Here is a 72089-nt window from a genome sequence, read left to right on the forward strand (position 1 = left end):
ATATATGTGTGTTTCCATTGTGTTTGCTCTTGCTGACTGATTTGGACTGATCTCCTTGAGGTCCCTCCTCACCGGTGACTCTTTCACATTATATCAACAAAGTCTATACACATATCATCATTTCCACCAAATATTATTTCATCTACAAACACTTCTTCTATCAGCATCTTGTCTCCTTCATTCTTCAAATAAATGTTGTTGTCCTCACTGGTACATTGGAATCCAATTTTGATCAAATGTGCATGTAATCTCTCATGCCATGCTCTTGGTGCTTGCTTTAGACCATATAGTGCTTTGTGCAATTTACACACCATGTCCTTATCGTCAATCAAGGAAAATCCATCTGACTGTTCAATGTATACTTCTTCTTCTAGAATCCCATTTAGAAATGCTGATTTGACATCCATTTGGTAAACTTTGAATCCCTTATATGAAACAAATGCCAGGAGAATCCTTACTCCTTCTAATCTAGCAATAGGTGCAAATGTTTCACCATAATCCTCACCTTCTTCTTGAGCATACCCTTTGTAGACTAACCTCACCTTGTTTCTTACAATTCTTCCTTCTTCATCCAATTTATTCCTAAAGACCCATTTTATTCCAATTACATTCTTATCCTTCGGTCTAGGAACAAGTGACGATGTCTGATTCTTCTCAATTTGATCTAATTCTTCATTCATTGCATTCACCCAATCATCATCCTTTAGTGCTTTCTTAACTGTCTTGGGTTCTATTGTAGCTATCAAACATGCATTCTCTCTGATCTTTCTCTTGGTTTGCCCACCTGCATTCTTATCACCAATTATTTTCTCTTGTGAATGGTTCAGTCTGACATATCTAGGTATTGCTTGTGTCGGTTCTGCATCTTCTTCCTCACTATCATCACTTATCGATTGAGCATCTAATTCTGCATTTGTCAGTTCTTCATTATTCTTTAACTTTGGTTCAATAATTACAAAATTTTCCTCATTATCATCCTTTTAGGTTCCGATCTGCTTGTACCTTTAGAGTTATTAGATAGATCATGAACTTTTACATTAACACTTTCAACAATTTTCTTAGTTCTCTTATTGTAACATTTATATGCCTTACTCTTAGAAGAGTAACAAAGAAAAATTCCTTCATTAGATTTTGCATCAAATTTATCAGTGTAGTTATCTCTCTTAATAAAACATTGACTTCCAAAAAATTTAAAATAACTTACACAAGGTGTTTTTCCATACCATAACTCATAGAATGTCTTATTGTTACCTCTCTTTACCAGTACCTGGTTTAAAGTGTATACAATAGTACTGACCGCTTCTCTCCAAAACATTTTGGATACATCACCCTATAATAACATGGTTCTTGCAGCTTTAACTATTGGTCCATTCATCCTTTCTTCTATGCCATTCTGTTGTGGTGTCCTCAGAGCAGACATCAATCTCTTGATACCATGTTCGTCACAATACTTAACAAATTCATCATATGTGAATTCACCTCCCCCGTTTGATCTTAAACACTTCAAATTCTTACTGGTTTCATTCTCAACCAGAGCTTTAAATGATTTAAATTTACTAAATGCTTCTAATTTTTCTCTCAAAAATATCACCCACATCATTTTAGAATAGTCATCGATGAAAATCATGAAATACCTATCACCGTAATAACTCTTTGTTCTCACAGGGCCACAAAGAAATCTAAAATATTCTTAGAAATACAATTCTCGCTCTTGAAAGAAATAGAGGCCATCTTATTGATTTGACAATCTTTGCATATCACACTATACAGTTGGACAGGTTGGGGTAATCCTCTTGCAACACTTGACTTTCTTATCTTAACCAAATTATCAAAATTAACATGACAACATCTTTTATGCCATAACCAGCTATCTTCCATTCTTGCAACCAGATAATTATTAATATTACTATTCAAATGGAATAAGGTACCTCTAGTTTGCTTCCCGATAGCAATCAGTTCACCATTACCTCCAATAATTCTGCAGACTCCACTTTTAAAATCAAGCAAATAACCTTTATCATTGAGTTGACCAACACTTAAAAAATTATGCTTTAGACCATCAACCCAAAACACATCATCAACATTACTCTTCCCATTTAGAGAGATTGAACCTTTACCTTTCACCATGCAAGGAGAGTTATTTCCAAATCTAACAACACCTCCATCAAATTCATTAAGGGTTATGAACTTACTTTTATCTCCAGTCATGTGGTGTGAGCAACCACTGTCTATAATCTATTCATAACTATTTTTCATATGAGATACTAGTGCTATTGACGACTGTTTTGACACACTCGCCAACAGTCAGGTAGTCAATGTGAACACTCACCACCTCTCCTAAAAAAGCAATAAGTTCTAGGGAAGTAATCACTCCAAGGTCTCTATAGTCGGGTCTCGATGGTGATGGGCAGCCCAATGGTTGATGTGGTTGTACCTGTTGAGGGGCCTACTGGTTAAAACAAAATCCCAATAATCATTAATAACTTAACTGTTGGCATTTGCATGAAGATTGCATTAATGATATGCTATGTTGTCATTGATGTCAATTGAACCAGTAATAATATTTATGACATTGCTCATATTGTTGTTATTATTGATATTGGCTTGTAACTGGTAGGAAGATCTTTGAGGAAGATGTTGTAAACCGATATGTTAGTTTGTGAGTTAAACCGGTATACCGGTGTATAAGGTTAAAACCTAATCTATGCAATGTAACCGATAAACCCTTCCAGTTGTTTTTTGTTAAACCCTAACCAATCAAGTTTGTTGGTTTAAGATCTAATGATGAACGGTAATAATGGAGACATGTGTGATCATTGAATGAGGATTAGTTCAGATTGTTTTGGTGTGTTTTATTGTTTTTTTTTTGTATTATCTAGGTAATGAGAAAAGTGGATTGCATCTAATGCATAGCGCGTAATGAGTTACAAAGTTCGATGAAGCGGTGATCGTGGAGCGGTTGGAACTTTCTTGAAGAATGTAAAAATATTGTTATGATTTATAACGGTCAAGATTGAACTGACCTGTTTGTAATCTCTATGAGAGAATTAGGTTTTGTTGTGTTACCGACCTAATTGATTTGTATTTAAGGTCAGTGAAGTTATTTGTAAGAGTGTTGGCAAAGTGTTGGCTGAAACCAGTTGAGTGTGTGGTTGCCTAACTGGAGAATGGATCTACAATTTGTGTAGAAGAAGATTGAAGCTTAAAAGGATCTAATCAAGAAAATGTAGTTCTATTCAGATAGATCAAAAAACTTGTTGTTTTCTAACAACTACAATAGAATTGAAATCCCCTAACCGGGTAAGCTCTAACAAGCTTGGTTACTTCTTAAATCATCTAACAGGGTGGTCCATTAGCTTGGATTCTCAAACCCTCTATTGAGGTTACTCCTAATAGGGTATTTTTTTTTTCATCAAGGCATTTTGTAAATCCCTTAACCGGGCGATTCCTAATAGAATCAGTTCTTAACATGACTTATTGTAAAATATTTAACAAGATTGGCTCCTAACAGGTCAAACTTCAAAAGAGTTCAGATAGCTATCCTTGTGAGTCTCATCTCACCATGGTTTTTACCTATTTGGGTTTTCCACATATAAACATTTGTGTCAAGTGGTGAATGTTTTTGTGGTTATGATCTTATTTGTTGATTTGATTAACTTATGATAAGGCATGATAACTGGAAGCATTAAGAGATTGAATATGTTGAGATATAATTAAGCATTTTGATGTTTACAAGATTGAAGTTGTTTACTATTAAGTTGTTATAACAGTTAACCGGTTGATGTTTAGTATTGATCTTGATAGTGAAAGTTTACTTTGTGAGTTTAAATTTGAGATTGGGAAGTTTGTATCAGTTTTTCAGTATACTGATTCACCCCCCCTCTCAATATTCTACCAGATACTTATTATTTCACGATACCTATCAATTGGTATCAGAGCATCTCAGGTCCTCTTTAACCTAAAAGCCTAACAGCTTGAGGAAAAGATATTGTAGGTCATGATGAAGAAAGAAGGTCTAAAGTTCAACAAAGATAACTATAGGATATGGAGCGACAAAATGAAGATTTACACTAAGAGTCTGGAAAGTTAGTATTGGGATCATGTAGAAACTATGTATATTGCACCTACTGGAACCCTGAGTGTTGATCAAAAGAAAGAAAAACAAGAAAATCATCAAGCATTGGAGGCTATTATCAGTTCCATCTATGATGCTGATTATGTAGATGTTCATGGTCTTGAAACTGCATATGAAGTATGGAAAAAACTTGAAGAGATTTATAGTAGCGATGAACATGTTAAGATTGCTAAAGAGGAGAGCCTAAGAGGAAAGTTTGATGACACGAGAATGTCTAAAGGTGAGAATATCCAGCAATATGGTCAAAGGATAAAAGAGATAGTTGGTGAAATAAAGAGTGCAAGAGGGAAAGTGGAAGATGCCACAGTGATCAATATGGTACTGAGAACCCTACTACCAGTCTATGCTATCCGAGTTGCAGCTATTCAGGAGCTGAAGTCCATTGACAAAACTAAGGTAACTCTTGACTCTATCATTGGCAAACTTATTGCTTTTGAATTAAATGGTTATGATGGTAGTGCACAAAAATTAGAATCTGCATTCAGAGATTCTGTCTCTAATTCATCTGGGAGAAAAAGTAGAGATACTTGTCATGGTTATGAATCTAGATCCAACATAGATTCTGATGATGAAAATAGCTTAGTGGAACTTGAAACATTGCTGGCAAAATGACTGCCTAGAGGTACTGGGAAATATAGAGGTAAACTAAATTTAAAATGTTTTGCATGCAACAAGATTGGTCATATAGAAGCTAACTGTCCTAATGGTGAAAATAAATAGAAGAGAGACAAATTCAAGAAGTATAAGGGCAAAGGCAAGAGAGATTGTCTTATAGTGATTGATAGTGGTATTACTGATGAAGAATCTAATGATGATGCTAGTGAAGATATTGTGTTTGTAGCTAGTAAGGAAGAGATATCAGATCAGAAGGCACTAGTGTCCAAGATGGATAACTCTGATGATTGGATCATGGATAGTGGTTGTTCACATCACATGACCGGTGATCGGAGAAAATTTCTTTCCTTGAAGGAATTTTATGGTGGTATTGTCTGATTTGGCAATGACTCACCCTGTATGATTAAAGGTAAGGGAGTTATTTCTCTTAATGGGAAGAGTAGTGCTGACGATGTCTATTGGGTTGAAGGCCTAAACAACAATCTTTTGAGTGTGGCACAACTTAATGATAGAGGACACCCACTTGAGTTTAGAAATGGTATGTGCAAAATCTTTGACAACAAAGGTGAATTGATTGCAACTGGGAAACAAACCAGAGGTAATCTATTTCATCTTAATCCTAAAGTTAGGAACTGTTTGATTGCAAAGATAGATGATAGCTAGCTTTGGCATAGGATATTTATCATATAAACTTTGATAACATCGTTAAAGTGAGCAAGTCCAAGATAGTAAGAGGTTTGCCTCAGCTAGATAAACTAGTTAATGCTCTTTGTAAAGAATGTCAGTTAGGAAAGATGACTTCTTCAACTTTAAAGAGAAAGTCCTTCTCAGCAGAGAACTTGTTATATTTGGTTCATAAAGATCTATGTGGACCAATAAGAACAAGAAGTATTCAAGGTGATAGATATTTCATGATCTTCATTGATGATTGTTCAAGGATGATGTGGGTCACATTCTTGAAGGATAAGAATGAAGCTTTTGGTAAATTCAAGGCATTCAGGGCCTTAGCTGAGAAAGAGAGTGGCAAAAAGATAAAATGTCTGAGAACAAATCAAGGTGGTGAATTTACTTTTGAAGAATTCACTAAGTACTGTGATGAGAATGGTATCAAGTGGCAACTTTTTGCACCAAGGACACCACAACAAAATGGTATAGTAGAGAGGAACAACCGGTCAGTGGTTGAAGCTGCTAGGACAATGTTGATACAAGGAAGTGTAGCAAAAACATTTTGGGAAGAAGTAGTAAGTATAGCTGTCTACACAATAAACCGAGTTCTGATGAAAAGAGGTAAGGACAAGACCCCTTATGAATATTGGTATGGGAGATCACCTGATGTTAGTTATTTTAAAATATTTGGTAGCGTTTTATTAAAAGAATTGATTACATAAGAAAGTTTGAAGCTAAGAGTGATGAAGGAATATTTCTTGGCTATTCCATCTTGGCTATTCCACCAAGAGTAAGGCCTACAAGTGCTTCAACAACTGGACATAGAGAATTGTTGAGAGTGCTGATGTTCGTGTAGATGAATGTCTCAAAGTCTTAGATGGAACTAGTTCAGAGAATAAGGATGAAGATCCTTGCATTTTGCTTTTGGAACCTGAAACTGTTAAATCAGAAACCGGTAAAGCAAATCTTGATGTACTTGTTCAACCAGAACAAATAAATTCAGAAGAAGATGGTAATGAAGAAGTTGAACCTAAAGAGAATGATCATGTTATTCCTAGGTATGTAAGACTGAACCACAGTCCTGAGTAGATTATTGGGGATATGGATGCTAGAGTACTAACTAGAAGGAAAATAAGAGAGAACTCTTGCATGATCTCCACCATTGAACCTAGAAGTGCTAAGGAGGAATTTGGTGATGATCATTGGGTTAAAGCTATGGAGGAGGAATTGGATCAAATTGAGAAGAACAACACTTGGACCCTGGTACCCTGACCGGTAAACAAAAATGTTATAGGTACTAAATGGGTATTTAGAAACAAGTAAAATGAAGATGGTGTTGTAGTTCGCAACAAGGCAAGATTAGCCAGCAAGGGTTATGCTCAAGAAGAAGGAGAAGATTATGGCAAAAAATTTGCACCAGTAGCAAGACTGGAAGGTGTTAGAACGTTACTTGCATTTGCAGCCCATAAGAAGTTCAAGGTATACCAGATGGATGTTAATTCTGCATTTTTGAATGGGATATTAGAAGAAGAGGTATACATAGAGCAACCTGATGGTTATGCATTGACAAATGAGAAAGACATGGTATGCAGATTACATAAAGCTTTGTATGGATTAAAACAGGCACCCAGAGCATGGTATGAACGACTTCATCCACATCTGATGAAGATAGGATTTGCAAGAACCAATGATGATAGTAATATTTATCTCAAGTCTAAAGGAAATGAAATACTGGTTAGTGAAGTATTTGTTGATGATATTATTTTTGGAGGTAATGATGTCATGAGCAATAGTTTTGCAGATGAAATGAAAAATGAGTTTGAAATGTCTTTAGTAGGGGAAATAAAAAATTTCATAGGCTTGCAGATACAACAAACAAAGAATGGTATTTTCATTACTCAATCTAAGTATGTAAAAGAGGTTTTGAAGACTTTAGGCATGAGTGACTGTAAACTAGTTGGAACACCAATGGTTACAGGTTGTAAGTTGTCCAAGGAATATGCATCTAAGTCTATTGATGAAAAGGAATACAGGTCAATGATTGGCAAATTACACTATGTTGTTCACAACAGATCAGATATTGCCCATGCAGCTGGTATAATTGCTAGATTTCAGAAGAATCCAAAGGAAGCACACCTGATAGCAACAAAGATAATTTTTTAGATATCTATAAGGTACAGTTGACTAAAGATTATAGTATCCATATGGAGGAAACTTTGATTTGAAGACATACACTGATGCTGATTGGGAAGGAAATGTTGATGACCAGAAAAGTACTACCGGTGGGGCATTCTTTCTAGGAGGAAGGCTAGTTTCATGGAGTAGTAAGAAGCAGAGTTGTACTTCACAATCTACTACTGAAGCTAAGTATGTTGCAGCTTATATGAATTGCACACAAGCTATTTGGATGAGGCACATTTTGGAAGGTTTTAAGATGAAGATCTTAGAATCTATAAAGATTTTATGTGATAATACAAGTGCCATTAATATTTCTAAGAATCCTGTTTTGTACACTCGCATCAAGCACATTGAATTGAAGTATCACTTCTTGAGGGAAGAAGTTCAAAGTAAGGATGTTATCTTAGAGCATGTTTCTACCTAGGAGAAGTTTGCAGATATCTTTACTAAACCTCTACCTAAGACTACTTTTGAGTATCTTAGAAGTCAGTTGGGGGTTGTCCCTCTTCATGAAGTTAGTTGAGCATGATGTTGATTGCATCAGTCCCTGAATTACTTGTAAAATTTTACATGGATTGATGAAGAAGTGGATGTATTCCATAGGGGGAGCATCAAGTTGCAGTATGTTGTTGATGCACAGTGAAAATTTTGATATTACATGTTTTACTTTCAATTTGGAATTATAGTCAAAGGGGGAGAAGAATAATGTGATTGGGGAGAAGAATTATGTGACTGGTAAAGGGAAACCTGCGATAGGCTGAAGACAGACAGAGCATGGTGAATCCTTGGTAATGTAAACCAGGATTCCTATTCACCAATCACAACAACAATCAGAGGCATTGATATTTATATTGCCATCAATGCCAAAGGGGGAGATTGTTGGCATTTGCATTAAGATTGCCTTAATTATATGTTATATTGTCATTGATGTCAATTGAACTAGTAATGGTATTTATGATATTACTGGTATTGTTGTTATTATTGATATTGGCTTGTAACCAGTAGGAAGATCTTTGAGGAAGATGTTGTAAACCGATATGTTAGTTTGTGAGTTGAATCGGTAAACCGGTGTATCATGTTAAAATATTTTCTATGCAATGTAATCGATAAACCCTACCAGTTGTTTTTTGTTAAACCCTAACCGATCAAGTTTGTTGGTTTAAGATCTAATGATGAGCGGTAATGATGGATACATGTGTGATCATTGAATGAGGATTAGTTTAGATTGTTTTGGCGCATTTGTTTGTTTATTTGACTATCTAGGGAATGAGCAAAGTGGATTGCATCTAATGCATAGTGCGTGATGAGTTACAAAGTTCGATGAAACGATGATCATGGAGCGGTTGGAATTTTCTTGAAGAATATGACAATATCATTATGATTTCTAAAGGTCAAGATTAAACCGACTTGTTTGTAATCTCTATGAGAGAATTAGGTTTTTGTTGTGTTACCGACCTAATTGATTTGTATTTAAGGTTGATGAAGTTGTTTGTAAGAGTGTTGGCAAAGTGTTGGTTGAAACCTGTTGAGTGTGTGGTTGCCTAATTGGAGAATGGATCTATAGTTTGTGTAGAAGCATATTGGAGCTTAAAAGGATATGATTAAGCAAATGTAGTGCTATTTAGACAAATCAAAAAACCTATTATTTTCTAACAACTATAGTAGAATTGAAATCCCCTAACTGGGTAAGCTCTAACAAGCTTGGTTGGTTCTTAAATCATCTAACAAGGTGGTCCATTAGCTTGGATTCTCAAACCCTCTACCGAGGTTACTCCTAACAGGGTATTTTTCTTTTCATCAAGGCATTTTGTAAATCCCTTAATTGGGTGATTCCTAACAGAATCAGTTCTTAATAGGACTTATTGTAAAACCTTTAACAAGCTTGGCTCCTAACAGGGCAAACTTCAAAAGAGTTTAGATAGCTATCCTTGTGAGTCTTATCTCACCGTGGTTTTTACCTATTTGGGTTTTCCATGTATAAACATTTGTGTCAAGTGGTGAATGTTTTTGTGGTTATGATCTTATTTGCTGATTTGATTAACTTATGATAAGGCGTGATAACTGGAAGCATTGAGAGATTGAATATGTTGAGATATGATTAAGTATTTTGTTGTTTACAAGATTGAATTTATTTACTGTTAATTTGTTATAACAGTTTACCAGTTGATGTTGAGTATTGATCTTGACAGTGAAAGTTTACTTTGTGACTTTGAATTTGAGATTGAGAAGTTTGTATCAGTTTTTTAGTATACTGATTCACCCCCCCCCCCTCTCAATATTCTACTAGATACTTATTCTTTCAGCATACCATCATTAACTTCCTTTTTTTGTATTTTTATGATTTTAAGATTCTTCTGGAAATAAATTGCAAGAGATAGGGAAACAAGAAAATAACAATGAAACTAATTCAATGACAACTTAACGAACTACTTAATTAGTACCCTAAAATCCAAATATCATCAAATATTATCCAAATCAACATTCAATAACAAACCTCCATTAAACCTACAAAGTCAACAACCTTACAGACTCATGGAAAGAATATCACCACAATATTGTCTATCCCAGTAATTCTCATACACCACTTACGTGCGTATCATGAGTCATAAATCAATAAATGGAAGATGAGAACACGTTGTTGATTTCAAACAATAGACATTACCAAATCATAAAGAACAAACTCGTAGAATATATGCATAGATCAGACAATTTATAAGCTTCTTCTTGTATTAATTTCAAAGAATGGGTAACCAAAAATAACTCAAGTTCATAAAAATCTATAAAAATAATCTAAAATTTCTAAGTGGGCCTCAAATCATGAATTTGTGGACCCTTACAAATAAATCAAATCCCTCAATTTATAGAGTTTTCTGCCCTACTTTATAGGAAATCAACCTAATCTAAATTAAGAACTCAAAAGCTAGGAGTCACAGTTAACTTGCAAGTTTCTGCCTCTATACTCCAGTTAACTACTATGAAATAGAGGTTAGGTGAGCACTATGAAGACCATGCTATATGAACTAGGCTTTCGTAGTCATGCAAAATTTAGCTCAAAATTGGGACGTGAGTTGGAGACATAGTTGGAGTACTAGTGGGGAAGTCATGCAAAAACTCCTCTCAAAACTCCTGCTATCTTTAGTAACTATATGTTCTACTTCTACTTCCTTTTATAGGACTTATAATTATTGATAATACATGCAAGTACCTCAGCAGTAGGATCAACAACATGCTTAATTCTGAATTTATACTTTTTCAAAACTTCCTTTGCATTCTTTCTTTTCTTCTCTAACTCCCCTATTGTCTCTGTCACCTCTTGACATTGTGTAATCAAATATGTATATCTATCCATAAATGTAATAGTGAATTGAGCCAGAGGTCCCAAATACTAGGCCTCATATGCATCCCACTAGCTGAGTACCTTCTCTTCTTCCATAACTCTCACATTGGTTATCCCCAGCCCAAAAACTCCGAGTAACTATCTTACATAATCTTCATATGTTTCTATCATCTTAAGGAGGGGAACTCGAATGTCTACTACATCCTTCACATATTTTTGAAGCATTTCCATCTTCAGCTCCAAAATGTATGCGTAAGACTGCAAATTCTTACAACTATCTCCACCCAGGAGGTCCTCCTCTATGATAACTTCCTCAGCTAGGCGCAAAACCTTATTCAATACCCAGAACTGCTTGCTAAACATGTTGATCTTCTACTCCCATTGTAGAGAAAAGGAAGCTAATGCTCCTCCTACCTATACTACCTCCTTCTATTCCTTCATGGTATTTTGCAAAAATAGTCTCATTTTGGATGAATTTATTTGCGCCCATGATTTTGTTGTGGCAGCCACCTGTCTTACCTCAAGCAATGCTTTTACTTCTCCTTCTGGGAGTGATGAGGTTGAAGGTAAATTATCATTTTTACAAGTATCTAAAGGCTTGCCCATTTCTACCAACAACTACTTGTACTGCTCCAACTGTGCTTTGACCTCTGCATGGGAGGTGTATTCCTTCTCCATTTGCCTCCTGACGATGTTGGTAGCTAGTTCCAAAGTATCTAACTCCCCCCACTTCATCTACTTACCCATTTTTACCTGAGACACTTGGTACTTTGGGGAGATTTGACCTTCTGCCTGCAGAGGAACTGCTACATCCACAACAACCTCACCAGAGCCTGTTCTTGATAGATGATTTATAGTCTTGGCTTTCTTAACTTTTCTTGGTTCCTCCATGATTGCCTATTGTAGTGTAACCTTTGGTAACACTACTTTCCTCTTCTTTCTCTTGAAGGTGAATTCCAACTATTGTGGTACATCCTTATCTTTATCACCTTCGTGAGGCACTATGTCAGTGGTCACAATGTGCATGTCTGATTGTTCCTTTGCTTCCTCTTTCTCTTCTTCCTTTTTGTTCTTAGGTCCTTGAGGTGAAGAAATTTGGCAGGCCAGATTAGTTTGGAGAGCAATATCAATGTTCAACTGTTGTTGCTTGTTGAACTCTCCCAGCCTATCACTGACCTCTTCCCCAAATGTTCTGCCATCCTTATCCATTTCTCCCATACCTTGCGTGGTAGCTATCTCTTTTAGGAGATCTTCTTGGTCATGAGGGGTTAAGATTAATCTTTCGTTGAACAAATATTCAGCCTCATTTCGTTCTTTCTCCCCTCCAAATGGTTGTTGTCCCCTAGGTTGTTCCTCCTCTTGGTCAAAGTCTATTTGTTACTCCCATTATTTGTTTTGAACAAAATAATGTGTATTTAATTTTGTTTCCCTCATTCAGTTTGATCTATCTTTAGTCATGCATCTTTTGTTCCTTTATGTTTCACCTTTTTTGCCCCAATGAACCTGTCGGTTGAACCTACGTATTAGTTCAAGGTTCAAAGTTCAACCGGCCCCTTTGTGTGGATTGCGGCTTTGTTATGTTGTTAAGTGAGTGAGCATGAATGTGTTAAGTTAGACCTAAACTTGAACTTTTGAACCATTTCTAAAGCGGTTCAAGGTTCAAGGTTCAAAGTCTTCCTTTATGTTTGTTAAAAGTCTTCGCTTGTTCTTGGTATTGTGTTGAGCCGCAAGTTGGAAGTTCTTTTGTGTTCTTAGGATTGAACTTGAACCATTTAAATTCTTGTGAGTTGTTTCAAAGTTCAAAGGTTCATTTTAGATTGGCCCCGTGGACATTAATAACACAAAATGTGGTGCGAGAAAAGGAATATTCTAGGCATCTTATGATTTGAAATTCTAATTATAGAAAGAAATCAGGAAAAATCAAGCCGTTTGTGTGGAGTTGATGTGTAATTAAGAAATTTGTCAGGTTCCCATCAAATCATTGGCTATCTCACACGTTCAGATGAAACATTATGAGGCGTGTGTAGATGTTACTCAGTTTTTCCGCTTCTTATCATGTGAATTCTCAAATTGTGAAAGTAGTAGATATTGTTATTGAAGCAGTGAAAATGTTGAAGGTAATTTCATCTCCATACTTCCGAGGGTTTCACAAATTTCATAGTGGTAACAGGTGAGTTTTGATAATTTCCCTCCACTGTGTTACTAGCTTAGAAAGTCAGTGTAGGAAAATTATTTGTTTTGGAATAGAATTTTGTCCTATTTAGGAACTGTTTGATAAATGTAAAAGTGACCATTATGAGGCTGACTCTTCCAAAACATGGTTGCACATCATTCCTAGTTAGTATACTTCTAGAACTAGGTGATACTTCTTTCACCCAGGCTGACTTAGGAGATTTTTAAGAAAGAGCTATAAAACCTAGGGCTAACTTGATGATGGAAAGAATAATTAGAAGTGGCTTGATTGAAGCTACTACTTTCCCAATTGCCACTCCTTGTCTAGAACTAGTGATAGCATGTATGAGCAGGAGCATTAGGACCAACAGTTGTGAACTGTTAGTAGAAATTAACAGAGAAACGATGATGACTACAATGGGAATCCCTCATAAAGAGCCATATGAAGACTGGTCAATTGGAACCTCATATGCATTTTTCTCTGAGAAGAAAAGCACATATAGAAGTGTCATTGCAAGGAATTGGCTTCTAAAGATTCAGAAAGGGGGGTCTCGGTTACCCAAGCCTCTTACTAGAGAGCATTTCATCCCAGAGGTGCGGGACATTGTAATATTATTAAACAGACTCAAAGAGAACTCACACTCTTTCTATTGGGAGGATTGGATGTACTTTTATATTCAGGTCTTGTTAGCTAATGAGAAATATCTTGACTAGGCGCAGGTTATCGCCGAAAGACTCCATGAGGGTTTGAGTAACTTAGTTGGGATGTCCAGTTTTTACATGTCATAATATTTATTTTATATATTGGCTTGTACGAGAGAATGACAAGGGTTGCATAATGAGCCTTGGGTGGATGACATGAAGGTTTATGATTATTTCCCTTACCTGCAACAATAGAGACATGCATAAAATTTCACAAGATGGAATGATGTCTTTGCAGGAAGGCTTGCCTTTGAATTGCAGGGAGACATAGATAAAAGAATGTCAGTCGAGGCCATGGAGCTAGTCAGTATATATGTAAGCTACTTTATCCAATTTCCCAGGTTTACTTACATTAGAGTGGGGGGCTTTGAAGGTGAACCATTCAAATTGCCCAAGTAGGCCTTTGACAGTTATGTGCGTATTGAAGTTTGCAGACAGTTAGCTCACATTGATAAAAGGTTAGGGACAAAGGGTAAATTCGGGGTTGCCTTCCTAATTGAACCTAGATACTATAGTTGTAAATCTGTATCTGATACCTTGAACCTAGAATTAGAGTTCAAGAAAATGAATTTGCAACCCTACATTGCTAGACGCAAATTTGATAGTAGGGGGATATGTTGTAGAACATCTAAATGTTGATGACCATTTATCCCATGAACCTCAATTAGAAGATTAAAAGGAAAATTGTTGTGATGAGTTTGAAGTGAGGAGGAGATTGTGGTCAAGATTTACTTTGCAACAAGTTGTTACAATGAGGTTGTCCATTAATGTGTCTGGGGTACAAGAAGAGGAAGGGGAAGATGTATTGGATCCTGAATTCAATAAAAGGGTTGAAGGGAGACCTATTCCTGAAATTGAGCGGGATAGAAGAGAAGAGGAAAATATTCAAGCCAAGTCCTTCAATGTCATAAGAAGAATGGAGAAGTGGTTGAGAGATTGAAAATTTAGAAAGGAGTCGATTATCACTCCTAATGAATTAACAATTGGTCCAATTTCTACAACACAGATTCCCACTTCCTCCTCTAAAAAAAATGTTAATGTTGTAGGTGACACAAGGCTTACTATTGGAGAGGTTCAAACCAGAAGGTCAAAGAGGTCCCCATTAGGTTCTATAGAAATTCAAGTTACTCATTCAAGGAGAAAAAAAAAGAACAGAGAACCAACAACGGATCAAATTATTGTGGACTTGGATTCAAGTGAAGAAACCTAGGTGATCATGGATCAACAAGTGTTAAATAACCCTTCAGTGCAGGATACAGATGCAGGGAAAGAACCTGAAGAAGATCCAAATTCGATGAGAACTATGACTATTGTCAACCCACCGGATGAGCAGACACCTCCGCCTAAAGAAACTTCCACTACTTCTTGATGACTTGGAGCTTCAACTGTAAAGAAACACAACATTGTTCCTATTACAATTACCATGGAGGATATGGTAAGCAAGTGCCTTGGGAAAATATCTAAACCCAAGAAGCTCAAAACACAGGAAATGATGGAATTTGATGATGAATCATGCAACCAGGTAGCGGAAGTAGCTAAGACCATCTCAGATAGAGATCCAGAAAAAGCCATTGAGAATGATTTAATTGCTGAGAAAATTGACCTAGGAGTTGCTTCAAGGGTTGTAGATGCCAAACATTTAGAATCCTTTACTAAGAGAATGGTATCCAGGACCTGGAAAGATGAGAAGGATAAATAGGAGTTGAAACAAATTGTTACCCAGATGTCAAAGTATATTAATGTCATACATCACCCGAGTCCTCAACCCCTGACACAGATGGCATTGTCCTTTGACCCCAAATCACCAATGAATCAAAAAATAGTAGATCAAGTCTAGAGAAGCCGCATGATAGATGAAGTTTTTGATGAGTGGATCAATTCCATTATGTAGCAGGGCACAAACTATATTGTTAGCCTGGTCAAGGTATATGATAACGCCATAACTGTGAGTAAAGAGTTGGAACTGGAAGCTACCACATGGGAAAAAGAAAGAACTAAATTGTTACCAGTCTTGGTGCAGATGAATGATGTGCATAAATTTGGTGTTATGAAATTCCTAATTGAGAAGCCAGTGGAAAACCTGGATGACAACGTGCTATATGTATCAAGAAAGAATGTTGAATGGAGAGATTCTATCATTAAATAGGGTCATGAAGAATCTGTCAAGTTACTAAAATGATTACAAGAACTAATTGATACGATGGAAAAAGATCTAAAATGCATCGACATACAACTCTTGAAGGAGGATGGACAGACGATTGAACCAGCAATGGATATGGTCAAAACCTTTAAAAGAAAGGGTGCAACTTGTTAAAGAGACAAGTCTCTAACTACAGATGATTTTTCCAAAGTGGCAAGGATAGAATCAATGTTAGCAGTCTTCTTTGATCACTTGGAAGCGCATAAAATGGAAGTTATGCAGGTGAACATGGATAAAGAAGTTTGGAAGCAACACATTCTACACATTGGACTCCCGCACTATTAGGTTATCCTGAATTTCTCAACAGGACATCTGGAGTGGTGAATTGTGCTTGGTGCCACGAAAAAATAGGACAAATCAACATCTTCTTCTTCCATGATGGAGTCTTGATTGGTTTATGGATGAGATGTCATCCTGTCTATGGTCATTGTTCATTTAAGTTTTATCCAGTTCAAAGCAAACAATTTCTTTTTAACTCTAGGGTAGAGTTTAAGAGTTTAGGGTTATTTCCAAAAGAACTATTGGCCTGGAGGCTATAAATGTAATTAAGCAAGCTTTGTTTATGGTTCAAAAAACTTTGATTTGAATTAGCAGACTTAATCTTCTTTGAGTTCCAATGTAAACATTTGATATATTAATGGAATGATATATTTTGGTATTGATCTTCAAATGAGTGCATTTGAATGATAGAGCAATCTCTGTTGGGATGTATGCTAGTGTGCAGAATATTTTATTTCATTATCAATTCTTTATGTCTGTGAATTTATTGATTAGGAAAAGATAGCGGTAGATCGTCGTTCAAATGATTCTGATCCCCCTTGTCCTGTGAGGCATGAGCGAGTATCAATCAGTATTTATGCTACATTGAGTATACTTGGTGAAATAAAGTTTTATACTGAATTGAAATGTGCAGAGTTAAAGTCTATGAACTTTACATTGATTGGTAATCATCTTGTAGCATTCTTTTTGTATTGACAAATGAATGTGAATGCCTTTCTCGCTTTCTGGTGAAAAGTGTGTTTCTTTCTGAGTTATTTATATAAATATTCATTGAAAATCTTACAAGGAGTTGCACTCTTATGTAGAGGCTAAACCGAAGCTTAGTTCACCCAACCATTGGTTCATTTTCTTTTTCATGAAGGGTATGCATGAGTCATCATTTAAAAAAAATTATATAAATATTAAAGGAAAGGCAAATCTATTAAACAACACTGTTTCAATATTACAGACAATTATAGTTTATGTGGTAGGCCTAAATGCCTGTGTCCTGGGAGGCACTATGGTTGTATCAACTGGTGGTGGCAAGGGCATTAGTAATTGGGGCTTGTGTTGTAGCTATTGATGGAGGCTGAGTGGGTGCACCTTCATTTGTTTTTCGTTGTTCTTCTTCCTCCTGAGAGCCTTCTCTTGGAGTTTGTCCAATTGTTGTTCTCATAGGAAGTACCTCTGCTAGTGGCACAACACCCAGCCCTTTTGTCACTTTAAAGTCTACAGCCTTTTTTAATAGTTTAGATTTTCTCATTTGCTCATGAAGCTTCTTCAACAATTCATCGGTACTTTCTTCAGGCTCAACAGCTTCATCTAGGTCAGTGGATGTATCTTCTGGGAACTAGACCTCATTTTACAAGCATGCTCCTTATAACCCCTTGATTGGGGCACACCTGAGGTAGATTCCTTATGCTTCCCCTTTCAAGTGCTTGGGTTAACCCTCAAACCAAGCCATTGTCTAGTTCTATTTATAATCGTTTGAGTTATCCGTTCTATATCTGTATCTTCATGTGTAGACCACCTTATAGGAGAGAGAGGCTTCTTGTCAATTTCTTGTTCTTTATATACAAAGTCTAATAGTTCTCCATCATCCCTCATCTCTTTGAGGAGATTGGTTTCTATTTCAAAATCCCTAATCTGAGGCACTGACGGTCTATAATAATTCTTTTCTCTCACCTCAAAAATGTCTTGGAGGTTTGCCCAAAAGTCCTCCAATCTAGGCTTGTTCCCCTCATATGCTTTAGGCATGGTTTGTTTGAGCTTGCCATAGGGATCATAATACTCCCTTGTATAATTTAATTATTTAAAATTTAGATCTTGTAGCTCCTGCTCTATAGTCTTCACTACTTGAATTTTTGAACAAGAGAAATAGCCAATGGAAACTAAGAAATCTATCCCTGCCTTGTGTTTCAAGGACAAAAGGGATTGGAGGTTGAGCGTTTGCCTGACATATTCTAACAAAATGATGCGATCATTTCAATATCATGGCAATAGCATCAGGTTCCCTGTAAACCTACTGACCCTGATATATGTAGAGCACTGGTTTTGGATGAACCAACATGCCCATTCTTGGATGATTGCCATTGCTTTAGGGCTTATCCTATAACCTATATCACCTGTGAGTTTGATGATAGCAAGGAAGAGGAAGGCATCATTGATTCTCCTAAAGTGAGCCTTTTCATTATCTAGAGGGAGTTGTGAGTAATACTCCCAAACTTTCTTTTGCCCTTCCTCATCTCCTAGCTGACCTAGTACCTATAATCCTGGGAACTTACCTGCTCGAGTAGCCACTCAGATAATATAGGAAGTGAAAAAGAATTTCTTTGTTTGATGTACTTCCTTCATTTTCTTATGGATGTTTTCGGAGAGGATATGAGCCCAGCCAAAGTATTGCTTCCCTATAAGGATAGTGGTCATGAAGTGGAACATCCAGGGATGAAAATGCCTGCAATTTGGCTTGCCGAAGGCCTTGCTTAGCATGATGATAAAATCTCATTGTGGCTCCTTTAAGTCTGCCCTCAACACATATGTGGCTTTTAGCCCTGTTTTCTCTCCTCTAACCAGTTCTCATTCATGCGTCTCTTATTTGGAGCAATATTTCTATTCCATACTCTGAGGGATTCTTCTTCAGTAGTTAGGAGTACTTCATCCCTCGTAGGGATGCCAAACACAAATCCCAACATATCTCTAGACAAGTCAATTAGCATCCTACCCTGACTATCCATGCACTTTCTTGTATCTGCATCGTAGAACTGTGCAACAGTCAAGATAAATTCAGGAGCTTGGACTGATTGTGGGAAGATGGTTGCTTCCACCAGGCCTGATCTCTTAATCCTTCTTAGTGAGGCCTTTGGCCTTGGTTGGTCCAATTGTGTCTTAATATCCTCTATCTTGATGTGCCCTACCTTTGTGTCCGTCACCCATTTTATCTGGTCATCGAGCTTTGAAACATACACCTGTCCCTGATATTGATATTTCATGGTCACTGGAAGTTGGGTCCATCTAAATGCTTTGATCTGCAAGAAAGAATCAAGAATTAATCCATTGCATAGATAAAAATATCAATAACATCATCCACCTCGAGACTCTGGGGTTTTGGGGTTCCTTATAAACAATTGAGTTCGGAACTATGGGGTTTCGGGGTGGACGGGCTTGAAAAAGAAACTCCGTACTCCAAGGTGAATTACAAAAAAATAAGCAAAACATGCAAAAGACCTCGGGACTCTGAGGTTCTAGGGTTCTGAGGTAAAAAGGGGCAAAAGGACCTCAAGACTCCTGGGTTCTGGGGTTCCGAGGTTGAGAGACAAAACTACCTTGGGACTCCGGGGTTCTAGGGTTTTGAGGTTGATGACAAAACAAAACATGAAGAACTCGGGACTTCGGGACTCCGAAGTTCCAAGGCTTCAATGAAAAGGACAAGGCACGACTTCGGGACTCTGAGGATTCGGGGTTCCGAAGTTGTGAACAAGCAAACAAACACCTACTTCGGGACTTTGGGGTTCTAAGGTTTTGAGGTAGGACAAAGCAAAAACAAACAAAGGAGACCTCGGGACTCAGGGTATCTGGGGTTTCTAGGTAAAAATAAAAAAAACAAAGCTACAAAAAGAAAAAAGAGGGACCCATATTTTCAACACAAGGAAACTAATGGGGGTTAGGTATGTAGGGCATAACAAGTGCCTTTTCATCTGACAGTTCCTCCTTCAAGACTACAAACACAATTTCTTCATTGTCATCTTCATCTTCAGACTTCTCATTGGTCACACCTTCATCTACTGCAACATAACAATGTTTCTTGCCCTTTCCTTTGAATCTTCTAAACTTTTTTTTTTATCGGTGTTAGGGTAGTTAGCAGCAATATGACCAATTTTACTACAAGAGAAACACTTCAAAGGTATCTTTCCTTTATACTTACCAGTGCGTCTTGGAAATCTCTTTGCTAATAGTGCCTCAAGTTCCATCACTTGAGCTTCATTGTCTTCATTTCTCCGATTACTTCCATGACTTGTCCCACACTCATGATTTTGACATATATCTTTTCCTTTTCTAGTAGATGAATCGGTAACAGAAGCTTTAAAGGCAGATTCAATAGATTTTGTCACACTATTGTCAAAGCTATTTAACTCAAAATCTATAAGCTTACCAATCAATGAATCAATAGTTACCTTATCCTTTGAAATAGATCTAAGTTCTTGGATTGTAGGTACTCTTATTGCATACTAAGGTTGAAGAGTTCAAAGCATTTTACTTACTATAGCATCATCTTCTAGTTTACCTCCAACAGTCTTTATGCCGCCAACAACTTCTTTGATTTTCTGACCATACTGTGCAATATTTTCTCCTTCAAGCATCCTCATGTCATCAAACTTTCCTCTCGAGATTTCCTCTTTGTTTCTTTGAACATGCTCATCTCCTCCATAAATTGTCTCTAACTTTTCCTAAACCTCACATGCGGTTACCAATCCTTGAACATCAATATATTCTAAATCAGATAAAGTACTTACAATAGCTTCTAGGGCTTGCATGTTATCTTACTTCTCTCTGAGTTCATCCAGTGTCAAGGGAGTAGTAGTAGGAGCAACATATGTTGTTTTGACTTGCTTCCAATATTATATACCAAGACCTTTGATGTAGATCTTCATTGTCTTTCCAGATCTTTTAGTCATCCTTGTTGAACTTAGGACCCTCTTTCTTCATCATCTTGATTTCCTCGAAATCTTTTCCTCAAGATGTTAGGCTTTCTGCACACAGAGGACCAAAACTTTGATACCAATTGTTAATCCTATGAGGATCTGGTTAATACTAAGAGGGGGGGGTGAATCATTATTAAGACCAATTGAAAATTTAAACCCAAAATCAAACTTATATCAGATCTAAAACCATTTAATGAATATCTCAACTTCTTTAATCAGATATAACAACCTCTTTATCAGATTTTATTAATACATTAATCAAATAATTTACCACATCAAACAATTCTTTCACCACTTAAGCAATCATATAGATTTGATCATTTACGAACTTATCTTATCAGATCAATCACTTTTCTCTATCAACTCTTATCAATACTAGTAACCCCTGATAAAACATCATAACCGACATCTCAGAAATAATGCATGAAATGAAACATAAACAAGAACATCACATGAAAAATATTCCACACATGAACACCATAAGTTTTCAACGTGGAAACCCAAATAGGGAAAAACCATGGTGGGAGTTGGCACCCACAAATATTTGTACTCTTTTGAAGTACGCCCTGTTAGGAGCTTACAATATGCCCTATTAGGAGCAGACCCTGTTAGGAGTCACACGGTTAAGGGATTTGCCTAGCAGTCTGGTTAGGAGCTTGATGATCTTTAGGATCAACCTCGTGAGAGGATTTAACACTCTTTTGAGAGCTTCCCTGTTAGGGGAATTAAATGTTTAAAGCCTTTTAGGACCTACCTGATTAAGGGATTTAACCTATTGTAACTATTAGACAATAATAGTAAGAAAATGATATGTTACTTACACTTCTTTGCTTGCTTGATCAGATCCAGTTATGCTCAACACTCTGTAACTCTCAGGAAAATCTCATACTTCACTTGGATGGCTTAACACATTCTCTCAAGACCATCGACACCATAAACATCAACTGTATCATCCTAAATAGCTATCTAAACTAGGTCGACCACTAAACCCTAATTACATCATGAATTTACAATTCAAACCATAAGAGATCATCACAAATTGATATAAAGATCATTACAACAAATTACAATCCAATATAAACCATTGGTTGATCGTAACCCATCAGGAAAATCCAATCTGTACCAAAGTCAAAACCTTAAAACACTCTACTAAGTGTTTCACTCATTCCCAAGAAATTCTTCCTTGAATCACACCAAAACAACAATCAAATCTTTTCATGCAGGTTGTGTCGTGTTACCAACTTCATGTCAACTCATCGTCAATCACCACCATAACAAAATATTGGCAGTGAGTTGTCATTGATGTCAACCGGTATTGCAAGCAGGCTACCAATAGAGGTATGTCATCCGGTATGAAGAAGAGTGTATCGGTATGGTGAAATACAAATAAGGTATTGAGAAGATTAACATGAAGGCTTCTCAACTGGTATGGTAGAAGACAAGTAGTTATTGAGACTATCGGCGACTTCACCAGTATGAGGTGAGATGCATGTGTGTGTTAGCATGATGAGTGATAATCAACAGAGCATAAACCGGTCTAGAGGTTAGCTGCCTGTTTATGATGAAGAGGCAGAATGTTAAAGTAATCACAAACCACTGGAGGTGAAGATGTGCTACCCATGTAGTGTGCACTACCGGTTAGCAGGAGGATAAGGTCTCATCGGTAAAGGCTTGTATAGGTATGAGTTTGTGGAATGTTCAAGTATAAGCCAATCTTGTGTCAGTGAGCTGAGTCTATGACCATTGTGATGCCATGTGGAGATGAGGTGGCAAACATGAAAAGGTTGATGATGCCTCTGTCAACTTGGTTGTTAAAACAACTAATTGACTTTAATGAAACAACCAAAAATCACAGGATGGTAACTGACTGATGCGGCTCAAGGAAGAAAGAGTGAAAGAGAAATATCAGGGAGTAGTTGGTGCCTGGATCGAAGAAAAGAAATCAGATTGCAAGATGACCTCGAGAAGGAAACAACTGGACTGTAAATGAGTCGACATATTTCAAGGCAGAAAATCATGGACAAGATTGCTATCTTTAGCAAATATGCATTGGCTAATGGAAAACACATACAGATGCATTCCTTGAGTACAAGTGATTGATCCAAGGAAGATTGGATCAGCTCTCATGTAGATTTTGTCAGGTGAAGGAAACCCTAACTGCCCCAAGTTTGAATTGATTCTTGGCGGGAAATCTCAAGTTTAAATATGATGACTTGAGACTGTGATTGTTGCTGCTACAGAGTGAAGACAAGTGTGAAATTGTTGTCTGAGAGCTGAAGAGATAAACACTTGAAGTGTTTATGAGTGAAGTATTGAACGATAAGGAGAAGCAGAGCAAACCGGTATAAGGAACAACCAATGGAGAGTGCTTTGAATACAGAGGTGACAAACCGGCAGAAGATGTGCCTGATTAAGAGTGGTCGAGTGTGAGTTGAGAGAGGGAAGACATTGTGAAAGGGGATTTAGAAAAATCATCAACAAATTCAAGTTGTAGAGTGGGCGGAGAGAATACAGACCGGTAAGGGTGAAACTGGCAAAGGAGAATATTGTAAGGTTGCAAACTTCATTTTCAACAGTGACTTCATTTGTATATCTAAGTTTTATATTGTTTTCACTAAGTTGTAGCTCCTTTAGGTTGTAGCCTATAAATTGTGTAGGGGTTGGTGCTCATAAATCAAAGGTTGGTTCTCCTTGGGTTGGTGCCCTAAATATTGTAATCAGAGATTCATTGTGAGGTTGGATTGGAGCAGAAGATCTCCAGCAACTATTCTCACTGAGGTTTTTCCCACATTGGGTTTTCCTCGTATATATTTGGTGTTGCGTGATGTATTCTTGTGCATGTGTTATGTTAATGTTTTAGCAAGTCCTCTCACACACTCTGCTTGCATTGTTTAAGTTACCTGTTAGTACTCAGTTCATTTTATATATTACCAACATCTCCTTGCTGAAGAAAAAGAATTTAAATAACTGATTCACCCCCCTCTCAGTGATCCATTGTGTCCAACAATTGGTATCAGAGCCTAGGTAACCTATTTTATAAAAAATATTCTCTAGCTTGGGTAGATCTTGTCAAGTGTTCATAATGGCAAGAAATGAATCTGCCTCCTCAAAAGCTTCTATGTTTGATGGTGTCAACTATGCCTTTTGGAGTACAAGAATGGAAACCTATTTGTCCTCTCTAGGTTGTGATGTATGGATGTGGGTTGTGAATGGGTATACAGTCCCTAATCATCCCCCTACTGATCGAGATGCTAAGAGGTAATATGAGAACAATGCTAAAGCTAAGAATGCCATTCTTAGTGGGTTGTCTGATAATGAGTTTGTCAAAGTTATGCACTGCTCTTCTGCCAAGAAAACTTGGGACAAGTTGCAGAAGATATTTGAAGGCGATGCCAAAGTCAAGGAATCCAAGTTGCAAACATTGAGAGCACAACTTGAGGGTTTGAATACGAGAGATGAAGAGAATATTTTTGACTATCTCCAAAGGTTTGATGAAACAACAAACACCATTAGAGGGCTTGGAGAAGAAATAGAAGATGAGGTGGTAGTAAAGAAAGTACTTAGATCTCTTACATCTAAGTATGATACAAAGGTCTCAACAATAGAAGAAGCAAAAGATCTCAAAGTCTTTACAATGGATGAGCTGTATGGCTCCCTAACTGCTTATGAGATGAGGACTGTTAATACTGATACTATGAAGAAAGAAGCTGCATTGAAGACATCAAGACAAGGAAAAGAACAATTTGCTCATGATGCAACCAGTGAAGACTATGATGACATCATGCAAAACTTTTTCAGAAGACTCAAGACTGGTTCAGGAAAATACAAAGGCAAGTTGCCTTTGAAATGTTTCAACTATGGAAAGATTGGACATTTTGCTACTAGATGTCCTTATGGTGATAAGAATGAAGATGCTAAATCAAGTGGTAGTAGATCATATAGTAAGGATAGGAAGAAGAATGTCTACTGACATGGTAGAAGAGGCTACCAGAGGCAGAGCAGTCTTTAAACTCATGAAAATGATACCACATATGAGGAAAGTGCCTTAGAAGACTATTGCAGTGGAGATGGAGTCAGAGAAAATCTTTTCATGGCTCAAGAGGTTCTGATACTTGAAGAATCATAAGAGGAAGAGAAAGAAGGAGAAGTTGAACTTGAAGCAGAACTCATTAGTTCCTTAGATGAGCTAAGGAAAACAAGAAGAGATTTGAAGAAGGTAAAAAGGGTTGCAGCTGAAGAACAAGAGTTTTTGGAACAATCTCTTGAGGTGTCCAAGAAAACTATTGTAGATCTAAAACTCCAGTTGGAAGAGGCCAAGAGGATGTGTGAAGACACTAGTACCAGTCTGATTGAAAAAGAAAAGGAACATCAGAATCTAGAAGCAAAAATATTGAAACTCTGAAAGGACTTAGAGAAAAGTTAGGAAGAAATAAAAGCGAGAAGTAAATATGAAGGCAACATTGAAGCCTTGGACAAGATGCTGAGCAAACAGAAGCAATCCAAAGATACTATTGGCTTACATTTTCAAGAAGGTCAAAGTCTAAACAACAAAGACACATCCGATAAGGAAATACAATTCACTTCTTCAAATGTAGGTGAAGAGAAGAAGACATTTACGATAAGTAAGGATACTGACAAGAATACATATGCAGATGCTGCTAGAAACCGCCACACAAACTGATATACTCAATCAATGAACTAGAGACCATACTCAATGCACCGACATGCAGATCCAAGGATAAATGTAAGTATTGATCATAAAGGATTCACAAGAGTTAGCAGCATGAAAGGAAGACCCCCAGTGAGGCAGCCATTTGCAGGTTCAAGACAACCTAACCAGTATGTTCCAAATTTTCATGGTTATTGTCACCGGTGTGATAAGTTTGGTCATAGAATGGCAGATTGTAGGAAAAAGAATGTCAACCCTAGTTTTGAGAGTAGAAACTCATTTTCTATATTACAAAGTATAAATGTCACATGTTATAATGGTAATGAGTTTGGTCACAAGAGTTATGAATGTAGGAGTAATATGCAAATGTCCTACAAGAATGCATTGAATACATCTTACAGTGCTAATGTGATATGTTATAAGTGTCAAAATTTTGGTCACATAGCAAGGTATTATAAGATGAGGTCCAACATGCAAAAGAAAATAGTACTAGATGAGAAGTTAGAAACAGAACCGGAATACGAGGTGATAGAAGAGGGAAAGAAAGAAGAGAAACCGGTTTGGGTAGTGAAGGAGAAAAACAAGATAGAGTCTAGCCTGATTGTGCAGACTACTCTACATGCTAAAAGGAGGAATTTATGGGTAGTTGATAGTGGTTTATCAAGTCACATTACCAAAGACAAGAAAAATTTCATCAAGCTTGATGATTGGAATGTGGTTCAGTCCAGTTTAGAGACAACTCGTCCATCAAGATCAAAGGCAGGGGTACATTGAATATTGATGGCAAGCTCAAGGCTCATGATGTGTACTATGTTGAAGGGCTGAAGCATAACCTATTGAGTGTAAGTCAGATGTGTGACAAAGGGTACAAGTTCTCATTTGACTCTACCAGGTGCCAAATAAGAAAGAAGAGTACTGGTCAGGTGGTAGCAGAAGGAAAGAGAATAGAGGGAAATGTCTACAATCTAAAGGAATACTATGAGCCCCAATGTATGATGGGTTAGGCTGATGAAAGTTGGTTGTGGCACCGGAGATTAGGCCATGTGAATTTTGATAATCTAGTTAAGATAAGCAAGAACCAATATGTGAGAAACATACCTTAGATCATAAAACCGGCAATCACATTTTGTGATGAATGTGTTAGAGGTAAGCAAGAAAAGGTCAACTTTAAAACAAAAGAATATAACACCTCAAGACCTTTGGAGTTGATACATAGAGAATTATGTGGGCCAACAAGGACAAGAGCATTGGCTGTAGAAAGGTATTTCATGTTGTTCATAGATGATTACTCAAGAATAACTTGGGTAACCTTCCTGCATGATAAGTCACAAGCTTTTGAGAGATTGAAAATTTTCAGGAAGATGGTAGAAAATGAAAGTGGACACTAGTTAAAATGCTTAAGATCAGATTGGGGTGGAGAATTTTCTTCCAATGAATTTGTTGACTACTATGAGAAACATGGAATCTGAAGATAGTATTCAATTGCAAGGACACCTCAACAAAATGGGGTGGTAGAGAGGAAAAATAGGATAGTGAAGGAGATGGCTAGGACTATTTTGAGTGAGGCCAACATACCAGATATATAATGGAAGGAAGTAGTTCATACTATTGTCTATAATTTAAACCAGGTTTAGTTAAGAGTGAATAGTAGAATGACTCCTTATGAGTTATGGAATGAAAGAAAACCATCACTCAAGCACTTTAGAGTGTTTGGAAGTAAGTGCTTCATCAAGAGAGATGATGATGGATTAGGAAGTTTTGATTCCCGAAGTGATGAAGTAAACTTCTTGGGATACTTAACCAACAGTAAAGCCTACAAATGCTACAACAAGAGATTGAGAAGGGTGGTTGAGAGTGTAAATGTGAGAATAGATGAAGACTCACATAGAGGAAAGTCTGAACTGATACCTTACATTGATGATTCAGATGTTGAAAATTAAGAACAATCTGACAATGCACCGATAGAAGATACACGAAACAAGATCCCCAACTGGTATGTGCAGAAGAATCATCTGGAAGAACATATCATAGGAGATAGGAATGAAGGTGTGCAAACCATAAGGAGATTAGCCCGGGAAGGTGAGTAGGTAAATTTCTGTCTCATGACTGAAGTAGAGCCCAAATTTTTTAATGATGCTAGCAAAAGTGAGAAGTGGGTAGATGCCATGGATGAAGAGTTGAGACAAATTGAGAAAAATCAGAGTTGGGAAATTGTTCCTAGACCAACAGACAAGAATGTCATAGGTACCAAATGGGTCTACCAGAATAAGATGAATGAAGAAGGTAAGATAGTCTGACATAAAGAAAGGTTAGTTTGCAAAGGGTATGATCAAGTGGAAGGTATTGATTTTGAAGAAATCTTTGCACCGGTTGCTAGGTTAGAGGCAATAAGGATGTTTTTAGCTTTCTTAGCCTACAAGGGTTATAAAGTGTATCAGATGGATGTGAAATATGCTTTTCTCAATGGTAATCTTGAAGAAGAGGTATATATGGAATAGCCGTAAGGGTACTTGTTGCATGAAGATGAGAGTTTTGTATGCCGATTGAAGAAAAACCTGTATGGTTTGAAGTAGGCTCCCAGAGCATGGTATTCCTGATTAGACAAATACTTGAAGGAGCAAGGATTATAAAAAGGGAATGCAGACAACAACTTGTATGTCAAGGTAAATGGAGATCACATGATTATAGTTGTTGTATATGTGGATGATATTATCTTTGGTGGAGACAAGGACATCATGTGTAAAGAATTTGCAGATCAGATGAAGACAGGGTTTGAGATGTCCATGCTGGGTGAGTTGTCCTATTTTCTTGGTTTGCAGACCTCATAGAAGGAGAGAGGAATTTTCATCTCCCAAACCAAGTATGCGAAAGACATGTTGATGAAATTTCAAATGGAGGACAACAAATCGGTAAGTACTCCCATGGTTACTGGTTGTAAGTTGAGCAAACTAGATGAATCACCAGAAGTTGAGAAAACATTGTATAGGTCTATGATCGGTAGTCTGTTGTATTTAACAACATCTAGACCAGATATTGTACAAGTTGTTTGCATGGTAGCAAGATTCCAAGATGCTCCTAAATAGTCTCACTGAAATGCAGTTAGAAGAATCTTCAGGTATCTGCAAGGGACTATCAGCAATGGTCTATGGTATCCAAAGAAAGGAGACTTCTCTTTGCAAGCTTATACTGATGTAGATTAGGCAAGAAGTATTGATGACCAAAAAAGTACAAGTGGAGGTTCTTTCTACTTAAGAGACTGATTAGTATCATGAAACAACAAGAAGCAAGATTCAGTGTCATTATCTACTATTGAGGCAGAGTATATAGCAGCTGCTACATGTTGTTCACAAGTTTTATGGATGAAGAAAACACTGAAAGACATATAGGTGGAGATACCGGAACCCATTCCAATCCGATGTGATAACTCAAGTGCAATCAACATCTCCAAGAATCCTGTAATGCTCTCCAAAACAAAACACTTTGTAATCAAGTATCACTTCTTGAGAGAGAAGGTAGAAGACAAGGAGGTCATAGTAGAATATGTTCCAACATATGAGAAGATTGCTGACATATTTACCAAGACACTTCCTTTGGGCCCATTTGAGTATTTGAGACAAAAGATGGGAGTTGTCCCACCATCTAGCAGCACTTAAATGCATAGGAGATTGCATGATTAAGGGGGAGTCAACCATTACTACTATCTTATGACTCTTTAATCATGAAGCATGGACACAAGGGGAGAGTGTGCCTTAACTGGATGTAGTCAAGGGAGAGATTATTGGTGTCCAACTAAGGTTCCCTTTGCCATTGTTGTCAAAGGGGGAGAAAAACCGGAAAAGAAAATGTTGACATCAATGCTAAAGGGGGAAATTGTTGGTATTAAGTTGTCATAGATGTCAACCAGTATTGTAGGCAGGCTACCGATAGAGGTATATCATCTGGTATGAAGAAGAGTGTACTGGTATGGTGAAAGACAAATAAGGTATTGAGAAGATTAACATGAAGGCTTGTCAACTGGTATGGTGGAAGACAAGTAGTTATTGAGACTATCGATGACTTCACCGGTATGAGGTGAGATGCATGTGTGTGTTAGCATGATGAGTGATAACCAGTAGAGCATAAACCGGTTTGGAGGTGGGCTTCCTATTTATGATGAAGAGGCAAAATGTTAAAGTAATCACAAACCATTGGAGGTGAAGATGTGCTATCGGTGTAGTGTGAACTACCCGTTAGAGGGAGGAGACAGTCTCACCTGTAAAGGCTTGTACTGGTATGAGTTTGTTGAATGTTCAAGTGTAAACTGATCTTGTGTCGGTGAGGTGAGTGTATGACCATTGTGATGCCATGTGGAGCTGAGGTGGAAAACATGCAAAGGTTGATGAAGCCTCCATCGACATGGTTGTTGAAAGAGCTAGTCGACATTAATGAAATAGCCAAAAATCACAGGATGGTAACTGACTGATGCGGCTTGATGAAGAAAGAGTGATAGAGAAAGATCAGGGAGTAGTTGGTGCCTAGATCGAAGAAAAAAAATTAGATTGCAAGATGACCTCAAGAAGGAAACAACTGAACTGCAAATGAGTCGACGGATTTCAAGGCAGAAAATCATGGACGAGATTGCTATCTTTAGCAAATATACATTGGATAATGGAAAACATGTACATATGCATTCCTTGAGTACAGGTGATTGATACAAGGAAGATTGGATTGGATCTCATGCAGATTTTGTCGGGTGAAGGAAACCCTAACCGCCCCAAGTTTGAATTGATTCTTGGCAGGAAAGCTCAAGTTTAAATATGTTGACTTGAGACTGTGATTGTTATTGTTGCATAGTAAAGACAAGTGTGAAATTGTTGTCTGAGAGCCAAAGAGATATACAATTGAATTTTTTATGAGCAAAGTATTGACCGATAAGGAGAAGCACAGTAGACCGGTATAAGGAACAACCTATGGAGAGTGCATTGAATACATAAGTGACAAACTGGTAGAAGTTGTGCCTGATTAAGAGTGATCGAGTGTGAGTTAAGAGAGGGAAGACATTGCGAAAAGGGATTTAAAAAAATCATCAATAAAGTCAAGTTGTAGAGTGGGTGGAGAGAATATAGACCGGTAAGGGTGAAACTAGCAGAGGAGAATATTGTAAGGTTGCAAAACTTCATTTGCAACAGTGATTTGATTTGTATATCTGAGTTTTATATTGCTTTCACTAAGTTTTAGCTTAGTGCATGGGTTGTAGCTCCTTTAGGTTGTAGCCTATAAATTGTGTAGGGGTTGGTGCTCCTTTGAGTTGGTGCTCATAAATCAAGGGTTGGTGCCCTAAATATTGTAAACAAAGATTCATTGGGAGGCTGGATTGGAGTAGAAGATCTCGAGTAGCTATTTTCACTGAGGTTTTTCCCACATTGGGTTTTCCTCGTATATATTTGGTATTGCATGATGTATTCTTCTGCATGTGTTATGTTAATGTTTTAGCAAGTCCTCTCACACACTTTGCTTGCATTGTTTAAGTTATCGGTTAGCACTAAGTTCATTTTATATATTATCGACATCTCTTTGCTGAAGAAAAAGAGTTTAAATCACTAATTCACCCCTCTCTCAGTGATCCATTGTGTCCAACACAAAAATCATTAGTGGTTTGATGATATCTTTATCGGTCTTAAACCCTACTAAAACCTTAGCAAAACTTCATTAGAAATTTGAAACACGCCTTCCGGTAATATTCACAAGTTTCAGTTTTGGTCAGATTCACCTTTCTATGATACAAGCTCACCTTCCAAACCACAAATCACCAATCATCGCTGATCATCCAATTCAATCAAAACATCTCTTCTTTATCGGTTAAAGTCCTATTTCATAGACTTTAGTTCACTATCGGTAAACCCTGTCTTTCGGTAAACCAAATCACTTAGACAATAAAATAAAACATCAGGAACATCAGTAATCATCATTTGACATCAGTTTCCATCAATAACAATACAAATAATTGATCATTTTATCTAATCACAAAGTCTCAATCTCTTCATCACAAATAGACTTCTATCCTTTACCAGTGCATCTGTATCAGTTATGCCAAATGCCAACAATGACCCCTTAGCACACCACATGACCCCTTAGGACCATATCATGTCCTAAGGGGTCGTATGGTGTCCTAAGGGATCATATGGTGTTCTAACACATGTATAGATCCATTAGGACCCCATAAGACCCCTAATGACACCATATGACCCCCTAGCACATCACATGACCCTTAGGACCATATGATGTCCTAAGGGGTTGTATGGTGTCCTAAGGGGTTGTATGGTGTTCTAAGGGGTCATATGGTGTTCTAACATATGTGTGCCCCCATTAGGACCCCAAAGGCCCCTAACGACACCATATGACCCCTTAGGACTATATGATATCTTAAGGGGTTGTATGATGTTCTAAAGGGTCACATGATGTTCTAACACATGTGTGGCCCCATTAGGACCCCACATGACCCCTAATGACACCATATGACCCCTTAGAACCATGTATGATATCCTAAGGGATCATATTGTGTTGTAACACATATGTGGCCCAATTAGCACCCCACATGACCCCTAACAACATCATGTGACCCCTTAACACATCACATGACCCCTTAGGAGCATATGATGTCCTAAGGGGTCTTATGGTGTCCTAATGGGTCATATGGTGTTGTAATACATGTGTGGCACCACTAGGACCCCACATGACTCCTAACAACACCATATGACCCTCTAGCACACCATACGACCCTTTTGGACCATATGATGTCCTAAGGGGTTGTATGGTGTCCTAAGGGGTCATATGGTGGTGTAATACATGTGTGGCCCCATTTAGACCCTGCATGACCTCTAACAAAACCATAAGACCCCTTAGCACACCATACAACCCTAAGTATGACCATATGATATGCTAAGGTGTCGTATGGTGTCCTAAGGGGTCATATGGTGTCCTAAGGGGTCGTATGGTGTCCTAAGGGGTGAGATGAACTATTATTACATGTAGCGTCATAAATTGTACGCACTTGCTAGGGTGGTACAATTTCACACCTAGTTTAGCACCCGCCTTGGCGCATTTTGCATTTTGCATTGCATTTCCCCTTTAGCACTTAATTAATTAAATTAATTAGGTCTAAGGTTCTATTTTATCATCTCCCATATCATAAAGTTGGGCCCTTTCATTAAAGTGTGCCCCTTTCATTTTATTCCTCCAATACATCATTTAATCAAAAACCCTAATTAGGTCCTATTTTGAACTTGGGGGCTTGATTTCGGGGGTCAAAACATCTCGAAATCACCTGTAACTTCGGGATTCTCTCTAAAATCATCATATCTGATGGCCCTGAAAATTTGGTGAAAAGTTGCCAGGACCATGGCGCCCGGAGTGCACATGGTCCCGGACATTTTTCCCAAAATTTTAGGAGCACGATCCAATCATAAAATAAAGCTTAACCCCAAGAAATTGGTGGGAGATTCAATCTCTAGGTCGGCCAAAAGTTGAAATTAAGACCTAGGGTTTCATATATAAGAACTCTCTTTCTTCATTTAAAAGGATCCAGATTTTTGGTTTTCAAGGACCTTCTATGCAGTGAAAGAGCAGATCTTTGAAGACTTCAACAACATTCAACATCCATCCATCAAGCATCCATCAATTTCATTCATCCATTTAGGGCTTTGAAGACATTGAAGAGCAATAGGGGATCACCGACTGAAGATTGGCTTGTACCCCTCCCTTGGGGTTGGGTATGATTTCATGTTGTTTTCATGTCTTTGCATAAGCCTCATTATATCACTTGTATTCATGCTTTATATCTCTTTACATCTTGATTTGGAGCATTTACATTATCATTTGCAAGCAATTAGGGTTTACTTTCTAGGTTGCTCTAGTTTGCTTACTTGCATTTTAGGATCTTGCACACACACAAGGTCTACACACACACTACTTTTACAATACAACTTGGCTATTCGTGGAGGTGGAAATCACCAAAGCGGGGGTTTGACTAAGGCAAAACCCTATATAGCCACCCACCACACCTTTTCAGATATAAGTGCAGGTTTCAGAATTCGGACGACGCCGCAAGTTGCAGATCCGGAAGAAGTAGACTGAGACAGAACAACACACCAAGTTTCAGAGCAAAAGACCAGGACAGGGGCGTGGGGCGCCCTAGTCCTGCCAGGACAGGGGCGCTGGGCACCCTGGTCCCTGGGACAAGGGCGCTGGGTGCCCTGGTCCTCCTGACAGACAGCAGTTTTCAGCATTTTTGACAGCTTTTCAGGTTGCAAAACAGCAGTTTCCGGAGCAGTTTCAGAGGCAGAATCAGGACAGTGGCGCCCGCGCCCCCGTCCCGAACATTTTCATTCATATTTTAACACCGGGTACGCATTTACATTCTTGTCTTGTCCTTGTGTTTACAACTTTCCATTGTTTAAGTTCAATTCTGCAATCTTGTTATTAGTTCATACTTGCACTTTGGGGTTGGGAATTGAACTTACATCATTTTATCTTTCAATTACAACAAAGGAATAGAAATCCTAATAGGTAGCCCGTGGCTCTCTCTTCCACAAAAAGAAGTAGCCAATTGTGTGATACCTCTAGGCTCTTTCGTATTCCACAAATGTGTGATTGAAAGTGAGATTAGGGCATGTTTGCTTAGTGTCACTTTTTCCCCCACACATTACAATATAAAATTCAATGCCAATACTTCTTACAAAAATAAGTTCAGATCACTCGGGCCCTTAACACACCATACGACCCCTTAGGATCCCACATGGCCCCTAACAACACCATAAGATCCCTTAGCACACCATACGACCCCAAGTAGGACCATATGATATCCTAAGGCATCGTATGGTGTCCTAAGGGGTTATATGGTGTCTTAGGGGCTTGTATAGTGTCCTAAGGGGTCAAATGGTGTCTTGAGGGGCAAGATTAACCATTATTACAATATAAAAATCAGTGCCAATACTGCTTACAAAAATAAGTTTAGATCACTTGGGCCCTTATCACACCATACGACCCCTTAGAACCCCACATGACCCTTAATGATACCATAAGATCCCTTAGCACACCATACGACCCCAAGTAGGACCATATGATATCCTAAGGCATTGCATGGTGTCCTAAGGGGTCATATGGTGTCCTAAGGGGTCTTATGGTGTCTTGAGGGGCAAGGTGAACCATTATTACAATATAAAAAGTAGTGCTAATATTGCTTACAAAAATAAGTTTAGATCACCTGAGCCCTTAACACACCATACGACCCCTTAGGACCCCACATGACCCCTAATGACACCTTAAGATACCTTAGCACACCATACGAACCCAAGTAGGACCATATGATATCCTAAGGCGTTGCATGGTGCTCTAAGGGGTCATATGGCATCATGAGGGGCAAGATGAACCATTATTACAATATAAAAAGTAGTGCCAATACTACTTACAAAAATAAGTTTAGATCACTCGAGCCCTTAGCACACCATACAACCCCTTAGGACCCCACATGACCCTTAACGACACCATAAGATCCCTTAGTACACCATATGACCCCAACCAGGACTATATGATATCCTAAGACATTGTATAGTGTCCTAAGGGGTCATATGGTGTCCTAAGGGGTCATATGGTGTCCTAAGGGAAAAGATGAACCATTATTACAATATAAAAATCAGTGCCAATATGCTTACAAAAGTAAGTTTAGATCACCTGAGCCCTAGCACACCATAGTCATGACCCCTTAGGACCCCACATGACCCCTAATGACACCTTAAGATACCTTAGCACACCATACGACCCCAAGTAGGACCATATGATATCCTAAGGCGTTGCATGGTGCTCTAAGGGGTCATATGGCATCATGAGGGGCAAGATGAACCATTTTACTGTAGTCACATAAATCTGTCCACTTAATTAAATGAATACTTAGTATTTATTTGATTATTTAACCATCAATTAATGAATTAATTAAATTAATATTTAATTAATTCATCTTAACCCTCTTCTCCTATTAATTAAATAAATTATTCAATTTATTTGATTTAATTCACTTAACCAAATTCAGACCATTAATTAAATAAATCAATCATATTTGTTTAATTAAATCTTCTCTCACATTTAAATAAATTAATATTTATTTAAATCCCCCAAAATCCCACCTCTCACATTTAAATAAATTAACTTTTATTTAAATCACCTTTATCCTCTACCCACTTGCATTTTCCTACAAATGCAAGTTGCACAATTATTTTAAATAAATAATTTATTTAAATCACCTTTATCCTCCACCCACTTGTATTTTCCTACAAAAGCAAGTTGCACAACTATTTTAAATAAATTATTTATTTAAAATCTTATTTATCCTCACCCACTTGAAACCTTTGATGGTTTCCCTTAAAGTATTCAAACTTGATGGCTTTAAAGTCTTCAAACTTGATGGCTTCCTTCTATAGTCTTCTTAAGACTTTAATGGTTTTCCTTAAAGTCTTCAAGCCTTTAATGGTTTCCCTCAAAGTCTTCAAGCATTTTAATGCTTTATCTTCATTTTTCTCATTTAAATAAATTAATATTTATTTGAATATTTATCCAAATGCAAATTACACCATTTAATTGAAATAAATGATTTTATTTTAATTGAAAATACCAAAATTTCTCACACTTGCATTTTCCTACAAAATCCACTTGCATGCCTAAACCCCTTCTAGAATTTTCTAATCACTTCTAAATAACCTAACCCCTTCTCTAAACTTTGTCACATTCCTAAGCAAAAGGGAAGTCACTTCTCAAACCCTCAAAGTCTTTGATAACCATTGAAGGCTTTCAACCTTCAACCACTAAATGGCTCAAAGTCTTTGATAACCATTGAAGGCTTTCAACCTTCAACCACTTAATCCCCAAAGTCTCCAATAACCATTAATGGTAACCTCAAACCCTCCCACATGGTTAAAACATTTGTTTTGACTCAACCTCTACCCAACACAAAGGTCTCATCAGGCCATTAATGCTTTGACCATGATTATCTCTTAAACATTTGCACAAAGGTTTATCCTTGGATTAACTCTTAATCCAGTGGGTAATCTTAATTTGGACTTGACCCTTAGCCTCTAGATAACCATGAGGTCTTCTCAGGCCTTTAATGCCCCCAACCTCTTCTCTCAACCCAATCCTATGTTGACACTTGTCACCATTTTATTGGTGCCAATTGTGCACATGGATCCCCAACTTTCAAACTTGGCCCTTGATTAAACCATTCAATCTTAACCCTTCATTTCCCCATTTCTTCTATAAATAGAACCCTTCTCCTCAAGCAAAAGAGAAGCATTAGAGTATTGTTGTTATACTGGCATTAGCATAGAGCTTTCTCATAGCATCACTATCTACACTTGCATAGCATTTGCTTATCATATTCAACTATCTTGAATCTCCATATGGCATCCATGACTAGTGCTAAAAGCTGAGAGCTACACTCATTTGGGACTTGGAGAGGAGAGGAACAAGGGAGGAGCAACTATGAGCATCTTGATTAGCTATTTTATTCTATGTTTATATGCTTTCTATTTCATGCTTAATATCTCTCTTGATATGCCTGTTTAGGATAATCTTTTGTTGCTAACACTAACATTTGTTTCTTGTGCTCTTGTGTGTGTTGCCATCAAACAGATTTTCTAATCCTTTTTGCAGAGCATCATTTGGTGAACCTGACGTGAATCCAAACACCAAAAAGATCAACTTTTTTTTTTTTTAACCAATAACATGTTTGAATGTTGAAAATGTCACACAGGTTGCGTTTTTGACACTGTTTTGGTGCGTTTGACATTATTTTGGTGCTATTCACCCTATTTCAGTGCTTTTGCCTTCTCTTGTCTTTCCCTTTCTTTTAGTGCATTTCTGTTAAATAGTGCCTCTGTTCAAACGCAGACTAGCGCTATTGTAACAGAACGTTGTACAAATCACCTTGTAACCAAAAAAAATAAAAATTAGGCTTGTAGAAGCCCACCAAAACATGTGGATTTTTCTAACTAATTGTCTTTTATGCAGGTTCTAATCTTTTTGTGCAGGGGAAGGAGTTAGTTTAAATGCTTTAAAAGTTTCTTTTTTACTTTCTTTCATCAAAAGTTGGTTAAAAAGAATCCATTTTTCCTTCTTGCACAAGTTAAAATAAACCTCACATTTTATTTTAGAGTGCATAAAATGAACCTCAAACTTGTTTTTGGTGCTTAAAAAGAAAATTCATCTTTCTTTATTGCAAAGTAAAAAAAACAACAAACTTCAAAATTTTGCTTTCATTGCAAGTTAGGGATACATTTTGTTTTGGTGCTTAAAATCAACAAAACAAATTTTCTTTCTTACATCAAACTTAAAAATCACAAGCCACACTTCAATTTTTGGGCAAATAAAAAGAACAATCCACTTGTTTTGATTTTTGCAAAAACAAATTTTACTTCAAGCAAACGTGTTTTTCTTTAAGTTGACCAGGATTTCCGAATTCTAGGTTACAAAACACATTGCCTTTGAAGTTAAAAAGAACACCATGGCTGTTGGAGCAACATCTCCAAATAGTTAGATCACATTTGTAATGGTGGATTAAAAAGAACAAGTGTCTTTCGTACTTGGCACACTTGTGCAAAAAGTCAGTCGAGTGGTCCTACCTCTAACACACACTATCCTCTCCCTTGGCTCTCGTGGTCCTAGGTGCAAGAGAAAAGTGTTAGTAACACTTAAAATTTTATCTTTTTAAGAGAGGCCTGCCAAGGGATCGATACTCTTGGGAATGACCTTGAGCGGTAAATCCTTCAAGCCGCTATAGAAATTAGGTGAGAGCGAAAGCTGTAGCCTTGGGTATAGCTGTTCCTACAGTGTACCTGGCCGAAAGGACAAATGGGCCCCACCACCAGTTACAAGGCTCTTAAGTGAGTCACTGCAGAATGAACTTATGTCCAAAAACATCAAACATGACTAAACGCCTTTAAGTAGTAGCCCACCTGTTCTATTGATTGAGGATATTTGCGATATAATTTAGTGCAAGAGCATAGATGGTTTTGCTCCCAAGATACTCACCATACATATTTCCTTGAGTAGAAACATAGCTTTTTGAAAAGTCACTTGTGGCTTGATAAAAGTGGTGACTCCCCCATCATAGGGATCATCTATTTGTTATGCTCATGCAAGACTTAGTATATCACATCCTTACCTACCAAGGCGGGATTCATAAGGTATGTAGTACCAAAGTCAAAGAAATATCAAGATGTGGGCTAAATTTATCACAACTGGCCATTTGACCTTAGGGATAAAAAGTGTTTGAAGTGTGTTCATTTTAGTCAAGACCAAGTGCAAATTGAGCTGAATTCAGGATTTGGAAATACACCTTAAAATACATCTAAAGGAAGGGTCATATACAAGTCCAAAGATTGGGTTGATCTAGACCCTTACTCATTTGTGCCTTTTAGGCAACATTCTTGTGTTTGTGTGCTTGCTTTGTTTTCTTGTCAAAGAAAAATCAGAAAATCACTTCCCAAAAACAAAGTATTCATCCAACCAAACATCTATCAAAACAACCAAAAACATCAAAAACAAGGTACAAACAACAAAAAGTCAAATTTTATGACCATTCTTCACATCTTGCAAAAGAAGAAGCGTCATCAGAATATCAACTTGAAAAGAAGACCATTGAGCTCAAAGGCTTTGATAAAAAGGAGGAAATTCTTCTATATAAATAGACAAATCTTTGTCTCACATAGAGTCTTTCTACGTCACATGCGTCTCTATCTTCAAGGAAAAACAAATGAATTTGATTCCGAATCATTGAACCGTAGAGCTTTTATGCAATATAGAGCTCTAAGTTATCACAAAAACCAAGGAGGAAAGATTAATCCCCCACTGCAACTGATACTGCGATTCTGTGACAGTTTTATATGTCAAAGTAAGAAATTTTTTTGTTTTGCATGATTTCAAATGATTGAATTGTTGTTCTATTTAGTTTGGTCAATGTTATTGTGATTGTTTAATAGTTTTGATTATTAAAAATAATGACAATACTCATTTTTATGGTCATTTGATTGTATAAGTTTTTGTAACATATATATGCAAAATGATTCTATAAAGGAGAACCGTTATTAATGATGGGAAAAAAAAAGTGAGGAGCAACTGAACAAGAGGTTGAAAAGGAAAGACAAAGTCAATGCATGAAGAAATTACATGAACTAAGAACAATGGGACAAGAAGGTATGTCATCCATAACATCTCAATTAGATGTTGCATACGATGAAAATGGATAGTGAAAACAACAATATTGAAAGACTATCAAGGACCAACCATAAAACCCTAGCCTAACAATGAAAGCAATCCACCATACATAAATGAAGATACCTAAGACCATGCAAATAAACAAAATAAACCAAATATACCATTCACATGTCTAGTAGGGTTTTAATCTCCATTTCTTCCTATCTCCATTGATCTTGTTTGATATATTTGCTCTCAGATTTTATGTGTGCATAAGAGCTCAACAAAGAACGGAAATATGGTTGATAGCTTGATCACAAGAAAGATTGATTGCATAAGATCGATTAGGCAATTAGACAATTAGGGTTGATAATGAAGAAGAGATCCTCTTATATAGAGAGTGATGTAAGAAATGGAGGGATAAGATTAAGAGGTGTAAATAATAAATAGTCAGCTAGGATTAAAGGGTAGGTAGAGGAAATAGTTAAATGATAAAGGGGGTTGGTAAGAGAAGAATTAAGAGATGAATGTCATGTGTCATGGGTAGAAAAGGCTAATGAATTAATAAAATACATAAAGATTTATTTAATTAATAGAGGAAGTGGGATCAATTAAATAAATAAAATATTTATTTAATTTAGGAAAAGGAAAATTTAAATAAATAAAAATATTTATTTAAATGAGGAAAGGCTTAGAAGAGAATTAATGAATTAATTAAATAAATAAGAATTTATTTAATTAATAGAAGACTTAGGATAAAATAATTAAATAAATAAAAAATATTTATTTAATTAGACAAGACAATTCTAGGTGTCTACAGATGTACCAAATGAACCTAATGCAATTGAAGAATAAATGACAATCAATAATCAAACAAATGATGAAGATGCACCAACAAAATTTGATTTACCAAATGAAACTAATGCAATTGAAGAAGAGACCACAATGAATAATCAATCAAATGATGAACATACACCAACTCAATTTGATGCGATGATGTACCTAATGCATGTAATGCACCAATGTTAACACATCCTATAATTATTCGTAGGAAACCAAAGTATGTAATTTACATTGATGAGAATGTTTTGAAGCCAATGCCTATTAAAATAAACCAACGAACTTGTAGAAGAATGGTTAAAAGAATATAGAAATACAATTTTGAAAACTTAAATCAAACTGCAACATGCCAATTAATTGTTTTTTTTTTCAACAAAAGTGGCAAGCCACTGATATATATATATATATATATTAATAAGAAAACTGATTCAAGAGCTCAATAGGGAAAGAACGAGGAAGAAAACCCCATATCCTTGCTCAGATATAGTGACAAAGAAGGAAGGAGGCTATGAGAAGAAGCCACTCGATCCAGAGAGATAAATAGGGACTGCCCATAGAATGAGTCTCCTAGGGGCCAAAAAGAGGGTAACCGGTTGGGACGAGACCGAAGGAAACCAAAAATAACCAAACCCCTTAACTGATTACTATGGCAACTAAGGAGCGTGAATCTGATTATCTGAGCACTGATGAGCTGTGCCAACTGGTTTCCCATTATGTTGTATTGGTGCTTTGATACTGGTATGATGTTCTTATGACCGGTTCATAAAAAGAGAAGCCTCCAATACCGGTACTAGTCAACAAGCAAAGAAGATGACTCCTCTACCGGTTTGGTTGCCATTAGATTTTCCATCCGACAAAAAAGAGCATATTTTGGGTAGCAAAAAACAAAAATGAAATAACTTTACTTGTTCATGACAGTGTCTTCCTGGGGCTGAATTACAGGGGCATCAAAAATGGGCAGAAAGGAAGTAGTCCATCCCATGACTTCATCCCATGCCGGTACATTGAGGTCTGGAACCCTATTTGTAGTCTGACCCCTTTCCACGGGTTGCGATGTTTGCAAACAAGGGTCAACATTTTCTATTTCTAGGATTTCCATTAGAGCCCCAACTTTAATTTTGACTTTATGTATAATGTGGTCATCGAATTGTCTACTGAATTGATGCAAGTCGTTCTTCACATGGCGAAAATTTTGCCGTTCCAGGGCATGCTTTATTCGGTCATAGAGTACCATGTAAGAATGGCTAGATTGAATAAAATGACGTGGAAAGAGGCTCCCAAGGAGAGCTGACCCCTGCCATAGATTATATTTTGCTAGGGCTTCATGGAACGGGGCCGGGGGAAGCACATCTTGTTTTACCAACCTGAAGAATACTAAATCCAGTAGAGGAATGGATTGCAAGAGATCCAGAGCATTTGATAGAAAGGAACTAAGAAGTTGATGAGGATACAAAATCCTTTTGGCTTGTGGGGATAACATCTCCTCACCGATGAAGTCTTTGACAGCTCTTCTCAATTCTGGATTGTGTAACAAAAAAATTTGGTCGAGGTCCCTGTCATTGATGTGTCCATGAAAAGCCGCTGAAGGTTCTGAAATTTGCACTGAAATCCGATTGTTCCATGGCATATACTCCCTATGAATTTGCCTGCATCCTCCGCAAGAACCATTTTCCATATTCTAGAGCACGGTGATACTTCAAAAATTTAAATTTTCAAAAATTTTGATTGAGAACTGTGTGTGTAATTTTCAAAAATTTCGGTTGAGAACTGTGTGTGTACGAGCAGGTTGGTTCCAATTATAAACAAAAATACCATCTCAAAGTGCAATAAATGATTAGATTTTAGGATCATGTTTGTGATCCTTGCATTAATTTTGTGACTATAATATAGTCGAGGGGATGTGTGAGAGGCCTAAGTCTATTTTACCCCATGTGAAGTGACGTCTTGAGAATCCTTGGGTACTTCGCACTAAAGTTCCATACATGCCATCTACAAAATGCATTAAAAGCGTAAATGCAAGTGTCCTGACAGCCTTCTTGTTCATCGAGACCAATTTTGTGCTTGCATGCGAGTATTTAATAGGAAGTAGCTTGTGGTAAGAGTGTTGTACTTTCCTTTTGTACTAATTTGAGCAATTTGGGAAAAGAAGACAGTTTAGAAGGAATTGCAATTGACTCCATGGAAATGCCATTGGAGCCCATGTTTGCTAACAAATCAGAACCAAAGTTGCCCTCTCTTAGCGTGTGACTAAAAGAGTAGTCCGAAAAAGTGTCGAGAAGATCCAAGGTATGCTTCAGGACATAAGATAGCTACCAGGTCTTAGATCTTTTTGAGGTAATTCAGTTGATAATGACTAAAGAATCCCCTTCTATGTGTATGTTGGAGAGGCTAGACTTCCTTGCTAGTACCAGACCGGTTAGTAAAGCATTTGCTTCCGCCAAGTTATTCGTACCTGGAGGGATGGGTGAAGCTTGGAAAGCACGCATTTTGCCAAAATGATCTTGTATGCAAACTCCGATGCCAATTAATTGTTGAAATGATTAAAAATTTGAATTTTAGAGAGACAATGAAAATTCTAGGCCTATGATCATCTGAAAGTAATAGTGAAAGTACTATTGTGAGAAATCTATTTGATGCGTATCAAGATATTGGTTCAAAAGCATGTACTAAAGATTCTAATGTTACATGACGTGTTAGTACATCAACCATAATGAGCAAGAAAATAAAAAAAAGATCATTTGATAAGAAAAACAAGTAAGTCATAAACATAAGTAGAGAAACATTACGTAAAGCATTAGAGAGGCAGGAGAAAATAGGGGATCCTAACAATAATTATCTTTGGGCATTCTCGAGTAGACTACCATGCAAAGACAAGTTTGTTGTTGATGCACTAAGAACATTAATTGAAAAATTTTGGCATGACAACACAAAGGTTTTTCTCAACCAAAGAGATGTTGTTAGAAGGTGAATTGGATCTAGAAATCGTGGGCCACATGCCAAACACTATTTGGATATGACTCAAACAAAATTTTATGAGATTCTTTCAAAAGTTTCCTTAAATAAGAATTAGTCAAAGGTTTTTTGAAATGGCAAAACCTTTTTTATGTTAAGATTAATCATGTATGCACCACGTGTTATTGTAGGATGCATTCTGAATTTTCCATGCACTATGATATTTATTGTCATATATGTTGTACTTTGCACACTAACGATGTTTTGCAGGAATTCAATATACAAGTACCTCCTAAGTCACCAAGAGAATTTATTTCAAGTGTGCTATGTAAAAGAGATGATGGTTGTATTTATTATAAGATGATGTGTTTGAAAGGTTCTTGTGCTACATGTGGTGGTTTGCAACATTTACCAAGATGTGTACATTTGGAGAGCATGCATGAAATTGGTAAGAAACTAGTTTCTTTTGGAAAATACAAGATAATCACATAAGGGGTTAAAGATGGAAAAGAATTGAAGAGATGTGAGTTAGTGAAAAATGATATACGTGTAGCTGAATTTATGAAAATGTTTCAAGATAAACTAGTTTATGAGTACATAATGCATACACATAGAGCGCGGTGGTTAGATGATAAATTCAAGCTATGTAAGGACACATTTCCTCTTGGTACCGTTGTCTCTATCATTGATTTTGCTGAAAATTATACACTACAACCTCAAAATGAAGTGCAAACTATGTATTACCATTCTATACAAGTTTCTATTTTTGTACACATAGCATTCATGCATGCAGATGATAGCATAGAGGAGGATAGAAAGGTTGTAAGAGAGTATCACTTCTAGATAAGTGATGATCGTACTTGTAGTCACATAAATTTGTCCACTTAATTAAATGAATACTTAGTATTTATTTGATTATTTAACCATCAATTAATAATTAATTAAATTAATATTTAATTAATTCATCTTAACCCTATTCTCCTATTAATTAAATAAATTATTCAATTTATTTGATTTAATTCACTTAACCAAATTCAGACCATTAATTAAATAAATAAATCATATTTATTTAATTAAATCTTCTCTCACATTTAAATAAATTAATATTTATTTAAAACCCCCAAAATCCCACCTCTCACATTTAAATAAATAAATCATTTATTTAAATCACCTTTATCCTCCACCCACTTGCATTTTCCTACAAATGCAAGTTGCACAATTATTTTAAATAAATAATTTATTTAAATCACCTTTATCCTCCACCCACTTGTATTTTCCTACAAAAGCAAGTTGCACAACTATTTTAAATAAATTATTTATTTAAAATCCTATTTATCCTCACCCACTTGAAACCTTTAATGGTTTCCCTTAAAGTATTCAAACTTGATGGCTTTAAAAAAGTCTTCAAACTTGATGGCTTCCCTTAAAGTCTTCTTAAGACTTTAATGGTTTTCCTTAAAGTCTTCAAGCCTTTAATGGTTTCCCTCAAAGTCTTCAAGCATTTTAATGCTTTATCTTCTTTTTCTCATTTAAATAAATTAATATTTATTTAAATATTTATCCAAATGCAAATTACACCATTTAATTGAAATAAATGATTTTATTTTAATTGAAAATACCAAAATTTCTCCCACTTGCATTTTCCTACAAAATCCACTTGTATGCCTAAACCCCTTCTAGATTCTTCTAAACCCTTCCTAATTAGCCTAATCCATCCCCTAAATATTGTCACATTCCTAAGCAAATTGGAGTCACTTCTCAAAGACTCCAAAGTCTTTGAAAAGCAATTAATGCTTTGTGTGTTAAACAAATTAACCCTCAAAGTCTTGGATAACCTTTGAAAGCTTCCAACCTTCAACCACTTAATCCCCAAAGTCTCCAATAACCATTAATGGTTAATTCAACCCTCCCACATGGTTAAAACATTTGTTTTGACTCAACCTCTACCCAACCCAAAGGTCTCATCAGGCCATTAATGCTTTGACCATGATTATCTCTTAAACATTTGCACAAAGGTTTATCCTTGGATTAACTCCTAATCCAATGGGTAATCTTAATTTAGACTTGACCCTTACCTTCTAGATAACCATGAGGTCTTCTCAGGCCTTTAATGCCTCCAACCTCTTCTCTCAACCCAATCCTCTGTTGACACTTGTCACCATTTTATTGGTGCCAATTGTGCACATGGATCCCCAACTTTCAAACTTGGCCCTTGATTAAACCATTCAATCTTAACCCTTCATTTCCCCATTTCTTCTATAAATAGAACCCTTCTCCTCAAGCAAAGAGGAAGCATTTTAGAGTATTGTTGTTATACTGGCATTAGCATAGAGCTTTTTCATAGCATCACTATCTACTCTAGCATAGTATTTAGCTTTTCATTTCATATTTGAAGCTTAGTATTAAATCTCAATCCTCCATAAGCATCCATAGTGCAAAAAGCTGCTGAGAGCTACACTCATTTGGGACTTGGAGAGGAGAGGAACAAGGGAGGAGCAACTATGAGCATCTTGATTAGCTATTTCATTTTATGTTTATATGCTTTCTATTTCATGCTTAATATCTCTCTTGATATGCCTGTTTAGGATAATCTTTTGTTGCTAACACTAACGTTTGTTTCTTGTGCTCTTGTGTGTGTTGCCATCAAACAGATTTTCTAATCCTTTTTGCAGAGCATCAGTACTCATTCGTCAAAGTTTGTACAAGGATGCTTTAAAGTTTTCTATGATAATTTAAGGGAAAGAAACATACAATACAACCAACACATAATATGGTCAGATAATTGCACCTCACAATTCAAGAATGCAAGGATGTTCTATTGGTTGACAAGGATGCATGTGACAAGTGGTGTACAACATTTTTGGAATTTCACTGAGGCTAGACATGGAAAGGGAGAGCACAATGGTTTAGGAGCATGCGTAAAAAGAGCCCTAGCTAGAGAAGAATTGAAGTACGAAGGTGGTGACGATTTGATAGATATATCAACAATTATGCAATGGTGTAACTCTACAATGGGACTAGGTAATGTAGGCACGTCAATGGTTTATAGACATTTTGGGTTGATCAATGAATCTAACATTGAAAACTATCAAGATTGTTGTACAGTTGTAGGATCAAGTGACATGCACTCATTTAGAAGTTTAAATGCAAGTTCACTACTAATTTATACTAGACAGATTGTATGTTTTTTTCTCTTCATGTATGTATTTTTTATGGGAAGAATGTGAATCACAAGAGTGAGTTGACAAATGATCTTGTAGACCATTGGTTCCCATTAATACATATCAATTTCCCAAAGCACTAAAATTGAACCAGATGGAAGCATTAGTGGATTTCGACCATGTATCCAACCTAGTGGAACCGGGTGGTTTTTTTGGTTAATTTTTTTATAGGAATTTTTTTGGCTCATTTTGTTACATCACATATTTTTTTAATTAATTATCACTCTATAAAATTCAGGTCATGTGTATGTAGTTGTTGCAGAAGAGAATAATGAAGAAGAGATTACTTTTTGTGTCATTCTATTGAGCCTAACAGAAAATTGACAACCACAATCATTGACAGAGAGGGTATTGAGTACCCAATAGGGTCCGTTGTCATGATAGGCACATGGCTTAGGAGATATCCTATCATGAATTTTTATGTTTGGTTGTTCGAGGACTTTGAAACACACAGACATATTCTTCATTTCTCCAACCTTGTTGTTGCAACAAATATTCAATTGATTAGGTATCGTTGTAGACCTCATAAAAATAATTTATAGAATGTTCATGAATCTGATCACGAGGCAATACTTGACATAATACAGGTTAGAGCTGATCTAGAAGGCTCCCTTGATTGAATTTGGGTCATCTAAAGTGTTCAATTGTTGGAGCATTACAATGATTCTATGTGCAGGGTATAATGATTTTGATAATTTTGTATATATCATCGACGAATTGTTCTATATTCATTTTGTATATATAAATGGCCATGAGCTAAATTGTGCATATTTAGAGGCAAAATTTTGTATATTTTAATGGCCATGAGCTGATTTGTACATATTTAAATGCCAAATTTTGTATATTTAGATGACGATAAGTTGAATTTTGCATATTTAAATGCCAAATTATATATAAATGCCCATGAGCTGATTTGTAAATGTAGACACTCAAAATTGGTCATCACTCCTACATTGCAAACCTAATTTTTAACATGTCTTCTATGTCACATTTGATCTTCATCATATGTTGAAATTGTGTCATCCCCCTAGTTTCATTTTATTTTAAATCTAACCCTAAACAATTTTGTTCATTCGCATTTGGTCCTAAATCATTATGATTGGCATTTTATCATTTTCAAATCATTTGAATTGGTCTCATCTTGACAATTACACTTAATTCCCTCTTTGTTAGTAATTAGTCATTAATTAGCAATCGATATTATCAATTCTTTATCAAGTCATTGTCAATTGGTCTTATCAATCTTATAAGTCTTTTATCAAAATCATTATTAAGCTTGGGTCTTTTTTGATAATTAAATAAATTCAATTTATTTGATTAGCTAATTCCTAAATATGAATAGTAAATTAATTAATTAAATTTATTAATTTATCATATTTATATTCTCATATGCAAATAATAAATTTTATTTATTTAACTATCTCATATTTATCTTTTCAACCTGCTAATTTGGAAAAATATGAGGATAATCAATTTTGTTTATTTATTAAATCCCCATATTATCTTCCTCAATTTGATTCCATATTTCTTTCACTTTTTATCTGTCTCCTAATGGAAACTCTGCTATGTGTTTGATCCTAGCCGTTGATTCTTCCTATCTTCAAATTAATCTCGTCCGTCGATTCAAAATCATCTTTCCTATAAATTGAGCTCTCATTGCTCATTTTCGACAACCATGCTTCGAGTAACTTTACTTTGTCATTTTCATCTCACAATCTTGTTTCTTCTTGCAATTGAACTTGTAGGTGAAATCCACAAAATCCTATTTGAAGGTGAAAGAAGAGTAATGGAGTCACATGGAGGAGGTTTTGCGTTTTGATTTGCATTTGGTTTATTTTGAATCTTGTCTTCATGCTTTTATTGATTGGATTAGGAATCCTTTTCATAGCTTGTTAGCTTTTGTGGTTAGCTAAATGTTATGTTATGAATCTTTTATTCGAACTCCTAGTTACAACAAATAATTTTTTTGTATATTTAAATAGCCAAGAGCTGATTTGTCCATATTTAGAGGCAAATTTTTGTATATGTAAATTTGTGCATAAATGGAATTTTGTGATGCATTTTGCATTTTTGATTATACTTGAAATTTTGTATGACTATTTATGAGTACAAGACTTAATTTATGACTATTTATGAGAACATGCGTATGCCTACCATACATGAGTATGTGGTGTAGGAGCACCTAGGTGGCCATATGTTTCTTTTTTGCCATTATGAGTTTTTTTCAAGTTTTATATCATGTCAAGATGTAATAAGGTCATGAATGACCATTCTTCATGTAATAAGGTCCTTGCGACCAATTTGTAATGTTTGAGTCTAATTTGTAGTCAAGATTGTCTCATTAACATTGCCAAAATTGTCATCATAGGGTGGAAGTCACAGGCATCAAATAGGATATTTCATCATGTATGAAGGGTATTTGTGCCTATTTGAATATGTTCATTGTTGGCATTATGGATGAATTGATTATGTGTTGCATTTATGTTTTGTCATTGATGTCAACACTAGTTGTTATGGTTGGTTATCGACAGACAGGTTTTGATTATCGGTAGAAGATCTAGTGTTACCGACAGAAGAGACTATCTGTTGGACACAACCGACATGTTTGGATCAGTGAAGTATGCTTGATTTTATGTGTTACATTTTCCTTGAGCATGTTTTGGTCAGTTGGTATTGAATTGGTAATCGGATGCTATCATACACTCTTGTAAACCCTTACCAACATTGGTTTAAGGTTTTACTGACAGAGTTTTACTGACAGAGCTTTCACCGAGGAATGTTGACAGGATGTATAATTGGTGTTTGGTGTTGGTGCAACTTCTAGATGGATTTTAGGATGCTGAAGATGTTCTTTGATCATGCTTCAACTGCTTGAAGACATTGATTTGGTGTGGTGGACCTAGAATAGGTCCAGTACCTATCTAGGTTATGGATCGGTATCATGATAACGTGTTCTCTACACATTACCAGGATGTTTTGGGATGATTTATGGATTTGTTATTTGTTGTTTTGGTCTTAAGCTAACATGGCATATCATTGTATTATGGATTTATGTAATGATCTTATTGTAATATCTTTTAGGTGGCCAACCTAATTGGTTTGGGCCTTAGGGTTGGTATAAAATGATGTAATACCTCATTGTAGATCGTGGTATGAGAATGGAATAAGGTTCCTGGTCTTGGAATGCAATATCATATGTGAAGGAGATTTGGTCGATCATAGGTGATTGAATTGGGAATAAGGAAGAGGTCAAAGGCCTCTGGTATTGAGCTTAACCAGGACTGTAATCAGGCATGGTAGATGCTATCTTTGACAGTTCACTCTATTGGATTGTTTGATAACTCAATGATGAATGAATAGTACCAAACTGGTACTGAGAGGGGGGGGTGAATCACTATAGACAAAAACACAGTCGTAAATCGGTTTGACAATAGATACTTCAGATGACTGGTAAACAGTGATACCGGTAAAGTCAAGAGTGTCTAAGACGAGCATTAACTGGTTGATCACTTATCTTTTCACTTAACTCAAAAAAACACTACTATTTCACCCTTATGCATGAACAAGTAATCTATTATCAGATCTTCACTACAACTAGTTCAACATGTTTTACTAACAGGCATAAAACACAGAACCATCATATGCTTAACAGGTAATAACAAAACATCACAAGATAAAAGCATCACACATGACACACTTATTTTTCACGTGGAAACCCAACTGGGAAAAACCATGGTGGGGATGAATACCCACAAGCTGCTTTTTGAACTCTTTAGAAGTTCACTCTGTTAGGAGCCTTGTTCGGTTAAAGACATTACAATAGGTTCTACTAGGAATTGATTCTGTTAGGGATCACCCGGTTAAGGGATGGCTATAATACCTGGTTAAGGGTTAACCCCGGTTAGGGTTACCTTGTTAGAGGATTTCACGAACTCAATAGCTAAAGGATCTCCAGAGCTCTATAGCTTCCCATAACTCAATAACTTCAAGTTAACCTGTTAAGGGATTTGTATCAAGCTGGTTAAGGCTACCCTGTTAAGGGATTTGTATCAAGCCGGTTAAGGCTACCCTATTAAGGGATTTCACAACTGTTGAAGTGGTTAAATATCAATAGAAATTACAATGATCTAGTAACAACACTCAATGCTAATGCAAATCTGCTTTGGCTCCTCTTCACCTTTTGCACATTCACTTTGTAGGTATATCTTCTCTCCTTTGGTCTAGCAAGAATTATATATCACTTTCCTTGGATACACACATACAACTTTTGCCAACAACCCTGGAAAGAAACACAACATCAAACTTATAGGAAACAGACAGGTCGGTAGAAAAAACCCTAAACCCTAAACCTGATAGATTAAGCAATTCAAACGGTTCAATCTTGACCGTTGAATCATACTACATTAAATGGAACACTCTTGAATCGATATCAAGACAATCTCCATCATCCATTATCCACCGATTTCATGGTGGCTGATAGCCCATCACGCATTATCATCGTTTAACAAACTTTGCACATTCCCGAGGTAGATAGGGATAGCCTTCTTCATGCAAGATCCTTCACGCGCATAGGGCTTACGTGGCAACATGATCAGTTATCCATTACCATGCTAACTCATCACACAAAGATTACCGATTGAGTCACACAAGCTTGAGGCGCTCCAACAGGAAACCCTAACACTACCAACCGGTAGTCACACAAGGGTTCCATGAACCGGTTCCCATATGCCGGTTCATCTTCAACAAGCATACCTCTTCAAGCTCACATAACCAATTCTCATATCATCTTCAATACATATTGACATCAATGACAACATACAATATCATTATGTGTTCATACTGGTTCACATAATGCCAACAATCTCCCCCTTTGGCATTGATGGCAATATACAAAGATATCTCTCCTCTTCACATTTTCTCCCCCATTTTCTGTAGATATCTTTTCTGCTTCACTCCTTCTCCCCCTTTGACAACAATGCCAAAGTGGAGGCACAAGCATCCTTGTTCCATTATGCTGCTCCCCTTGAGGAGTAGCACCCTTCAACACATCAATCAACAAAAAAATGACTATGCAATACCTGACTGATGTGGAGCAAATACTTTTAGTTCACCTCCTGAAGGGGCAATACTGCCAATTCACTTCTTAAATGCATAAATGTAGCCTTTGGGAGAGGCTTGGTGGATATGTCTACTAACTGCTCCTTACTGGAAAATGCTCTAGTGCAATCTCTTTATTCTGAACCTTTTCCCTCAAGAAATGATACTTAAGCTCAAAATGCTTGGTTCTAGAATGTAAAACCGGATTCTTTTAAATATTGATAGCACTTGTGCTATCATAGAATATACTTACCGGTTTAGATACAGGGATTTTGAAGCCATTTAAAACATGCTTCATCTAGATTGTCTGAGTGCAGTTCATGAAAGCTGCAACATACTCCGCTTCCACTGTAGACTGAGAGATACAACTCTGCTTCTTACTCATTCATGAGACCAGTCTACCACTAAGAAAGAATGCACCACTGGTTGTGCCTTTCCGGTCGTCCACATTACCTGCCCAATCATCATCTGTGAATACTTTCAGGTTGAAATCATTGTTGTATGGGTACCACAATCCATAATCAACTGTTCCCTTCGGATACCTAAGAATCTGCTTGACTGCAACCAAGTGGGATTCTCTTGGACTTTTCTAGAACCTTGCAGTAATGCCAACTGTATGTGCAATATCCGGTCTGCTATGCACTACATAATGCAACTTACCAATCATTGATCGGTATTCCTTCTCATCAACCAGTGTGGAATCATCCTCTTTTGATAATTTGCAACTGGTCACCATCGGTGTAGCAACTGGTTTGCTATCTTCCATGCCAAAGGTCTTCAAGACCTCTTTGACATATTTGGACTGAGTAATAAAGATTCCTTCTTTCATCTGCTGGATCTGTAGCCCAATGAAGAACTTAATCTCCACTATGAGTGACATCTCAAACTCTTTCTTCATCTCATTAGCGAACTCATGACTCATCTTGTCATCTCCACCAAAGATAATATCACCAACAAAAACCTCACAGATCAAGATCTGATCTACTTCAGACTTCAAGTAGATATTGCTATCTTCACTTGTTCTCTCAAATCCAATCTTGACAAGATGGGAATGCAGACATTCATACCATGCTCTGGGTGCCTCCTTTAAACCATATAAGGCTTTATGTATCCTGCATACCATATCACTGTCTTCAGATAGGGAAAACCCATCTAGTTGCTCTATATACACCTCCTCTTCAAGTATACCATTTAGGAATGTAGATTTTACATCCATTTGATATACCTTGAATCCTTTAAAAGCTGCATATGCAAGAAGCATATGGACTCCTTCCAATCTGGCTATAGGAGCAAAGGTTTCTCCATAGTCTTCTCCTTCTTCTTGAGCATATCCTTTGCACACCAGCCTAGATTTGTGTCTAATCACTATGCCATCCTCATTTAGCTTGTTTCTAAAAACCCATTTGGTACCAATAACATTTTTATGCTCTGATCTGGGTACCAAGGACCATGTACTATTTTTCTCTATCTGGTCAAGTTCCTCTTCCATTGCCTTGATCCAGTCTTCATCTTTATGAGCCTCTTTGAATGATTTAGGCTCAAATTCAGAGATCATACATGAGTTTTCTCTGATATTTCTTCTTGTAAGGATTCCTGCATCCTTATCTCCTATGATCTGCTTAGGATCATGATTCAGCTTGACATACCGAGGAATGGTCTTGACTGGTTCTTCTTGCTTTTCCTCTTCATCCTTATCTTCATCAGTATTAGCATTCACCAGTTCAGGAACACTATTACTAGTACTTGGTTGGCTAGCAACCGGTTCCTAGAAGGTTGCAACTGGTTCATTTACAACTTGCTCACTACCGATTTCCTCAGTTTTCTCAGAGGATTCATCAACTCTTACATTGATACTTTCCATAATTCTTTGAGTCCTATTGTTGTAGCACTTGAGAGCTTTACTCTTGGTGGAATATCCTAGGAATATTCCCTCATCACATTTAGCTTCAAATTTGCCCTGATTTTCACTCCTCTTGATGTAACATTGGCTACCAAAAATCTTAAAGTAGCTAACCACAGGTGTCTTACCGGTCCAATACTCATAAGGAGTTTAATCCTTACCTTTCTTGATGAGTATCCGATTCATTGTGTAGACTGCAGTGCTCACCGCTTCTCTCCAAAAGGTGTGAGCTACCATTCCTTGAATCAACATTGTTCTTACTGCTTCAACCACTGTCCGGTTGTTCCTCTCTGCTAGGCCATTCTGTTGTGGACTCTGGGGGGTAGACAGTTGCCTCTTGATGCCAAATTCTTCACAATATTTTCTTGAATTCACTGGAAGTGAATTCCCCTCCTTGATCAGTTCTGAGGCACTTGATCCTTTTACCGCTTTCCTTCTCCACTAATGCTTTGAAAGCTTTGAACTTCACAAAGGCTTCAGACTTGTCTTTCAAGAATGTGACCCACATCATTCTTGAGTAGTCATCAGTGAGATCATGAAGTACCTATCACCCTGCACACTTCTAGTTTTCATAGGACCACACAAATTAGTATGCACAAGATCAAGCAAGTTGTTAGTAGTGAAAGATTTACCTTTAAAGGTTGAGGAAGACATTTTCCTTAATTGACATTCTCTACACAAGGTATTTTCCGGTTTGTTTAGCATCGGTAATCCTCTAACTGCCTTGTTCTTACTAGCCTTTACAATGTTATCAAAGTTTATATGGCAGAGTCTCCTATGCCATATCCAGCTATCATCACATTTAGCCATTAAGCATGTACTTACATTTGCATTTAACTAAAATAGGTTACCTTTGGTCTGCATGCCTGTGGCCACTAGTTCATCATTCTTTCCTTTGATTCTGCATACTCCATTCTTGAATTCCTGAGTGAGACCACTATGATTCAGCTGGGTAACACTCAAGAGGTTGTGTTTGAGACCATCAACCCAATACACATTTTTAGTACTACTCTTTCCATTCAGAGAGATGGACCCTCTTCCTTTAACCATGCATGGTGCATCATTACTAAAATGAACCACACCACCATCATATTCTTCCAAAGATAAAAACTTGCTCTGGTCACCGATCATATGTTGAGAACAACCACTGTCAATAATCCACTCATTAACATTATCAAAGCAGGAGACAAGAGCCTTCTTGTCTGACACATCTTCCTTTACAACAACAAACACAATGTCTTCATTCTCTTCATCTTCTGATTCCTCATCTATGACACCTTCATCAACTGCAACAAAACAATTTCTCCGGTTTCCTCCTTTGAATTTCTTGAACCTTTCCAGTTTATCCTTGTTGTTGCTATTAGGACAGTTCATAGCAATATGTCCTATCCGGTTACAAGAAAAACATTTCAAAGGGAGCTTACCTTTGTATTTACCGGTTCCTTTTGGAAATTTCCTAGCAAGAAGAGCTTCAAATTCCATCAGAAACTCCTCATCATCCATTGTTCTGCCCTGTCTTGTTTCATCACTAGTGCTTACTTCTTTTCCTTTTCTGGATGATACAGTAGAGGCTTTAAAAGTTGATTCTTTCTTTTGAACACTGCCATCAAAACTATTCAGCTCATAGGCTATCAACTTTGCAATGATGGAGTCTAGGGATACCTTAGTCTTGTCAATTGATCTTAGCTCCTAAATAGTAGCAACCCTTATTGCATACACCGGCAATAGGGATCTTAGGACTTTTCTTACCACAGTGGAATCTTCTATTTTACCACCTACACTCTTGATTTCTCCAACAACTATTTTGATTCTTATTCCATAATGTTGAATGGTCTCACCTTCAACCATCCGCATATCTTCAAACTTCCCTCTCAGGCTTTCTTCCTTAGCCTGTTTTACATGTTCATAACCACCATAAATATTTTCAAGAGCATCCCATACCTCTTTGGGATTTACCTTGTCCTGAACATCAATAAACTGAATGTCAGATAGACTACTAATAAGGGCTTCCATGACTTGCCCATTTTCTTATATCTCTCTCTTTTGGTCATCGGTGAGAGTATGGGTAGGGACTACATAGACACTCTCAACATAACTCCAGTGTTGAGCACCCATGCTTCTGATGAATATCTTCATCCTATCTTTCCATTTACCAAAATTTTCCCTGTTAAACTTTGGACCTTCCCTCTTCATCATTTGACTGGGATCTTTACCTCAAGCGGTTAAGCTTACAACACAGAGGACCTAGAGAGCTCTGATACCAATTGATAACTCAATGATGAACAAATAGTACCAAACCGGTACTGAGAGGGGGGGGGGTGGATCAGTACAGACAAAAACACAGTCTTAAACCGGTTTGACAATAGATACTTCAGATGACTGGTAAACAGTGATACCGGTTCAACACAGACTGCAACCGGTAAAGTCAAGAGTGTCTAAGACGAGCATTAACTGGTTGATCACTTAGTTTTTCACTTAACTCAAAAAAACACTACTATTTCACCCTTATGCATGAACAGGTAATCTATTATCAAATCTTCAGTACAACTAGTTCAACATGTTTTATTGACAGGCATAAAACACAAAACCATCATATGCTTAACAGGCAATAACAAAACATCACAAGATAAAAGCATCACACATGACACACTTATTTTTCACATGGAAACCCAACTGGGATAAACCATGGTGGGGATGAATATCCACAAGCTTCTTTTTGAACTCTTTAGAAGTTCGCTCTGTTAGGAGCCTTGTCTGGTTAAAGACATTACAATAGGTTCTTCTAGGAACCGATCCTGTTAGGGATCACCCGGTTAAGGGATGGCTATAATACCTGGTTAAGGGTTAAACCTGGTTAGGGTTACCTTGTTAGAGGATTTCAAGAACTCAATAGCTAAAGGATCTCCAGAGCTCTATAGCTTCCCAGAACTCAATAACTTCAAGTTACCCTGTTAAGGGATTTGTATCAAGCCGGTTAAGGCTACCCTGTTAAGAGATTTCACAACTATTGAAGTGGTTAAAGATTAACATGAATTACAATGATCTGGTAACAACACTCAATGCTAATGCAGATCCGCTTTGGCTCCTCTTCACCTTCTGCACATTCACTTTGTAGGTATATCTTCTCTCCTTTGGTCTGGCAAGAATCATGTATCACTTTCCTTGGATACACACATACAAATTTTGCCAACAACCTTGGAAAGAAACACAACATCAACCTTATAGGAAACAGATAGGTCGGTAGCAAAAACCCTAAACCCTAAACCTGATAGGTTAAGCAATTCAAACGGTTCAATCTTGACCATTGAATCATACTGCATTAAATGGAACACTCTTGAATCGATCTCAAGACAGTCTCCATCGTCCATTATCCATCGATTTCATTGCAGCTGATAGCCCATCACGCGTTATCACCGTTTAACAAACTTCACACATTCCCAAGGTAGATAGGGATAGCCTTCTTCATGCAAGATCCTTCACGTGCACAGGGCTTACGTGGCAACATGATCAGTTATCCATTACCATGCTAACTCATCACACAAAGATTACCGATTGAGTCACATAGGCTTGAGGCGCTCCAACAGGAAACCCTGACACTACCAATCGGTAGTCACACAAGGGTTCCATGAACTGGTTCCCATATGCCAGTTCATCTTCAACAAGCATACCACTTCAAGTTCACATAGCCAATTCTCATATCATCTTCAATACATATTGACATCAATGACAACATACAATATCATTATGTCTTCATACCAGTTCACATAATGCCAACATTGTTGTCCATTTATCTTGAGACGGTTGTTTCCTCTTTGTAGTCAATGAGACTCTTTTGTAATGAGTAGTACGCTCTAGGAAGTGTGCCTTCCTGCATGTGTAGTCCCCTCATTGTAACACATAGTATCTGTAGAAGTATCATCTAACTGTGTGTAGACTTCCCACCATGGTTTTTCCCTTTCCAGGTTTTCCATGTACAAATCAAGGTGTGATGTGGTATGGTTGCTTTGCATTGATTATTTGTTTAATTCTTAAGTTGCATTGTTTACCAGTGTCTGTTTATGCTTTACCGGTACTTAATCTGGTTAAAGGTTATTAAGTGGATTAAATAATATAATCTATTAACAACTGATTCACCCCCCCTCTTCGTTGTTCACCAGTTATCCTAACAATTGGTATCAGAGCTTTGGTCCTCCTTTGCAGAAGCTTAACCACTTGAGGTAGATCTTATGGCAGCTAACACTTCTAATCCACCGGAAACTATTTTCAGAAGAGAAATCCCTAAGCTTGATGGAACAAATTGTGAGATATGGAAATTTTGAATGGAGACTCATCTTAGATGTCTTGGAAAGGATATTTGGGAGATCACTGAGAAAGGATATACACCTTATGATCTAGCATTTGGCAATCCTGCTCCTGCAGACATGGATAAGAATATTGAAAATGATTGCAGAGCTAGAGAAGCCCTCTTGCGTGCACTTACTGATCAACAGATCATGGGATTAGCTAATGAATCATCAACAAAGGTTATGTGGGATAAATTCCAAACTATGAATGAAGGTGATCCTATTGTCAAAATTTCTAAACTTGATGGTTACCAGGTAAGATATGAAATATTTTAACTAGAAAATATTTATGGAAAGAGTAAATGAGATTGTTATGGGAATTCAATGTTGTGGAGGATTTCTAAGTGAAGATGAAATATTTTCCAAAGTCTTGAGAGCCCTTCCATCGGCTTACAAGATGAAGGCAACTGCAATTAATGAGTTGAGAACAATGGAAAACTCTTTAGTTAATAGAGACATTCTGATTGGGAAATTATCCGCTTTTGAGCTTGAAGAATTTGTATCTTCTAGAGCTGCAAAGTCTTAACCAACTTTTCATGCATCATCATCATCATCTAGCGGAAAAAGTGATTGGAAAGTCTTATATGCAAAAGAATTGGAAGACATGAGGAAAGAAGATGAAGAATTTGAGTAACTTGAAGCCTTATTTTCTAGAAGAGTACCTAAAGGTCTGATAGGAAGTAAGTATAAAGGAAAAGCACCTTTTAAATGTTTTGCATGTAATAAGATTGGTCATTTTGCATCTAGATGTCTTGAAAGGAATGTAAGATTTGAGGAAAGAGTTAAGAAATCATTTAAGCCTAACCAGAATAGATATAGATTCAATAAAAGTAAACAATGCTACAGAGTTGATGAGGAAGGACTAACTGATGACTCTGGAGATGAATTGGTAGAAGACTTTGCTAGTGGATCCAGAAATGGAAATGAATGGGTGTTCGATGCTTTAAAGGAAGATGAACCAAAACTGGCTATCAAAAATGAAGAAAAGGCCCTGGCAACAAAAGTTGAAGATAAGGATGAATGGGTAATTGATTTACATCATATGACTAGAGATAAAGGAAATTTTATGTCACTGCAAGAATACAATGGCAGTCAAGTCAGATTTGGAGATGACAAAGAATGTATGATCAGAGGTAGAGGTATTATTTCTTTGTCTAGAAAGCATAATACTGATAATGTCTATTATGTACAAGGTTTAAAGCATAATATTTTGAGTGTTGGTTGATTGGTGGACAAGGGTTTCCAACTTTAGTTTAAAGATAGAAAATGCAAAATCATTAACAAGACTGGTTTGGAGATTGCAACCGGTATTCAGACTGGAGGTAATATCTTTCACATGAACACGGGTAATAAGACATGTTTGATTGCTCATATTGATGAGAGCTAGTTATGGTATAAGAGGTTGTGTCATGTTAATTTTGATTGTATTGTTAAGATCAGTTCAACTAAAGTAGTTAGAGATATACCTAAGATTATTAAACCTCATAATCTGGTATGTAAGGAATGTCAATTGGGAAAGCAAGTTAGAAGTTATTTTAAGAGCATACATGATACATCAATGATGTACTTGATTTGATTCACATTGACTTATGTGGTCCAACAAGGACTAGAAGCTTTCAAGGTGATAGGTATTTCATGCTAATTATTGATGACTATTCTAGGATGATGTGGGTGAATTTTCTTAAGGAGAAGTTTGAAGCCTTTGAGAAATTCAAGATCTTTAAAGCAAAGGTTGAAACAAAAACTAGATTGAAAATCAAATGTCTAAGATCAAATCATGGTGGTGAGTTCACTTCTCATGAATTTAACAGTTACTATGAGACAAATGGAATTAGGAGACAATTATTTGCACTTTAGACTCCTTAGTAGAATGGAGTGGTGGAAAGAAAGAACATAACCATTTTGGATGCAGCAAGATCTATGATGATGGAAGCCAAATTGCCTCAAATCTACTAGAGAGAAGCAATGAGTACAATAGTCTACACTTTCAACAGAGTTCACATCAAAGGTGAAGCTGGTAAGACGCCTTATGATTATGGTTTGGACATACACCTACTGTAAAATATTTTAGAATTTTTGGAAGTAAATTCTATATCAAAAGAGATGATTCAATTGAAAATTTTGATCCTAGATGTGATGAAGGGATATTTCTTGGTTATTCAATTCAAAGAAAAGCATATAGATGTTATAACAAAAGATTGCACAAAATTGTGGAGAGTGGTAATGTGAAAGTGGATGAGCAATACATAATTCAATCTATATCATATGACAAGGAACCAATAGTGGAAATGATCATAACTGAACCGACAATGCGTCAACCGGTACAAGAAACTGAGACAGTTACACCAACACAATAAAAAAATTCAACTATGACTAATGATCAGAGCAGTGAACTTGAAGTTTAGAAGACACCAAGGTATGTAAGATTAAATCATTCTAAAGATCAAATCATTGAAGATAGGAACAAGAGAGTTATGACAAGAAGAAGACTTACAAATGAAGAGGTATGTCTTATTTGTCAAGTTGAACTGGCAACTGTTATTGAAGCTTGTAAGGATAAACATTGTTTAAAGGCTATGGATGATGAATTAGATCAGATAGAGAAGAATGAAGCTTGGACTTACGTTCCCTAGCCTAAAAATAGAATGTTATTGGAACTAAATGCATTTTTAGGAATAAACTGAATGAGGATGGTCAAGTTGTAAGAAACAAGGCTATATTGGTTTGTAAAGGATATTCTCAAATGGAAGGAATTGATTATGGTGAGACATTTGCATCTGTAGCTAGAATTGAAGTTGTTAGACTATTTGTTGCCTATGCAGCTTATAAGAACTATAAAGTTTATCAAATGGATGTTAAATGTGCATTTTTGAATGGTGAACTTGAGTAAGAAGTATACATTGAGAAACCTGATGGATTTTCACTGACAGATGATAAAGATATGGTTTGCAGATTGAAGAAATCTTTATATGGATTGAAACAAGCTCCTAGAGCTTGGTATGCAAGGTTGGATAAATATCTTTTGAAGCTTGGTTTTACTAAAGGTAGTGCTGATAGTAATTTATATTATAAGATCACTGATAATAATATTTTGATTATTGAAGTATTTGTTGATGATATCATTTTTGGAGGAGAAGATAAATTGTGCATGGAATTTGATAACAATATGAAGAATGAATTTGAAATGTCCATGACTGGTGAGATGAAATTTTTCTTAGGTTTGCAGATTGTAGAAACTGACAAAGGCATTTTTATTTGTCAAACTAAGTATCTAAAGGAATTGTTGAAGAAGTTTGGTATGGATAATTCCAAACCGGTAAGTACTCCTATGGTGAAAAGTGAGAAATTATGTATCAGGGATACTTCTACACCAGTAAATTTGACAAGGTATAAGTCTATGATTGGTAGTCTATTATATCTAACTCAGACTAGACTAGATATTATGAATGTAGTAAGTATTGTTCAAGATATCAAAGTAATCCTAAAGAAAATCATGAAGGTGCTGTAAAGAGGATGTTCCAGTATTTGCAAGGAATAACAAAATATGGTTTATGGTATTCTAAAAATAATGATTTCACTTTATGTGCATATAATAACTCAGATTAGGTAGGAGATACTGATGACAAGAAGATCACTTCTGGTGAAGCTTTCTTTCTTGGAAAGAAACTAGTTTCAAGGATCAACAAAAACCAATCATGCATTTCTTTATCTACTGCAGAAGCTAAATATGCTGGAGCAGCAACTAATTGCACTCAAGTCTTGTGGATGAAGCAAATGTTGAAGGATATCAGGGTAGATTGTAGTGAACCGGTAGTTATCTACTGTGATAACTCTACAACTATTGACATGTCTAAGAATCCAATATTTCACTCTAAGACTAACCATATATCAATAAAGTATAACTTTATGAAGGACAAGGTAGAAGCAAAGGAAGTCAAATTGGTTTATCTGAACACTAAAGAACAGATTGCAGATATATTCACTAAACCGCTATCTAAGGAATCATTTGACTATTTGAGAGATAGGTTAGGGGTTTCTACCCCTCTGAAAAAGACTTGATTGATGTAGTTTGTCATCAGTCTGACATGCATTATCATAGATATTATTCAATCTGGTACTGATGAGTGGTGCTACTACCCAGGGGGAGTAGTTAGCTTTGAGACTCAGAGGTTTATATTATTGCTTTGATATTTTTGTCAGATTTGTTGCATTGATGTCAAAGGGGGAGTGATAGTGATGTGAAAAATAAACTCAGAGATATCATTCAAAGGGGGGGAGTTATCTATATTTAGGACATTGTTGGTTATTTTCTATAGGGGAGACTTGTTTGGCAATTCTTGGTACTTAGATGTTTTTCACATCTAGTGTTGCCATCAATGCCAAAGGGGGAGATTGTTGGCATTATGGATGAATTGATAATGTGTTGCATTGATGTTTTGTCATTGATGTCAACACTATCTGTTATGGTTGGTTATTGATAGATAGGCTTTGGTTACACGTAGAAGATCTAGTGTTATCGATAGAAGAGATAATCTGTTGGACACTTCCAGCATGTTTGGATCAATGAAGTATGTTTGATTTTATGTGTTACATGTTCCTTGAGCATCTTTTGGTTAGTTGGTATTGACTTGATAATTGGATTCTATCATACACTCTTTTAAAACTTTACTGACATTGGTTTAAGGTTTTACCGACAGAGCTTTCACTGAGGAATCTTGACAGGATGCATAATTGGTGTTGGTGCAGCTTCTAGATGGATTTTAGGATGCTGAAGATGTTCTTTGATCATGCATCAACTGCTTGAAGACATTACTTTGGCATGGTGGACCCAAAATAGGTCCAGTACCTATCTAAGTTATGGACCAGTATCATGATAACGTGTTCTCTACATGTTACCGAGATGTTTCAGGATGATTTATGGATTTTTTATTGTCGTTTTGGTCTCAATCTGTCATGGCATGTCATTGTAATATGGATTTATGTAATGATCTTATTGTAATATCTTTTAGGTGGCTGACCTAATTGGTTTAGGCCTTAGGGTTGGTATAAAATGATGTAATATCTCATTGTAGATCATGGTATGGGAATGGAATAAGGTTCATGGTCTTGGAATGCAATATCATATGCGAAGGAAATTTGGTCGATCATAGGTGATCGAACCGGGATTAAGGAAGAGGTCAAAGGCCTCTGGTATTAAGCTTAACCGAGACTGTAATCAAGCATGGTGGATTCTATCTCTGGCAACTCACTCTATTGGATTGTTGTCCATTTATCTTGAGATGGTTGTTGCCTCTCTGTAGTTAGTGAGACTCTTTTGTAATGAGCAGTAAGCTCTAGGCAGTGTGCCTTCCTGCATGTGTAGGCCCCTCATTGTAACACATACTTTCTGAGGAAGCATCATTTGACTGTGGGTAGGCTTCCCACTGTGGTTTTTCCCTTTCTATGTTTTCCACATACAAATCATGGTGTTATGTGGTATTGTTGCTTTGCATTGATTATCTATTTAATTGTTAAGTTGCATTGTTTACCGGTATCTGTTTCTGCTTTACCGATACTTAATCTGGTTAAAGGTTATTAAGTGGATTAAATGATATAATCTATTAACAACTGATTCACCCCCCCTCTCATTTGTTCACCGGTTATCCTAACATTCATAATGTTTTAAATTCATATAGGTCCTATTTTGGGTTTGGAGTCAAGTTGAATAAAAGTTGTCAATATTGATAAAAAGTTGTCAATACAATTTTATTGCAAAAAGTGCATTAAGGGTTGCAAAAAGAGTTGGGAGGCACAACAGGAGAATGTCTGCCATAAAATTTCCCACCCAGATGCGTTCATGCTAGTGGTTTCTACCCACAATGAACATAATCAAATTTAGCCTATCTTACAACCTTGCATTGCATGCATTTGATGGTTTTTGCACCAACTGAAAAAATGCTACCATGTGAAAATGGCTTCGAGTATTAAAAAAACAAGATAGGTCATTGTAGATGGGCCTCATATGACCATATAGGGTCAAACAGATCAATCATATGCATCATGGATTACGAGAAATAGTTCATCAAAGTTTGACAATTTTTTGGACTTAGGGCACTTGAGAGATCGTGCTGGTAGGGTATGGCTCTGCACGTTCTAGTGAGTTGGAAGGAAGAATAGGAGCATGCCTATCATAAAAATTCCCATAAGACACACTCGTATTGTTGGTTCGTGCCCACGACAAACTGAATCAAATTTAGACTATCTTACAACCTTGCATTGCATGCATCAGACGATTTTCACATCAACTGAAAAAATGCTACCATGTGAAAATGGCTTTGAGTCTTCAAAAACTGAGATAGGTCATTGTAGATAGGATTCAAATGAAACTGTAGGTTCAAACAGATCAATCATATATATACTATATTGTAAGAAATAGTCCATCAAAGTTTCACAAATTTTTGGACTTCGGGCACTTGAGAGATCGTGTTGGTAGGGTATGGCTTTGGATGTTCCAGTGAGTTGGAAGGCACAACAAGAGAATTCCTATCATAAACATGCCCACCCAAATGTGTTTATGTTGTTGGTTCATGCCCACAATGAATGAAATCAAATTTAGCCTATCTTGCAACCTTGCATTGCATGCATTTGACGATTTTCACCTATCCTACTTTATTCAAAACTTCAATACAAAGTTTTTCAACCCTTAGGTCGTGTTGAAGATGCCTATTTATGACCACACAAGTGGTTTCCATGATCCAAAACCAAACTATGACAATTTTGACATCAAATAAGCAACACTGACAACAATTGAGCAACTTTGACAACAACTGAGCAACTTTGACTACAACTAAGCAACTTTTACATCTTTTATCCAAATGACCCCAAACTGTCACAAATGACTCCAAATGATCGTTAATGGTCCCAAATGACCTTATTTAGATGAAACAACAAAAAACAAGATAAAAGCCCAAATTTGACCATTGCGAGCATGAGGGTGCTCCCACACCACTCACATTGACAGATATAAAGGAAAGGAATCAAAAACATCTAGTTATCATTACCATGGATCAAATGTGATCATTACCATTGAATTTAATTGTGATCGAGGCAAGGATTTTTGTAGGGTTAATTCAATATTTTATAAAGCTTATCAAATCATATTCCACAATTGCAATGCTTTATATCATAGCAACAAAAATCGTTTGGGGAAAAATCAGCAAACCAAAAGTACAAGATTTAAAAAAAAAATTGGCATAGAGATATATAGAGTAAATAAAATAGAGTTTAACCCACGATTGTAGAAAATTGATTTTTGTTTTTTATATTTATATTGCTGATTACATAGACAAATATTCATTTAACTTTACAAAAGGGTAGTCACCAAATACACCAAATAGTTGTCTAAGTTTGAGATCAAAGATTAGCCAAGTCTATGGAGTAGCTGAGATCAAAATTTATCAGACAAGGATCCAGCTATTGTTAAGAGTATAGTAAAAGTGAAAGCTATTTTGAAGTGATCCAAGACTTTCATTGTGATTGAGACATGGAATTTTCTAGGGGTAGTTCAATATCTGAGAAAGGTTATCAAATCATATTCCACAGTTGCATGTTTCATATTCCGTGATGGCAATTGCTAAGTCTTTTATATGGTGTAGAATTCAACAAAAGGCATTTGTTTAGCTGAAGTAATTGATTATCAAGCCTTTGGTTTTGACAATACCTATCTTGCAACTACTATTTTAGATAGATATGAATTTTAATGATTGTGTGTTAGAGGCTCTTTTATTACAATTTTGTAAGCTTGTTTGTTGTCATTCAGATTTATTTTGTTGAGCGCTTTAGATATATTGATCACATAATGAATTGTATGTCTTTGTTTGAGCAAAAATATCCATACATGTTATCAGTATACACCAAGCATATGATGGATGGAATGGGGAATCTGAAGCCCCAATTTAAGTCACTACAAGATAAGGGTTTTATCCAGTTTGTTCACTTTCTGGTGTTCAATGAACCTTAATGGGTCAGGTATATCTTGAGCCGAATCCATGATGAGTTTATGTGGCTATATAAACCTCAAAAGATCACAAAGCAAGACATTTAGGCAGTAGCCTATTTGAGTGCAACCAATGAGATCCCTGGTCTAAGAAATGTTAAGAACACTACAATAATAGAGGTTACCGGATCCTAGCATGACAGTCTGTCGATGACAATAAGATATCATTGAACATGATGTAAGATTCGCCTCAACGGTGACACGATAAAAGATGTACCCATCCAATAGATAAAATTCAGTATCCGATATTGCAATATTTGCATCTTATCAAATGCTTAAGGAGGATAAAATATATGATCTGTGTGGTGTGCTTCTTAGTGAGTTAATGAGAAATTTAAAGAAGATTAAGTAAGATAAGAAACATATTTTCAAGTTTGGTTCTCTGATTATTTGTTTGGCACTTTACTTTCTGAATGAGATACCCAATAAAGGAAAATTTCAGTTGGCTTATGATAAACCAATGGCAGTTCAAATCAAAGAAGGCTTGCAAGGATTAGGAGATGTGGTAGCACAAAAATATTCTTTGTGGGGTTACTTCAATTCATTCTAGGCAATGATGCAAAGCAGAGAGAGGATCCCAAAGGATATTATTAAAAAATATGAGAATACAATCTGCATTATGGTGGATAAAGATAAATTTCATATGGAGGTAGTAGAACCTAGAACCATTTGGATCATGCCCATGGGGTAGGAGGTGGATGGAAATACAATTGATGTATATGCTCAGCATCTGTTGAGTAAACCAGTAGATGAAAAAGAAGAGAGGTTTGGCACTTACAAAGAGAAAGATCTTGACCTACACAAGAAATTCACTGAGCCTGCAAGGAAGAGGAAGGTCAAAAAAGAGATTGAAGAGCTTGCAAAACAAATGGGAATAACAAAATAAGTTGTGCAAAGGGCTAGGGAGCAGAATATACCGAAGGAGGAGGACATGGTAAAGCTTAAGAAGACAAAATTAGTCTCCACTCCTCCCAAGCAAACCAAGACAAGGTAAAATTAGTTTGCATCTACCTCCGGTGTATAGAAGCCTATTCCTCCACCCAAGTGACAAGCCAAGTCAATTGGTGGAGTTGACAAGAGGAAAAAGGAGAAGTCACAACCACTACTGAGGATGTAGAGACAAAGTCTGATGAAGCGGTGAAAAAAGTGAAGAAGACTACTACCTATGCTAGGGTAGTGAAGAAGCCTCAATCCGGTGGAGCCTAGTTGACAAAGAAGCCAAGAGTAGAAGCTGAGCCATCCTAAAGAGCTAGAGCAAGCAAGAAGCAAAAGTTTGAATTGGGTGAAGCTCTGCAGTCTGGTAAGGTTGAAGGTACTTATGATGTTGTGCCCCCAAAGACATTAAATGAAATAATTGATGAAGTGCTAAAAGAAGGAAATTTAAATAATGAATCTGTATATTATGAAAACTATGATGATAGTGACCAGAGAGAAATAGAGGAAGAAATTGTACAATACATGATGTTTATAGAAAAAAATTGATTGAGTTGTCATCTATGATTCTGAAGAAGTTGTATGATATTTTGGATGCCAAGAGGCATACTGCTAGCTTAGAGGATGAAAGAATAAAAGAATATGTATTAGTGAACTTATCTTTGGTCATTTCATAGTTGAAGTTGTTAGATTGCTGAAGCTAGCAAATGAAATATTTTGAAGCAAGAACAAAGAATAAAATCATTCTCAAGAAGATAGATGAAGTGACTAAAGAGACCAAAGCAATTTTGAGACAATAATCTGACACATGATGACACCCAACCATAAGAGAAATCATAAGACACTTCCATTTCAAAAGTACATATAGAGGCTCTTGATGTGCAAACAAATCAAACAATTGATGAAGCCATTCTGACAATGCAGACAAATGAACAAACCACAGTTGCAAATGATCTTGATATTGCTAAGTTTGATGACTCCGGTGAAACTAAATAGGATCCTTCGATGCTAGAAGTTGTTTAAGAGAAGGCTGTTGATGCTGGTAAAGATGCAAGTGCAGAGGTGTTTGAGAAGGAGAAAGGAGAAAAGAAGGATGATGAGGCTCTGGTGACAGTGGCAAGAGACACTATAGCAGACAAAGGAAAACAGGTTGTCCCTGATTTAGATGATTTTTCTCAAGGGCCTATTGATCTGAGTTCACTATCTCCAATTCAAGCATTGAAGATAGAAACTCTTGCACAAGCAAAAACTAGTGAGGACTTAATCAAGTCCCATACCACAGATAAAGAGTTGATAACATTGGCAGCAAATGTATTGGAGAAAATTTTGCCATCTTTTAAACCAAATATAATTAATACACCCTCTTATAAGCTTAGAAGCATGATAAAGGTAGTAGATTCTCATTTTGTATCTTTGGAGAAGGTGACAGATGCTAGAGTTTTAACTCAGTTTAATGCTATGAGACTGAAAACATTTTTGAAGATGATTAAGGGAGATAGAGTAAGCTTGATAATTGTTATGAAGAGCATTCAAGATGCACTAGATGAGGGTGGCCAAATATACAAGTCATGTCTAAATTTGCTGAAGTTTACCATTGACATTGATAAGAAAATAAATGAATTTGAAGAGAATCTAGCTAGCATATCTCAGTCCTATGCACCCCAACCAGTCCTGACTAGCAATTTTGAAGGTCAAGTTATGAATATATTGGGTAAGATCAAGAGTTTAAATCGGGAGAAGGAAAAAGTTTGGGCAGAGTGGGAGAAGTAAGAAGCCTTATCACTCCCCAGATAGACTCACTGATCACCAATATACAAGATGCAAAAGATGCTCTAAATAAGAGTGTTCTGGCAGATTGAAAAGGAGAAGAAATACGTGCCTATCTTTTTAGTTGTATGATTAGTATTTTGGAGAGTTTGAAGAAGGGTTGGGATAATCACATGTTGAGCCTAAAGACAAATTTTGCAGATATTTTCAAACTTTTGTATGTCATTGTATATCCCTGTATAAATCTCAATGGATTCATCTCTTTGGCATTACTATCAGAGGGGGAGAGAGGAAGGTTAAAAATGGTGCAAATCCTCAAGGGGAGCTTGTAGAGTCTTGGAGATTCTGTTTGAAGTTTTGAATACTTTTGAGCTTTGAGTGTACAGATCATTTTTCACAGTGTTACCATCAATGCCAAAGGGGGAGATTGTTGGCAATAGACACTATTCCAGTGTAGATTGATGCATGAGAAATGCTTAGGAATTGTCATTTATGGCAAATCAGTCCATAAATCATATCTGGTGCATGTAGATTTGATTTACTGGAAGTCACATTGTTCATGAGGCATAAGTCTAAAAAGTGGAACATAGTTACCGGTAGAGTATGAGTGCAGTGTGCATATCTTGATTTTGGCTATATAATTTTAGTTATGGTGATAGAGGCAGATGATTCATGGTTCAATCCAGCTTATTTTGTAATCTTGATATCCGGTGTTGATTCATGAGCGAGATTGAAGGTATGGTATTTGGTAATCTCAGAAGATGATTGGTTTCATGTTTGAGGAGATTGGGCCGACTCATGTGAAGCTTGTTATCATTTGGGTTTTATGCAGTTTTTGGAAGCCGACATGGTGATTGATCTATTTTGTTGATGCAGATATATAAGATCGATTTGGTTGAGAATTTTGGTGTGTGTTATGAGTATGGGAAGTCTATATGAGCAAGTATACAAATTTTGGTGAATGTGATTGAAGTTTTTGGTGGTCCGGTCTATGAAAATGTAGGAAAATAGAGCAGAGTGATAAAACAGTTGTAGAAGACATATTGGGCCTAACTAGAACTGCTATTTGGCATATGTAGATGCTATTCTTCAACTCATTCATTATTGTAATCAATTGTAATCACCTGTAAGGTAGTGAGGCTTCCTCTAAGTTGTAGCCCTCTTGTATTTGAGTAGTGAGGTCTAGGTGGTGTGCCTGAATGAAAGTGCATTCCCCTTCATGTAATATTATCATACTCTTGATCAAAGTATAATAATATTGTGGGTTCAAATCCAACTGTGGTTTTTCCTTTTCGGGTTTCCACATAAAAATTATGGTGTTATGGTATCATGGTTGATTGATTTATGTTTCTTCATTTTATTTTCATTCTTATGCATTTGGTGATTTAAGAATCAGGCTAATAACTTTGTAAGTGTTAGCAGCAATGGAGGAAAATTGAGAGGGGGGGGGGGTTGAATCAGTTTTCACTGGACTATAAAATTAACCACAAAAATGGATCGGATAAACTTCAGTAATAACAAAGATAAGAAAAATGACAACACAACATGCAACACCAAGATTTTGACATGGAAAACCTGGTTTAGGGAAAAACCATGGTAGGAACCTACCCACAATAAGATGAAACTCTCTAGTAGTATGTAAAAATATTATAATGGGGAATACACATGCATTCAGGCACACTTTCTATAGCTCATTGCTCAATGAAAGTGACCCGGAAGGCTACAACCCTTAGGGAAGTCTCACTCACTTACAAAAAGATTCGAACTACAATCTAGAATAAATGAACTGCAATTATAGCATCTCCAAATGCCTAATGATAGTTTTGGTTAAGTAAAATTGTCTTCTTTGCAACACCAATCTCTCCTCAATGCACTACACTAAAAGATGAATCCTTTCTTGCACATATACCACTATCTGATAATGCAGACACAACCTCGATACCCAAATTACAAGACAATATCATCTATTTATACAACTTATCAACCTTGACAACAAGCTCAGCTAAACCCTCAACTCACATTTACAGAATTATATCACATGATACAAAGATCGACCACCTGACCAATATAATGATTTACATGACATAACATGGACCTAATTCAAATTATTAAGCACGCAACACCACTGAAAATCATGCCAAGATCAATCACAACATACTACACCACTAGGAAAACTGCATAGCACGATGAATATCACTAGTTCAACAAAATCACCCAAAACTTGCACAAGGATCAATGTGGATCATAAAAAAGTAAGACATAATTAGGAAACACCAGCAAGCACATTAGAATCATCAATAATAACTGTACCAACACCACTTATCAAATCTTCATCTATCAATGTCTGCAACTCAAGAACACTCAAACAACAATAACTATCATGAAGAAAGATAACTTGCGGAGAACCAAGTCACGAACCATCTGAAATGAAGATACACAAGACCATCCCAAACAATATCCTGAAAACTCAAATCAAGATCTGATCACACTAGAATATACCAGAGGAAATACTGAACTCTGTAAAGCACTAATCAGTTAAACAAACCACAAAACCAGATCATATGATATGATTGATTAAGCTTCTCAGATCACCAACACCAGTACAGAAGAATATCATGATATGAGAAATACCCCATACACCAAACCATAATCACAATGAGCTAATTTGCAATCACCAAAGCATGAATATTTTGACATCAATGACAACAACATATCTTAGAAGCAACAATGTCCAACAATCTCCCCCTTTGGCCATGATGGCAACATATGAGTATGAAAAACAATCAATGCAAAGAAAGAAAAATCTCCAAAAAAATCCCCCTAAAATCAAGCAAATAAAACAATTTTTCACATGCTTCTCTCCCCCTTTGATAGAAATGCCAAAGATAAGAAAACCAAATTCCCCACCTTAAAAACATAACCAGACTACTCCACTAGAGGAGCAACACCAACTCATCAATCCAGATAAAGAGATAAGACTATGAATTCCATTGGATTAATTTAACTTAATTCATCTAGTTCTCATCAAGAGAGGTGGATACCCCTAACTTGTCTCTCAAATAGATAAATGTATATGCAGGCAAAGGCTTAGAGAAAATATCAACAATTTGTTCCTTTGTAGACACATACTCTAACTTTGCTTCCTCTTC

The sequence above is a fragment of the Cryptomeria japonica genome, chromosome 10 (genome assembly GCF_030272615.1).
Source record: "Cryptomeria japonica chromosome 10, Sugi_1.0, whole genome shotgun sequence".
Lineage (NCBI taxonomy): Eukaryota > Viridiplantae > Streptophyta > Pinopsida > Cupressales > Cupressaceae > Cryptomeria > Cryptomeria japonica.